This window comes from Anarhichas minor, unplaced genomic scaffold, assembly GCF_050575085.1.
Source record: "Anarhichas minor isolate MPS153535 unplaced genomic scaffold, ASM5057508v1 ptg000136l, whole genome shotgun sequence".
In the NCBI taxonomy this organism is placed as follows: Eukaryota; Metazoa; Chordata; class Actinopteri; order Perciformes; family Anarhichadidae; genus Anarhichas; species Anarhichas minor.
The window spans coordinates 3,357,054-3,427,989 of NW_027466582.1; the positions used below are offsets into that span (position 1 = coordinate 3,357,054).

General features: G+C 42.7%; 5 protein-coding genes across 9 annotated transcripts; 2 read left to right on the plus strand and 3 right to left on the minus strand.

Moving 5' to 3' along the window:
* Nucleotides 1-10,494: 10,494 nt before the first annotated feature.
* On the minus strand, nt 10,495-21,434 carry LOC142941797 (E3 ubiquitin-protein ligase pellino homolog 2). Of its 2 annotated transcripts, none has more exons than XM_076083891.1 (7): nt 21,075-21,434; nt 16,244-16,373; nt 15,760-15,861; nt 15,085-15,282; nt 14,810-14,995; nt 14,502-14,713; nt 10,495-14,365 (listed from the first exon to the last, which is right to left on the minus strand). In XM_076083891.1, the coding sequence occupies exons 1-7, from the start codon at nt 21,152-21,154 to the stop codon at nt 13,981-13,983; spliced, it is 1,293 nt and encodes a 430-aa protein (XP_075940006.1). In that variant the 5' UTR covers nt 21,155-21,434; the 3' UTR covers nt 10,495-13,980. The 2 variants fall into 2 exon arrangements, with proteins under 2 accessions (XP_075940006.1, XP_075940007.1); XM_076083892.1 differs by having other exon boundaries at nt 14,508-14,713; nt 21,075-21,433.
* A 9,295-nt stretch (nt 21,435-30,729) lies between these two features.
* arf6a (ADP-ribosylation factor 6a) lies at nt 30,730-33,420 on the minus strand. Its single transcript, XM_076084813.1, has 2 exons — nt 33,266-33,420; nt 30,730-33,140 (listed from the first exon to the last, which is right to left on the minus strand). Exon 2 carries the CDS (start codon nt 32,425-32,427, stop codon nt 31,900-31,902), a length of 528 nt encoding a protein of 175 aa, XP_075940928.1. The 5' UTR covers nt 32,428-33,140; nt 33,266-33,420; the 3' UTR covers nt 30,730-31,899.
* Nucleotides 33,421-35,509: 2,089 nt separating this feature from the next.
* Nucleotides 35,510-42,951, plus strand: prpf39 (PRP39 pre-mRNA processing factor 39 homolog (yeast)). Of its 4 annotated transcripts, none has more exons than XM_076084808.1 (15): nt 35,510-35,667; nt 36,503-36,952; nt 37,187-37,377; nt 37,498-37,623; nt 37,828-37,946; nt 38,154-38,321; nt 38,524-38,704; nt 39,120-39,227; nt 39,327-39,491; nt 39,928-40,054; nt 40,198-40,466; nt 40,814-40,998; nt 41,095-41,178; nt 41,960-42,071; nt 42,282-42,951. In XM_076084808.1, exons 1-15 carry the CDS (start codon nt 35,655-35,657, stop codon nt 42,369-42,371), a joined length of 2,388 nt encoding a protein of 795 aa, XP_075940923.1. In that variant the 5' UTR covers nt 35,510-35,654; the 3' UTR covers nt 42,372-42,951. The 4 variants fall into 4 exon arrangements, with proteins under 4 accessions (XP_075940923.1, XP_075940924.1, XP_075940925.1 ...); XM_076084809.1 differs by having other exon boundaries at nt 42,285-42,951; XM_076084810.1 differs by having other exon boundaries at nt 41,095-41,169.
* A 400-nt stretch (nt 42,952-43,351) lies between these two features.
* faua (FAU ubiquitin like and ribosomal protein S30 fusion a) lies at nt 43,352-45,428 on the plus strand. Its single transcript, XM_076084483.1, has 5 exons — nt 43,352-43,459; nt 43,901-43,982; nt 44,524-44,668; nt 44,960-45,015; nt 45,196-45,428. The coding sequence occupies exons 2-5, from the start codon at nt 43,908-43,910 to the stop codon at nt 45,319-45,321; spliced, it is 402 nt and encodes a 133-aa protein (XP_075940598.1). The 5' UTR covers nt 43,352-43,459; nt 43,901-43,907; the 3' UTR covers nt 45,322-45,428.
* Nucleotides 45,429-46,423: 995 nt separating this feature from the next.
* Nucleotides 46,424-48,461, minus strand: fkbp3 (FKBP prolyl isomerase 3). The gene is made up of 7 exons (XM_076083771.1): nt 48,335-48,461; nt 47,876-47,977; nt 47,668-47,766; nt 47,427-47,562; nt 47,253-47,320; nt 47,050-47,147; nt 46,424-46,776 (listed from the first exon to the last, which is right to left on the minus strand). The coding sequence occupies exons 1-7, from the start codon at nt 48,437-48,439 to the stop codon at nt 46,722-46,724; spliced, it is 663 nt and encodes a 220-aa protein (XP_075939886.1). The 5' UTR covers nt 48,440-48,461; the 3' UTR covers nt 46,424-46,721.
* Between the last annotated feature and the right edge of the window lie 22,475 nt (nt 48,462-70,936).

Below are 70,936 nucleotides of genomic sequence, written 5' to 3' on the forward strand. Positions count from 1 at the left end.
TTTGGTGCGTCTCTGTGCGTGTGCTCTGCGGCAATGGATTTGGCAGGTAAACAAAATGCTCTGCTGCTGTTACATCGCTTGTGTCATGCAGGTAAGCCCCACAGGAACCCTCCAAACAACAACAACAAACAATGAACAAGGGATGAAAAGTGCTTCTGCTTGTGTCTGGTTCATATCAGGAAAAAAACTAATAAAAAACATGTGCGCACATGCGCCCACAAATACAAACACACACATGCCCTATCTTGCTTTTTTTTATTTTTATTTTTTACTTTTAGTGGATGGCAGCAAAAGTCAGCCATGCAAGCTCCCCTCCTCCTCTCCCCCCTCCCCCCCTCTCATCCCACTATCACATCGGACAGGGTCTACTTATAGTACCACGCCAGAGAGCAGAGAATGGGGAGAGAAAGGGTATTATGACAGTGAGGAGAGAAAAGAGAGGGAGCGAGAGAAAAGAAGGGCAGACAGGGTATTATGAGAGAGAGGGATGAGAGCAGTGAAGGCATTTGGAGTCTTTATTCGCCTTCCTAAGCCACGGGCTGCGCTCCCAATCCGATTGGTCGATACGGCCAGCCATGTAAATGAAATGCAAAGCAGAGAGACCCTGACTTCCCTTTGCCAATTTGTGGGGCCCTTTCTCTCTTCCTCTGCTGATGGCTTCCTCCTTTTATCAGTCTGTCTTCCTCTCAACGTGACGCCTTTCTTCCTCAGTATCGCATCCCGCCGCCTTCAACCTCTGATTCTCTCTCTGGAAGATAATGATTTGCCTCTTTTCCTGTAAGAGCTGAACTCTGCACTTCTCTAATGTTCAGCTCGAAGGATTTAATCCACGCTTTTTTAAATATTTCCTGGGAAACTCTAGTGGTGATTAAGCATATGCTCTTTTGCATGTGTGCAGCTCTGTTTGTGTGTGTGTGTGTGTGTGTGTGTGTGTGTGTGTGCAGAAGCATTTATACGTGTCCTCACGCTCTTTGCATAATGCTGGATTCGAGGCCATTAGAGGTTGTTTGCTCTTCCCTTGAAGTTTTCTTCAGCTGCATCAGGTCTGACCCTGACTGGACTTCTACACATTATTTGCTCATATCAATACACTCCTCCTCCTTTTAGACATTTCATTTAATGTCCAGGATGGAGACCGTCCTCCACCCCGGCAGGAGGAGGGTCTGTTGACACTAAACTCTTCCCAGGGGGGCAGAGTACCAGTAATGGGGGCTCTGGCTGCGTAAAGCCCTGGCTGTGAGATTTAGGTTACCGTTTATTTATTTTATTTATTTATTTTAAAGAGTCTAATCAGCTCCAGCAGTGTTTTTTCTTCTCTTAACGGGATGGGACGGGGTGACAGGCTGATAGATGGGGCAGGACTGATGACAGCTTTTAAGTGCAGACAAATGCCACAGTCTGTCCCAGATTAAAAATGCCCACTACCGCTGTAATCCCTGTAGCGCTGCCAAATTGGTATTTCCTTCCTTCCCCTGAGCTGAGCAGCACTGAATGAGCAGAAACGGGGACAGGAAGAGAATGAGCATCACAGAGCGACTTGTGAGGACTGATCCGACTGAACTCCCTGGCCCTGTGGTTGGTTGGAGTGGACTGAATTTCTCTCTTAAATTCTTCAGCAGAAACACAGTTCATGCCAACAATATGTTACTAGGAATTAGTCGCAGGAATTTGTTGCGTCGGTGCTCACGGAAGGAAAAAAAGCATCATGCTCAGCTTTAGCTCTGCTGAGGAAATATGCGTAAAGAGAGAGATGTGGATGCACTTCTGAAAACTAATAATTATAACTAGGTAATAAATAGCACAAGAGAGGGAGAGAGATAAGAGAGACAAAATACAGTAAATGATCAGATAGATACAAATGCAAGAATGGAACAAAGTGGAGAGGGAAGTGACCCATTGGTCAGCAACCATCCTCTTAGACTGTTTATAATGCAAACACTGCCACCTGCAGGCTGCTCTGAAAAACACAACTGCTTCATAACATGACTAACAAACATGCACAGAAATCACACACACTTTCAAACACACACACACACAAAATCACAAAACATGACAAAAAATTGTCTGTCGGGGAGTCTCTCTTCAGAAGTTTATATATTTTTTTCAACGGTCCTCCAAAATGGCTCAGTACGCTCTGAACTAACTGCTGATAATATAACACACAAATAAAAACTGCCTATAATGTAATAAAAATGTTGAATGCACAGCATGTAAGCCATTAATACGTTTTGTGGTATTGTTGCATCATGATTTTGGAAAATGTAATTTAACATGAAATGTAATAACAAAACAAAAACAAAATAATCCACACGTGATCCACACTGAAGCTTGTGATAACTCCGCTAGAGCTCTTTCCCCAACCAGGTGAAGTCCTTATTGCACAAACCAGCACAGAAGCACTCCCTGGATTCCCACCTATCGGTGCCGGTTGCGTTATTTACAATCAGAGCCAGACCGATAAATCGTCCAGATCGAGATATCAGCCAATATTAGCTTATTGCTGGTATATCGGTATCAGTGTAAATGGCGGGCAATAAGAAACAAGAAGTTGCAGTACAGAAATACTGAAGTGGGTTTGCGGTAACTTTTTAAAAAGAGACCAGAGACTACTTGATTTTTCAACTTAAAAATATTCCTTCCAAGCCTATAAAAAATAAACTAATGGATCCGTTAGATTGTTGTTTATGTTGTAAAATGACATTATTGGATTCAAAAAAGATATATGTATATGTTGATATCAGTATTGCCCTCAGATCCAGTATTGGTCGAGTATAGTTACAATGCTTGGCCATGCTGAAACCTTTTGTCTGTAATGAGGGGTCACATGGACACTACAGATATCACAAATAAATTTCTTATTTGCAAATATAATCACGTTGTATTCATTATCCATATCTAGATAAACTCAAGACATGTCATCTATTGAAATGACAGTTTTTGTGGAAGACATTTTAACATGTCTCAGTAAGAAATGCAGGTGAACATAATGAAATGACTGTAATGAAGGCTGAACTCCATTTTGCATGCTGACACACTGTCGAGGCTTACTGGGACACTTAGCAGACAACTACTGTTCCCACGATGACAAGTCAGCTGTGTCTGCTGTGAAAATGTTCTACTGTATTTATTGCCAAAATAATGATGGGCTTGTTTTTGATGACAACTGAGCAAACTCAATGCGCAACAGAAAATGGCTGAAAGCTCAATAAACCACAAAAAGTTGACTTTCTGATCATATTTTATTGTGAAACCTGTATTTTCAAGGTAAAAAATGAACAGTCAAACCCAAGTTTTGTCGGTTTTATCTTCACTGCTGATCCAGACACAAATTTAAAGTGCCCAATCTTCCAATTTACCAAAAAACAAAACTTGCTGTTAGTGTAGCCATGCAAATAGTTTTGGTTTGATTTGTCCGGGTTTACGTGTATCTCTGAGATTTTTGACGTCACTCCTGTACAATGGAGGTAAACAGGCATTCATTTTATGGTGCTCACAGCATCAAAAAATTACATTAAAATAAAATAAGTATCTTTCCAGCAACAATACTCTGGATAATCTTGTAAATAGCTTTCATTGGAACTACTGTTGATATCTCACAACCTGGACACCTCAAACCAAAACTACATACATGGCTAGAGAAGAAATAAACGAGAAAATTGTGTTTTTTTTGGGGGGGGACCGGCCCTTTTAACTAATGGCAAGTCAACCTGTACTGTATTCACCTGGGAATGTGTGTGTGTGTGTGTGTGTGTGTGTGTGTGTGTGTGTGTGTGTATGCAGGTTTGTGATGGACAACGTGTGAGAAGCTACTCTACAGCTTCCTGACAAGAGGGAGGAGGCCTAACATAACACACGTCAAGACACACTCAAACACACACTCACACTCCCTCCTCCTCATCAGCCTCTCCTTCCTCGTCCTCCCATCAACCCTCTCTTAGTTGCACCCCCCCCCCCCCCCCCTTCCCGTTCCCTCCCGCCCCAAACAGTCCTGCCAAGCTGACAGCTCCAAGCTCCGTGGAAAATGAGTCTCGCTCGCATTACAATCGCGCAGGACAGATTCCATTAGCACTATCTGAAATTGAGCGCGGGGAGCAGAGAGCGGGAGGCAGCGGCGCGTGGCCTTATCAGAGGGAGAGGGTGAGTTCCGCCGACGTCACTAATCCACCGGGTGGGATTGAGCGCACACACACAGAGAGAGAGAAAGGCAACTTGGGAAAACACACACGCACACACACACGCACACACACACACACACGCACACACTCTTTCATATACTGAAGACAACAGGGACAAACAGATAGATACCTACTGGAAATGAAAGGCTCATAAACACACACACACACACACACACACACACACACACACACACACACACACACACACACACACACACACACACACACACACACACACACACACACACAGATGCCACAACCGCAACTCTCCCATTCTACAATGTAGTGAAAAGGAAGCAAGATTTGCATTTAGCTAAAAGACATGATGAAACTGGTGGAAAACCGGCAACAGCTCAACTGTCACACAGCCTCTGTGTGTGTGTGTGTGTGTGTGTGTGTGTGTGTGTGTGTGTGTGTGTGGAGAGCTGGCAGGTCTGTTCAGTGCTGCTGCTGGTGGGATTTGTAACATGTCAGTCCGTCGGTTTGAGATGAAACTGAGCCCCTCTCGCACTTGCTGTGTGATTTCTACCTCCCTGCATGTGTCCTCTCAGGCCCCGTCTACACGTAACTGATATTTCGGCCTATGTTTTTGGCCTCTCGTCCAACACAGAGTTTTAGGTCACTGGAAAGGATATTTTTTTAAATGATTTTTAAAACCTCCGGTTACTTAATATCTGCGTGGACACTGCGTTTTGGGAAACAGTGACGTCTTAACATAACAGATAGTTTCACTTTAACAACAACCGGTGAAGGCCGTTCAAACGGACCAGAAGTAAATCCCATCGTTCCTTTACCACCGCTCACAGAGCTTGATGTTTGCCATGTTTATCGTGTCTTTTGCATGAGGAAACTCGTCCTCCCCCCATTCGCAGAGTCTTCCTTGGCAGGATACTGTTCCTAAAAGGACACTGGGATGTCTGAGTATTTAGTATAACAAGACTCCCAATCAACGTTTTCTTGGGCTTTCATCGCCAATATTGTCCACTTCATTGTCCGTCCACACATATGAGTCAATTTTAGTTTTCGCCATAGCACCAACTATCAAATATGTAGAAATAACAAGCTATAGCTTTATTGTTTATTATTTGTTAACGCCACCAAAGGAGAACAAGCTCACTGCACATGCTCAGAATCATTTTCTCTGTTTTGTGACATATTGTTGACGTATTGTTGCCGTAGCCTTTATCGCCACCTACGGGCCCGGCCAGCGTTTGGAGTCTTTTATGCGTTCTAGTGGACGGAGATATTCTGTAAAACAAAGATCGTGTGGACATCATTTTATTTTAAAACGTAGAGGGAAATGTCTGTATAAGTGAAGACATGGGCCTCAGTCTCTCCCCCTCTCTGCTCACACACAAACATCCTCACATGCATGCAAACATAATCTACATACATATAAGCCCACGCACACGTGTGCATTTTGCAGGAACACCCCACATGTTCACCCCCCAGTGTCCTCATCCTAGTTATTAACCCCTGACACATAAATCCAAGGGTATGTGGGTGTGTGATATTAGCCGTGTGTGAGTGGGAGGGAGGGAGGATGGGGTTAATCTTTATGTAGTAGGGATCTTTCACAGAAGATCACTCAATTTAAATAGAGCGGGAACGCTTTGATGTCTCCAGCCCTCCCTCCTTTTTTTTTCGCTCTCCGTCTCTCATTCACCCCTCTAATTTGCTTCATGTCGCCCCCCCCTCTGTGCCCCAGTGATAAGGTGTAATGAGAAATGTTTTCAAAATGGCTCTCACCTACCATGCGGTGCTAATTGGGCGTGTGCTTGATACAGCCATAAGAGGGGAGTGCTCATCCTTGACTGTCGGAGGTGCTGAGGAGAGGGGAAGAGAAAAGAGGAACACTTAGTTTTCCATGAGTGGATAGCAGAGAGGGAAATAAACATGCTTGCATCAACCGAGCTCCACCGAAAGCCCTGCCCCCCCCCTCAAAGACACAAAGTAATGAGGGGAAATACCATCTTCATTAGTTGTCATTTACGGGGAATTACGACGATGCCTCCTCGGGGCTGTTATTGGTCACGCTGAGATTCAGGGAGGAAAAGAAGGAAGTTTGGGAAGCTGTGGGAACAGAGGAGTGTTTGGCCTATATTCCAACACATGTTCTCACATCTTCAAATACCAGAGATCGGTGGCCCTAAGCTTGACGCTTTTAGGTTCCCCTCTAGCGTCAGTTTTGGATGTGACGATGTCAGCTGTTCTGACCGTCTAATAATAATAACGCCGGTGGGTTTACATAGGAGTTAGTTAGTTAGTTAGACGCCATGGGGCACTAACCAAATGTTTGTACTTGAACGGTTGAGAGTGAGACCAATTTGTATATTAATTTAGCAGCAGAGTGTGCACTTGGGAGCAAAATGGGGAACATGAAAAATGACAAATGAGCACGGATTCAAAAGCAAAACACTAAATAAATCAAACAGGAACAGAAACTGAAAGAGAAATTAGCGAGTAGAGATTCAAGCATTATATGTCAACAAACATTGAATGTGAAATCAGAGCTGCAGACTTAAGGAATCACAAATACCACAGAAAAGATGAGTCACAATAGGTTGAATGTATATTAAATATCCACATTTCTCAGCTAAAAAAAGAGGCAACAAACCATCAGGCTGATATGATAACAAGCCAAATTCACAAATTGAAGCATAGCCATTAATTTGGTCTGCACAGGATATGACCGTAAGGAAGCAAATAGTAACAAAGATATGTTCAACAGGGACAAAAAGCATTAAGTAAGTAATTAATTTGTTAATTTGGTCATATTATCTGTTTGAATTCACTAGTTTCAGTAGCAAAACCAGCTAAAGTGCATGAAGTTATACTACATCTAAATACTATATAAATACACTAACATATAGTTCATGCTGAAACACCAAAAATATTGGTTTAATAGCTATTTAGGAGAAACTTACCACAGTTTATTCATGTGAATAAAAATTGCGAGAATCCAGGTCGGTCATCCGGGTCCTTACGTCCATGTCCAAAACTCGAAGAGGGGCGTGGCTTCCCACTGCGGCGTTCAACTGCGCCGGTTTTCACCAGAGTTGTAATAGTGCGTTTTCACATCACATTGCGTTATTATTTTTAATTCCTGTTGCGTCTCCCGGAACATTTTCATTCAAATCTAAACTATTAAGTTATTGGAGGTTTTGTCTTTGTCAGGAAGTAAACTTGGCATTTATTTAATAGAGAAAATGTAATTAAATTAATACAATGTGAATGCAATTTGATCTGTGGTTCTAACAGCCATGATAGTAAACAGCATTTTAGAAAAACTGAGGTCATGAGGTCTCCTTCACCCAATGTAAAAAACAATGACAAGACACCACAAAGAAAGTCTCATTTAAAAAAAATATAGATTTGGATTTTTTGTATCTAATAATTGTTAGTTGTTAAATCATACTTTATATAAAATCCCAACTGAAGGTCTTAGTTCTAACTGCATCACACTGCCAGGAATAACATCCTAGTGGAGAAATACTGAATTCTTAATAATTAACCAAAGCGTATTCAAATGTAATCACATATAGCCTGAAATACAGGAATCATCCTTTAAAAGATTCCCACCATGTGCAGGTTTTTGACTGTAAATCGAGGACACGACCTCAGCCTCTCCTTGCTCTAATGCTGTATTTGACATTTTAAGCTAAATTAAATTGTGTATATAAAAGTGAGAGGGATCTTGTGGTTGGATAAAACTGGAGTAAGTGGAGGTGGAAAGTGAAGCATCATCGGCAGTGAGGCAATGAGCTATATATGACAGGTGTTAGATGTCAAGTTCTCATCCGGGTTGGGCCTTCCCCTCCAAAACGGTGACGTGTGACGCCAGCCTCCACGGTGGCAGAGTGGGAGACCACTTGATGAGACACAAGACAGTCCGGATTACCAACCCACTGCCACAACATCACCTCCCTAACAGGATAACACAGCATAATAAACTCCATAAAATAATCAAACTTATTACAACTCTTAACCCCTGTTTAATACATTCTGCTCAGCTTACGTGCGCCGGCATTCTCTGCGAGTCGAGGCACAAAAGAGAAAAGTCTTATAAGACTAGAGAACACAGGACAGCAGCTTGTGATGCCTTAATATTGGCTTTAATTGGATTTGTAAATTATGTGGCTAAATTAACACTTTCTATGGCTCACTGACTTAGTGAAATGTGTAGAAGGGAAGAAAAAGAAGTGAAAGTCTTAAAGTTAATTAATCGTCTGTGGCCCCCAGCTTAATTAAAGTTTCCCAGTGTTTGTAGTTAATGGGTGGATTGATGAAACAATGGCACAAACGCCGCTGTTACCTCCAGAGTGAGTCCGCAGAGAGGAAGATATCTGAGTCGTTGATTAACACTCACACACACACACACACACACGACTCAGATGCCTTCACATGCTCCTCACAAGCTTATACACTGTGTCTGTATGCATGCACGCACAGAGACATATGCATGTACACTTACACGTACACACACACACACACACACACACACACACAGTCCCCTTCAAACTTCCCAGCCACAGATACCCGTTACTCCCCATTGAGGGTTTCACATTAATTAGCTGGGATCAAAACCTACAAATCCCTCCACTGAGAATTGAACTGTATTGCTAAACCCTGCCTCCATCATCTATGCTAGGTCCCATGACACTGACACACACACACACACACGCACACACACACTCAGGGCTGGAAAGAGCTGCTGGGCCCCCATTAACCCCCAACCGCCCCTTTCTCTGTTAAGCATGTACAGTATTTCCTATAATGGTAATATGATTAAAACCAAATTAATTTAGGAACATACAGCATTTAAAACCAAAATCTTACATTAATAAAAAACAGTTGGCTTTGGACAGTTGCTTCTTCAAGACAAGCCCTACCTACTGGAGCAGGACTCACTAAAGCAGCAGCAGTGGTCTGAAAGCTGAAGTGTCTTAAACTTGCATTCTTCCTGCTGGCCATTAGGGGGCGACTCCTCTTGTTGCAAAAGAGGTCAGAAGTCTATGAGAAAATGACTCTACTTCTCTCTTGATTTATTACCTCAGTAAACATTGTAAACATGAGTTTATGGTCTCAATCTCTAGTTTCAAGTCTTCTTCAATACAGCATGATGTTCATTCAGTAGATTATGGTCCATTTAGAGTAAAACTACCGTGTGATTGACAGGTCGCTACCACGACGCCGTCCGGTCTGGGAGTTGTCCGTGTTTTCTTCTTACAACTTTAACCCTTAGACAGTGTGTTTTCAGTTCATATTTAATAATTGTAACCTTTTGGGTCACCTAAAAATGTCTTATTCAGCGGTTACACTTAGCTCCACCCCCTCGTGTCACTTCTGGTTGCCAAAAGCCAAGATGGTGCCGAACTCGAGGCTTCAGAACCGTAGTCCACAAACTACTGGGTGACGTCTACGATTGGGATATTTTTTACTTTGAGGTGTTCTTCCCCATTAAAATATTTCTCTGAGCTAAATTGTTTAACCTTCCGGAGAAAAGTTTACCTTTCTGAGTTCATTGAAAACTGGAAAAAGGTTGTAATGATTATCGGAGCATTGAAGCAAACTATAACAAAATGCTACCAAATGTGTTCACTCACGAGTAAGGACACGTCACTTATTCCAACCTATTATATGAAAATCTCATAATATCTTAACATAAACCAGAATTTACTTCTGTTCAAACTGTCTATAGAGTTTCAGCTTTGGGTTTTCTCTCGCCCATGCTTTGGAATAAATTAACTGTAGTGTGGCACTGACATACCCATGAAATGGGTTTCATAATCTTTGAAAGAGAAAGAGAAAGAAAAGCCTCTTCCCCATGGTTCAACAGGGAAATAATGTATAAACAAACTTCTGAGTAACGCCACTCTCAGCAGGTCTTCAGGAGTCTTTCAGCACAAATCCTGAATACTTTTTCAAAGAAACAAACTTACATCGTTTCAATTGCTGTTTCAAATCAGGCATTCTGTAAATTTTGAAGCGTCTTATCACATTTGCGTGGTGATGAACATGACTGCCAAAACTGCTCATTAAAACGGTTGATTATTTTAAAGAGGTGATGCAACTCAGAGTAACCTCATCTTCCTCTGTGTGTGTTTGTGTGTGTGTGTGTTTGTGTGTGTGTGTCCTGTCAGCTTCAGTGCTTGTAGAGAGCGCCCTCTGCTGGCAGCAGCACATATGACATTCACTTCTTTACTTTTCTACTTAATACATACAATGAACTGTGTTCTGTGTAACAGGCACATTCTTGACTTTATGCTGATCTATTTCCTGGAGAAGAACTCAGACGTGACAAGAGAGCCAGAAGAAATTCATTTTTAACAGGTTTATTGACATGTGTATAGCGATTGTCTGTGCACCGGACGATTACAGAAGAATATGATATAAAATAATACAAAATGGCTGTACATAACACAGATGTATTAAAAGGGAATGCATTATCAACTGTGAGGTTTTACGCTGTATACGTGTCAGCTACTCGCTCACCTGTAGAAAGATGAGTTAATTAGATGAGGAGGTTGAGGTTTTGCCATTTTGAAGTGAAGCTCAATTGAAACATATAATAAAAAAAAACAAAGTTAGAGAAACTGCTAATGATGTAACTAGTGGTTTAAAACAACCTAAAATACTGTATCTGAAAAATTCACCAATACTAAAAATCTAAAAAACAAGGGAGAGGAAATTGCATATGGACACCTATAACCCAAAGAGGGTTTAAAGGAAGAATAAAATAAAGGAAAAGTAAAGGAAAATTAGCTAAAATAAATATATCAGCTTATAAACTAGAAGCCAATGAGGGTGCTGCAACGGTTCTTCCATCCACATGCCAATGGTGTTACATTAATTGTTGTATACGTTCTCTTCAAAAGCAGGATTCACTGGATTTGGCGTGCAGCTGATCCAGATGTTTTCATAGCCTGTTTGTGCCCCTTTAATTAAGACCCGTATGTGACTGATGCTAGACCTGTGGCCGTCTACCCGACAGTACGTCCTCTCAAATTTGGCATTTACATCAGATGATCACTCTCACACCTAGTTTATGTGGTTTTTTTTGCAGTTATGAATCTTTTTGACTGAAGGTGTGTCCTACCAGGCTCCCGTCATGTCTCTCTAGCTATGAGTCTGAAATCACTAATCCTGAGCTACAGTAATTATCAACGATCCACTATCGGGAGTTCAAATCTTGTATTTAAACATCAAACAGCTTTTATTTATTTTTTTTAAACAGCAGGCTGGCCTTCAGTCACTTTAAATGTTCCATGATCGCTCTGAATACAAAATGCTTTCTGCAGTGAATTGGTTTGGTGGGAAATATTAGCATAGTAGTACAAAGTGGGATTGGACAGGTCTCATTCACAAAAGTCACGCATCTATCAAGTATGAGGATTTTTTTTTTAGGCTCTCTTTCTCTCCCTCTATTTTTCTTTTAGAGAAGTCTTCCAAAACAAAATAAAGAAACTGAAATGATGTAGTTTTACCAGCTGAGGGCTCGGAAGACATCTTGGTCTGCGACAAACGCTCTCAGCATGAATAACAGGTTGGCAATCAACCGTGCAAAGTTTTTCCGAGTACGTGTAGTGTACATACTGTATGTGTACGTTCAGCACATGCAAGCTAGACACAATTTCCAGGTGAGTGTGTATTATCAATTATACGTCTTCCACACTTTTGAGGCTATTATTGAAAATGATCTGACTTTTTCAAGCTAGTTCACCAAGCAACACCATAATATTCAGTTACAAAAATAGTATCACAATATAGACCATTCATTATGAGCACCAGGGAAGGCTAAATATAGCCTGAGTATTTGGCTACATTCATTGTCTGGGCAATGTTTTTACGGTAGCAGTGTGTTAAGTGTGTGTTTGTTGGACACAGTGTTGGCAATGTTTTCTCACTCACAAGCTCTCCTAGATCTACCACACGAGAACAATTCAGAAACATACGGAACCTGCTTACACTGAGTAACAATAGTTCACTAAAACCAATTATCAGTTAGAAAAATAGTTGCTGTTTTTTTTTTAAACACTGAACATCTAAAAGAATTCCTCCCGCTTCCCCGAAATAAACCCCTCCCCCTTTCCTAACAAAATAGTTTTCTTTAAACAACAACAAAAAGGTTATCTTTTGAGGTTATGCATACCACTCTAACACGGACCCTGTTCAGCAGAATTCAGCAACCAGAAGCGTGTTCAAAATAACAGTAGCGATGCAATTTCTTCTTTTACGACAGCTGCTGTGTTCTTCGGCAGCGTAAACGTGCTCATTTCTGTCAGCACGTTTAGGCTATTAATGAGTATTTAGTGAGTATTAAAATAAATGTCAGGTGTTTCCTCGCTGATTCAGTTGCTCATCTTTAAATTCTAGTGCTTTGGTTACATCACTCACACACACACACACACACATACACACACACTCTCACAACACCACATTTGGAAATAAAACAAATCGTGATATTGAACACGCCTCTGGTTGAGCGCTTAACCTGGAAACCATTTCAGCCATGTTCAAAGCGGCCGCCACCCTCACGCGTGGCTAACCGTAGCACAACATCTAGCTTATCTATGGGACTGCTATTATTGCTGTAGAGAGTTATGAAGTGGATTTTACCCAGTTTCACTCCCAGCCCGTGCTTATCCTCCGCCTGCTTGATAATCAGCGTAAGATTTGTCCTTAAGAGGTGAACTATTTGACACAGCGTAGTGTAGCGGCCCCTATAGTGCTTCAGAGATAATCAAAGAGTCTGCAGGTTTTCATTCCAACCTCATAGGACACAAGGAGGCTCATTGACGTCTGATACATGAAGACAAAAGATGAAAACGTCTTATACTCACGTAAAGAAATACTAGTGATTCACTGTAAATGCAGTGTAGAAGCACAAGCCTCTGATCTCACCTTGTAACCTCCCACACGTTCACCATGAGGAGTTAAACCTGCCTGCTGAGAACACGGCTATTAATATAAAGCAGCCGGTCATTGAGGGAGGAAGACGGGGACGTCAGGGTGCAAATCTATAAAGAGACTAGGTATGGGAGGTGAAGGTTTTTTTTTTTTTTGCATAAGCTGAGACCGGGTGGGTTATACTGTTTGATGAGTGGCAGCATTTCACAACAATTACGGTGACGTGTTTGAGAAATCAAGAAGTGGTCGGATATCAGGCCGAGAAGTGCAAGAGGCGGCGTTTCACCGAGTTTAAGGACACACGGGCGCTGCAGGCGAGTAAGGCGCTGCAGGTGAACTGAGTAAAAAAGGCCATTCCTTTCTTTTGTGCAAAAAGCTACTCGTCATTTCAGACATGGCTTCTGAGACATACAAATAAACGTGTTAAGATCCGTTTGTCATTTGATAATGGAGTGGAAATAATTGTTTTCAAAAGGGTCAAGCAGCATCGGTTAAGCTCCTGTGTATGATTTGTTGTACTTGTGAGGACCCTCTCTTGCTCTTGAGCAAAATCAGCTGGTGTTTTGTTGGAATGAAAAACAGCAGAATCTTCCCTGACAAGAGGACCATTTAGAGTAAATGCTGTCCACCTATTCTCCAGATCTTATACCAATCAACAAGCACTGAGGGATGAACGAGGGCAGGGATTCAGCTTTGGGCTACATCCAGTCACAACGTTGGACAGTGTTTGTTGTACACTCAGAATGTGTGGCGCACACCTGCTGTTAGAACGTGAAAACGACAGGCACTCCTAACCAATTACCTGTCCACACTGAACACTGACCAACGATTGCACCGCGGATGAAGCTCAGGCATCCGGCTGTTACTGTGATAGTGGTTGTGTGTTGAGTAGCGACTAGTCGATGGGGCCCTGGAAGATGAGCCGCGTCCAGCCGGGGGTGCTGAGGGCGGCGGAGCAGAAGGGGCAGACGGCTCTGAAGGCGTGCGTCCCGTGGGGCAGCGGGGTCTCGGCCCAGTACCTGGCTGTCCTCTCTGAGCAGACGTGGCCGCACGGCACAAAAGCGTGAGTGGGAGCTCCAGCGTCCACGTACACGGCCGGCTCACAGCCCAGCCACAGGGGCACGTAGGGACCCACGCTCCGGCACAGGGGACATTCTCGGCGGGTTGTGGAGCCCTCTCCCTCTCGCGGCTCCGCCACTCCCTCGGATCTCTGGCCCCAGTCGTGGCGTCCGTGGACATGGCCGCAAGTGAGGTAGACCCAAGGCTGACGCTCTTCAAGGCTGAAGCGACACATGAACAGCATCAGTATTTCATTTTCTGTTTTTAAAATAATGTGGTGGCGTCTTTAAAAGGCAGGCTACTGGAGATGAAACAAGATGAACGCCATGATAGAAAATAAGTAGTTTGGAAACATACTCCCACCTGTGGCTGCGTGGCATGCTGGGGAAGGCCAGTGTGCTGAGGCCTACGGGACACTGGGGCCGGGACGCATTGAGCTCCTGGCGAAGTGCTTCCAGGTGACGCAGGGTGGGGGCGCGCATGAGCCCCTCACCTGTACGCCACAGCAATGTGGCACCGCACAGGTCGACCAGGGAACCGTCACGCAGTGCACTGCTCTCACCCTCCGCCTGAAAACGTTGACACAGATAGACACGTTACTTTACAATCAAAAGAAAAACCTCACTACCTTGATCGGGGCAGCAATGTGGACGCTGGTGACTCACCAGTTTTCCCCGGCTGGGTCCAGAGCGCGTCTCGCGCAGGGCGTAAACATCCCCACAGACGGAGATCTCCCGCCACAGACCCTGCTTGGGGTCCTCTGGGAACCCCTCCGGGTGCATCACCAGCACCCCGTTGGTGGTCAGGCCGTCCATGTGCCCATCAGGGTTTTTCCATTTGGTTGCTTTCTCCTGATGTGGCCAAGACAATTCAAATTACATACAATACGAATACCATAACTGGATTTCTTTAATGTTACTTGGATCATCAGTCCGCTCACCCCTAAGAAGATGTTTTTGGAGGAGTCAAACCCAGCGGCGTAGATTCGCGCAGTGTAAGGTGGGTTGCGTTCACACACCACTCTGCAGGCAAAACGCGAGATGGTGCTCGGAGCGATGGAGGGGTCCTCCCCCTCCTTCCCCGCCCCGGAGGTGTCCGTCACCACAAAGTCAATGGGACTCTCTGTGGAGCGTCCAATCTGCAGGGCACAGCACAGAGAGGTGTTCACTACGACTCATTGATATTCATGGTTACATTACATCAAAACAAATGGCTTTTAAAATGATATTAGTACACCACTATATATATATATATATATACACCATTATAAATAGTTTTAGACTCACACTCGCTTAAAGTGGGTTGTGGGATTTTCCACAACCTTAAACATTGTTTCCACGTGATTGTGGCTTTTATCACCGTGGGTGAAAGATACGTCATCATTAGCAGGAAACTAAATAAATATGTGATGCTATTAAAAGAACTTTGTGTATAAAAATAGACTTCCTTGGAGAAGTCTTTACTCGTAATACTCAACGGTCACAAATCCCCGTGATGGCTTTACATAACGGCGTATTTTTGGGAGACGCTTGCACGTGATCACAAATCTGGGATTATTTGTCCCGTGAAACGAGCCACTGTTGACCCTGTTTTTCTTGGTTTCCTCGGTGGTTACCTGGAACATGTCTGTGCTGTTGTCATGGCAGTACTCCACCACCACCGTCTGGTTGCGAGACAGAGTGAAGGAGATGCTGTGCTGCCCCCTGCTGTGGACAGCCTGCAACAACAACGGCAACGAGCTCAGTGGATCCACTCGTCTAGAAAAGTCTTTCATAACATAACATACATCAGACTGAATGACAATGCTACTCAAAAATCAGACGTTCCTCCATTAATGATTATTTTAACGTTACATGTGACAGCAGCATGAGACAATAACCTGATTGTGATAAAAAATCCTTACTTTTATTTTACTTCATCACCATGTTTCAATTACACAATCACGCATATAGGACAGACAGCCCACATATAGCAGTCGTCATGCTTAGTCATTCTTCCTGTAGCTCATTTATAAAAGACAACAGGGAGTCACAGGAAGGAAACCAATGTTCTCAGATAAAACAGTACACAAACACACGCGCACACACACACACACGTACCTTGCTGTCCTGCGGTGTGTTGAGGATGTGCACGGCGCTGGGTTTGACCCCGTTGGCCTTGGCCCTTCGGTACAGAGCGAAGCGGCTCTTTCTGCGCCCGCGGTCTCCGCTTGGAAGAGAGCCATTGTACCTGGAGAAACGGACACAATGTGAGCACATCAGACCCGACCAATCGAGACCAGAATCTCTAGACTAGAATACGGCTCAAGCTCACACGTGTTCATGCCAGTTCATCTAGCTTCGCTGAGAGAGCCGAACGGCGGGAAAAACACAGTTCTGTTGTTTGCATGCTGTATTTATGATTGGCCATTTCTTCTGGGGAAACTAAAGCTATCAATGAAACGCCACTGATGGTGCCGAGATGTCTGAAGAAATAACTGCAATTAGAGTGCAAGCTCCAATGATCTGGTGCATCTTTAGGGCGACATTATCAGAGATTCTTTTAGAAGAGCCGCCCACTCGGGCCACTGGTGAACTACCACTTGATCTCACTCAGCTTCCACTTGATGCTCACACTCACTGAAGCGGAGCTCGCTCTTCATCTAATCACTTTCTTTTTTTTTTTACAATAAAAAGCATTTTCAGCAGAACAGAATACTTTTCATGACACACGAAAAATGTTTTGCATTCGTTAACAGAAACAGAAAATTCAGATAATTCTCATGAGAGCAGGAATGTTCTGAACCTTGAGAGCTTTAGAATGAAATAACAAAACCTTTATGTCACATTTCATGTTTTAATAAAAAGTGATGGAAGCTTGATGTTAGAACCTTTCTGGTGTCCGTGCTGACTAAACTGTTTTTAAGTGGGACATCATTTTCACAGTTTGAGTTCACACAGAATGCTGGTTTTAGGCTTTTCTAATCAGCAGCGCGTGGTCTTTATTAGAAACTATTCAGAGGATAACCGGCGGGCAGGAAGACTTTGAGGGACAATAGCGGTCTTTACTGGCCTTCATTCTGGATCAGATCAGAGGACTCTGTTCTGATCCGCCTCACAGCGGGGGCTGAGGAAACCACTGCCTGCTTTCACAGTGTTTAGTACCAAAAAGCTGAAACTGTGATTGATTCATCAAGCAGCCGCTCATAAGAAAATGAATCAATGATAATTAAAAAAAAGTGATTTACTTGTTAATACACAAAATGGAAATGCCAATAAGCGGCTCATCACAGCTTCCTTCTTCATTTTACATCATTACAAATTGAATACTTTTCTTTTCATTAATTGTCAACGATTCTTAAGTCATTTTTTATGCAAAATACAAAAACAAAGTAATTGTTTTGCCAGTTTTCTTTGTCTTTTATGATAGTAAACTGAATATCTTTGGGTTTTCTACTGTTAATCAGATAATTAAAGATATTTCTAAATGTGAATTCACTTTCTTCTGACATTAACAGGATTGGTTAATCAGTTAATTGCACAAATAACCGGCAGATAAATCCACAGTGAAAGTAAGTCAGTAAATCTTAGGTCTGAAGATACATAAATGTAACTATTTAAAACTGCGGTTTTGATAAATTATAACAAACTGGCATAATTGTGCTCTCAACATGGCAACAGCTGATCCGGCGGCTTGCAGCTAACGGTGCCGACACATCTAACGGTGTTTACGTGAAGGGGAACCGGAGCTTTGGGCGCTACGCTTCCACAACAACGCTGTCGGTCGGGACGGGCGTTGTTAGCTGTAACCGCCATATGAGAGCAGTGCAGAGTGGGACACACACACTCACATGTACGAACATGCACTATAGGCAAGTGTAACCGCCGGGCTGTCAACAAAGTATGGAGAGGCTCTGATTACAGCCCACACAGGGAGAGCGACTTCATTCTCTGCTCATTACGCCAATAGATCTTTACATCGCTGTTTGCTGCTATATTAATGCTCTGAATATCAAATATAACACCTTTAATATCTATTCAAAACCGGAGTTAGAGCTCCGCATGCCACTTGGTATCTTTAGTTTGGAATTTCCCTCGGACAAAACTTGGAAAAAAGTTATGTTTACAAATCAAATACCAGATAAGACTTCATCTGAACATATGGCAGGAAATAAGATAGAAACCCAGTCAATCATCAACATTTCTGACCTTTCTGAGTTGTAACAAAGTGAAAATCCCAGCGGAGCACAAAACCGTTGCCTATATTTACCTCTCTTATATAGGTAATAAATGTAATCTTAATATATTCTAATGGTTTCTGGTGGTTAAATGTGTGTGTGTCTGTGTGTGTAAGGGAAGTTTGTTGACATTATGCATTTTTAATGAGCTACACTTCCATGAATCACAGAAAGCAAAAATCATTTTCTGTGGGGAACAACCCTGAGGCCAGAGCAGGGCAGGCAGTCAGCGGCATGTTGGTAAGAGGACCGGGTGTGTTGGCTTTAAAAAAAACTTCAAACAGGCCAGATCACAGTGCTACTTGCTCCCTCCATGAGCCTGCCCGGCAGTTTAAACTGGACCCCGGCTGACAAGAGAAGGTCTGGGTCAGGAAAAGAAGACACACGAGGACAGGCTTCTGAGGAGTCTGGTTTAAAAGGCAGAGGATATGAAATGGGACCACGGATAAGAGGGCACAGGAGAGAGAATCAGCTTATAAAAGAGAAAAGGTAGCCAGCGCTTTTGACAGAAACAGAGACAGAAAATGTGTCTGAAGCTATATCATCAGCAGTGGAGAAAGATAAACGAAGGACATGGTGCAGGGAGACAAGAGGGAGAGAGGAGGCTAGGAGACAAGAGGGAGAGAGGAGGCTAGGAGACAAGAGGGAGAGAGGAGGCTAGGAGACAAGAGGGTTGAGGGTAAAGGCCAGAGGAAGAGCAGCTCCACGAGATCTGCCCGGGCTGTTCTGGCCTGCATCACGCATGTGCGCACATTATAAAGCACAATATGAAATATTCACTCCTTCTGCCCCTCGACACGGAGTTTATTTTTGTTGAGGGCAAACCACCAAGGGGGCCTGCCTCTGAGAAAGTCAGCACTCAGCAAAACACTGGGAGGCTGCCAGGGAAGGGACCGGGCGAGAGACGGAGGAATGCGACAGAGACGGCGTTAAGAGGGGTTAAGGGGGAGATAAAAAGGTGTGCGGGGGTGATAAATGCAGAGAGGACGGGGGAGGAGGGGGTGTTTGCATCGTGATGGGAGTGGGTTATGAGGGAGTGGAGCTTTGCCGGGCTGCTGGACAGGGCGGCACTGTACACGGTGTCCAGGCTAACTAAGGTAATGAGCGATGGCAGGCAGCCACTGCAAAGATCACACGGCCTGCAGTGAGGCCGGCATCGACCACACGGGGCATGTGATCGTCAAGCCTGACAGATGCAAAGTCAACCCACACTCGCACAAAGCAGGACAGGCAAATAGGATATGTGACAGGAAGCAGTAGAAAGAACAGTCTGTTCTATCTGCTGTCAAAGTCACCTGTTGTATGTTCGGGGACAAACAAACTGGTCACGGGTCTGAACCCTAATACATCCAACTGATCCGTATATGGGATCACCTAATAATGTTGACATTAATAGTGTATCGTCAACCACTCTAATGAGAATGTGACATTTCTAACAGCGACAATGGAAGACGCTCTTCGAGTTATAGCTAAATCTATTTCCCCATAACACTCGGGCCTCGTTTAAAACCACAGAGATGATACCTATCACAGCCTGCCAGCTTGTGGCAGAACAAGATCACACCAAACCTCAATCGCAACAGTTTTGAAATGAGCTAATACAAAATGCTTTCTTGACCCCCTCAATGAGACGCATTAAGCGGCGTGGCACCCACCGCAGAGCACGCTTGGTGTGTTCAAGTTGCCTGCCCCGAAAAAACCTCATAATGGGCATTAAACGATCCAATTCCTCACTCTCTGGTCTGGAGGATGTAAAAGGGCCGCTCTGTTCAAACAGTCAGATGACGACGAGGGCGACTAATCAGTATTCTGATGCGGGCGGACTACGGCCTCCTCACTCCATGTTCAGCCGGAGGGGAAGAGACAGGCCATTAGGTCAGTTATCTTTGGCATACACAGGAAGCTCTGCGGGGCAAGAGGGAGGCCTGTGTAAGCCTGGATATGACTGTGTGTGTGTGTGTGTTGTGGCATTTGTGCTCCCTGCAGACCCTGCACAGTGTGGAGCTGTATCGGGCTGGAAATGCTGTGGAAGCTGGTGGCTGTCATCAGCACATCCTGCCCACTGTGTGCTGGTGATGTAGAGAGGGGGCTTTTCTCAGCCTCCTCCTCCTTTTTTCTTTTTTTTTTTAAATGGCATGGGTGGTCATCTGGCAGCGACGTTTTTATTTATTTATTACAGTAATAAAAGAGACTTTATAACTAAATAACATGAGCAGGATTCATGTATTTTTTTTCCAGACAATGAAATCATCGCCGGTCCTACTTTTTAGATCCAGCATAGTATGACATCATTGGGATTTTCAGCCCCCACTACAACCATTGATGAAAAAAAAAGCGGCTACATCCGTAGTAGCCTGTGCTATGGCTACACCACATTTGATTTGTGCACCTTAAACACTCAAACGCACCATTACTTACTTGATGTGGAAAACAACACGACTACATAGTCTCTAGAGAAAATGTAGCCATTCGTGACATAAAGTTACTTTGTAACATTACTACACAGGCGGGTGGTGTGCGGCGCTATTGTGCAATAAATGAGGTATAAATGTGTTACTATGTTGCTATCTTTAATAAGAGCAGTGGATTAAATCTAAACTCGTCATCTGGTGGTTCATTGTGCTACATATTAAACCTTAATTCACCGCTGGAGCGTTTTCTCCGTCCTCACACAATTTATTTTACTATCGGTCTAGGTTTTTTAAGAGACTTACCCCAAAATGACCAATTCTCCGTATTTTACCGGGTCTTTAACGGGCACATCATCATCTCCGTCTTTTTTCGGTGAATTCATCAGACTGGACTGCTCCAGAAGAAGATAAAAACGCGTCCGACGGCAATAGTGGCGAGAGATAAAACAATGCTAACACACTCGAAACTGAAGGGAAGTGCTTTGGGTTGTAGTCTACCAAAGTTTGGGCACAGTTGGGCAAAGTTTTTCCAGACTTCTTGTTGTTTGCTTTATTGTTTTAATCCCGTGAAGGCGCATCTTTTCGTGGCTTTAATGCCAGCGTGTAGCAACATATCTGTTCACTAGCATTTGGATATAACAACGGCTAACGGCAGGGAGTGGGGCGTACCATGTTTCGTAGGGGTGGTCGTTCAAAAATGGATTTAAAAAAATAGTCGACAAAAATGACCAATGCAAGGAGACATGTTTCAAAGTCCAAGAATACCGTGTTAGTGATTATGAGAATAAAAGTGATTCATGATTCAATTTACAAAAATTCACTTTCAGCACGGACCCTCCTGTGGAACAAGAAATGGACGCAGCCCTGACGAGAGTCTGGCTCCCACTGATAGAATAAAATGAGGCATTTCGAAATCCAGAGGAAGTGCCCACGTACATCCCGTGGCATGCGGAGGCGTTACTGGCACATTTAAAGTTAAATACCAGGCCATTCGGTGGTATGTATGGGAGTCATATAGCTCAGATCGCGTGGGTCATTATGGAGTCTGACGTGATGAGATGCTTTGGGGGGGTGTGGTGTAGCTGGGATGTGGGTCACCATTGCGCCCCAGACAAGATACCTTCTTTTCTCCTTATCTGCATTTCATGTGGGAGTGGGGAGACAGATATAGGCCGGCTGGATCCCACACTTTCATCTCTCTCTCTCTCTCTCTCTCTCCCTCCCTCCCTTTCTCACACACACACACTACAAGAGTGGAGTCTCTGTGTTACTTACTCATAATACCGTGACCACATGAGGGCAGTGCATCTCAGTTGCAAAGTACAACTTTCTCCTATGAAGTTAGTCAACTGTAACTATTTGAGTTAATTTGTATGTCTAAACATCAGTTATACCTGTTCACCGAACTATTAACATCCACTGTTTTCTTTATTTATTGGGAGAAACGCTTTGGTATTCAAATGTTTAGATTAATATGAATGAATGGGATGAAGACCTGCATGCCCATGTCACATACCTGACACACATTTTCCTCCAACAACCTGGTTTGCTGTTCATTGTTTTTTAATGAGACAGAAAGCAAAACCTTCACTGCAGGTCCTTTTGGACAGAACACAGAGCTGGGGTGTCAGTAACCGAATCTGTTCAGTCTGCAAAGTGGCATGGCCTCCTTCAACTGGAACAGTGAGTAGCCTACCTTGTGATCTTGGTGGGGTGGAGTAACATGTAATGGCTTGCATGCAGGGTAAAGCCCACGCAGTATTCTACATGACTGCAGCGCGCAGAGAGTGTGGGGGGGGGGGGGGGGGGGGGATGCTGGCCCCTCGCTATCGGGTACGTCGGTGTCATTGAAACATGAAACATTTGCCTGTGCAAATTCACAGACGTTACCTGAGTGATATATCAGATTCAAAATGGTAACGGTGGAGCCCTCCCTCACACACTGGTGCAGCTACAGAGAGGCCATTGAGGACACTGAAAGAGGCGATGACTCATGAATGATCTTCAGCATAAACCGAACAACCACACCCTCGATCTATGAATGACAGCCCACTGAGCAACTCATGAACTAACTGGAGTGCTGACTCACCTCATAAGGGTATAGTACGCCAGTCAGACGTTTAACCTCTCACATACTTCTTATCTAAAATGCAAAGTAGAAACTGGATGGACCAGATGTGTGTGTGTGTGTGTGTGTGAGTTTTTTTCACACTCTGGGATTAGGGTCACACCCTCTTCTCTCTCTCGCTCCCTTCCCATGTTCTCCGTCTCTCTCTTTTCTTTCTGCCTGTCCCTGTCCATGTCTGGCTGAATTTTAGCATTAAACTAGAACATATTTGGCCTCCATCATGCAGGAGGAATCTTCGCTGCTCCCCTTAATTTGCATGGATTATTTACTCAGTCTAACCAGGAATCTACAATGTAAAAAATGCTCTGAATGAATCATCAAATTCACGTTTAGCTTTCCACTGCAGGTCATAAAACAGAGTGGATTCCTCAACCTGCTGAAGGAGACTTAGCAGGGAAGGTGTTTGTAATTACTGATTGGACATTTTGTTCATAATCTTTCTTACTCAACCTCACTCCCATAAATAGGCAAGGGAACTGTTTATATAGAGAGCGTCTGTCCATGATGTCATCAGCTCTGTCATCTAGATCCTGTCGTAGTTAAGTGATAAAGAGAAGCAGATGTAATTAATACAAAAATAATAGGACATGGTGGTTTTGATTGACAGCCACTTTGTTCTATGATGGCCTCATCAGCCAGACAAATTATCCTGAGTTGATCACAGCGCGAGGTCTTGGCTGGCTTTCACGTCTTGCTACTGTGGCTTAGTATTCATATTCACAAAATATACAATACTGATATTTGCGGTACATTACAATTTCAAATTTCCATTTATGGCAGCTTGCATGCAAATGAGGGATCTAAACAGCCAAATTTGATGTGTGGTCCACTTTGTACCTCGCTGTTGTAGTAGCGAACAACCATGTTGCATCACACAAGTCATCTCCATATTTGGTGAGCAAATCCCAGATCCGATTGTATGCCTAATTGTGAACATGTGGAATGCATTACTTCTGCCGTCATTATGCAGCGTACGGCAGGCTGCATTTCAAGTCAAGCCAAACATAGTAGAGGTAGCTGCAAATCATTTATAAGTGCATGTTCATGCAGAATGTACACAAATAAGGACCTTTCTGGAGAAACTCTACTCTCGAATGTTCCTCATGACAGTGGATCCTCTGATATACCCAAATAGAGCCATATGTTCACTTATAACAGCAAAATACTGAACGCATACCGTAAAATGAATGAAAAACAGACCTTTAGTACGCTCTCTCTTTAAACACGCTATATAACTGCATGATGCCGCTAATGCTTTTGTGTTTTGGCTTAGGAGCATGTTTCACATACACCAACAGACAGAGTTCATGATGAATGTGACGTCTGGATTGTTTCCATGATTTATACCCAGAACGTCTGTGCATTTGTGACGTAAAGACACCTCTGGACCGACTTCCTTGTTCCGGATTTAGTTGGCGCTGCTTTAAAAAGGTGGAAACAGATATTTGAGGTACGATAAGTAAGAGATGGCAGTCAAGACATTCGACTTAGACCCGTGTAGATGTGCCATAGCCATCTGCTGCTGAGTCTTTGTCAATGTTTCCATAGAGACAAGAGCAAACAAAGAAAAGGTATTTCTTTCATTTCATTTAGAAACCTCGTCTCCCGTTTGTAGTTGCAGCTCAGATGGACTGGTGAAGCGGAAGCTAAGACTCCTGGAAACCGAACAGACCAACACAAGCTATTAAATCACCTTAATGCAAAGAATAAAATCACACCATGATCTCTTATATGTTAGCATCACCGTGTGCTTGTGCAAGTGCATGAGGCCGCGTATGTAACAAAAAGGCAGTGTCCTACCTGTGAGGCACGAGGGCACATGCCTGCTGTGTGTGTGTGTGTGTGTGTGTGTGTGTGTGTGTGTGAGAGACACCATACTCCCTCTACTTGAGGAGGCGGCAGACACCGACATAGGGCAGGCATGATACTGCAGATGGCTCAGCATATTCCCATTCCTGGACACAACAGGATCCACTTGGCTCCCCACAGGGAAGACTAATTGCATACACAAGCAGGTTTGTTGCAAAACACTGACAATGAATGGCATTATAAACCGATTGTATACAGTGTACATACTAGCTTTAGCAGACCGTCGTACACAGTCACATACAGTATGTGCAGTTTAGTTTAAACACTACAGTTTTTTACTCTCTTTTTATCTCTTTGCTGTTGTTAGAAAGAAGAGGAAATATCATGTGAGAAGCAGGAGATAATGACGTCATTCATTGACCTCGTAGAAACCGCTTTTGAGCCAAATCACAGTTGGATGTGTCAAAGATTAACCGTTGTAGTCAGACAGTACACTTTATGTATTTCAATTTGAATGAATCATTGATTAAGTTCCATCGCAGTATACAAAAATAACGGAGTAAATGCAGCACTTGCAAGGCGAACCGTCATTACAGCTTAATCCAACACTCACAAACTGTAATTTACAGAGAAACAGGAAACATTGTCCCAGCGTGGGATATGAAACTGGCCTTTTAGCAGGACGACCGCAGCTCGGCTTAAACACTGACTAGTGAGCTGGGACGTTCTTCTCCGATTGCTTTCCGCACACGGAGTCCCTTCACAAATCATTGAGCACCACGGAGCACCTGCCAGCAACCTGCCATACATGTACATGACCTGAGCACATAGGCTGCACACACAGCTGCTGGTGTGAGTGCCTTACACGAAAGCAGATGGCTCCTCAGACAGGGTCATTAATAAGAGCCGGCGTGGAGGCTGTGTGCGGTGGGTTATTTTTGGATATCGTGTTGTGTGTTATTTAGAGATGAAAGTTGTGTTGGTGACTCTATTTCTGTGTTTGTGTAAGTGGGAGGTAGCCAACAGGCAACAGAGAGAGAGAGAGAGAGAGAGAGAGAGAGAGAGAGACATTTAGAGTAATTGGCTCCCTGTTCAGTCTGACAATATTCCACAGCAGACCTATTAATAATTACACAACATGTGAAGGGCAGCCTTTGACCTGGGTTCAATAGATAGTTATTACCGCAGCTTTTAAATAATGTGTGAAGGCACACTGACACTTGTTGATTCAGCGATGAAGATGAAGTTACAGAAGGGAACTGAGATAGAAATAAAGTTCACTCCACTCTTCTTGGCCAAACTCATATTAAAAACAGTCAGACTTTCTGCATCAAGACTGTATTACGTCTCCGTTTCGTCTATCCAGGTAATTACAGTGCCGTATAACAGACCCATAATTTACTGCATTCTTTTATTTAGACCTAAGCAGACACGTCTATTGTACTTCTCTCATCCTGCTAATCTCTTTTTTCTATCTCAATGTGTCCATCTGTTGCTGTGGTGTGCCATGTGTTACACAGGAAGGTTGCAGCATATGTCACTTCCTGTCATAAATGAAAGCCAACTCAAAACTTACCCATCAGTTTAGGTTTTTCTCTTTAGAATTTTTTTTTTTGTGATTCGAAAATCCTGTAGCTTCCTGTTATTTACACTGCAGTTCAAAGGTTTGGGGTCGCCTCCCACACAAGACTGATGTTTTACAGTCAGATAAGAGGACGACTGTATAAGTTTTTCTTTCATGCTTTTCGGTTGTAGAAAGTCCTCTTTATAAATAGATGTCGAGGGGTCCCTTATGCTGGACTGGAAAACAAATCAAAAATAAAATGTTGTTTGGGTGGAAAATGATTCACCCAATTCTCCCCTGGCATGTAACGCTGGGGGGGCTAAAGGACATGGACTAAAGTTTTAATCATTTCATTCTTCTTCTTTTAGGGGCCAAATCGATTTCAAATGTAAAAAATACATTTGGTGTCTGAATTATTCTTTTCTTGTCTCTGTTAAAATCATTATTGAAGGAAAGAAGAAAAACATCAATACAACAGATGACTCCAAACTTTGTAAAGGCAGTGTATGTCAGGTGGTTTATATCTGCAGAAGTTCTTCTTAGTGCTAACTTCCTGTTCATGGTCTGTATGTATTGTTTACAGACATGTTGGCCCACAAAAGTTATCATTAGTGCATAAAAACAAAACTGATCGCACCCAATCAATGACATTTAAAGTATATAAAATACATTGTGAGCAAAATATCAGCGAAGCAACGTGAACATCTGTGCACCAGGCCTGACAGTATTTTGTTCTGTTATATGCAAACACAAGGTCCCCTCCACCTGCTCTTCTTTCACACACAAAATACAACACTTTCAATGCAGAGCCTCCATTAATTACATCTGTGAGACTGAATCATTACTGCAGCACACATCCCTCCCACTGCACAACCTCTCCGCCAAATGCAAACACAGGCCTCGGGCTCCCTGTAATTATTAGCACATTGTCCAAGGCGGAGGGGAAAGCACTGTGCGACAGATTCTGAGGAGCTTACAACTGCCTGGGAGCTGAATGTTGCTCCGCATGCTGCTTTTACGACACTGTTAAAACGGGCTCCATGACAACTGAGACACTCTCTGAGCTGTGGCTCCGGCCCATCCAGCCAGCCCCGAAGTGCCTTTGTGTGTCAATACATATACCGGAAATGCCTGTGACGATAATCATTCAGTCAAAAGACAGAGGTTTTTTGAAAAGTATGGAAAACAATAGCAGTCCAACGATGAATCCAATCCTCAATGGCCACTTTTCTTATGAGCTTCTAATTTGAGAGACACATGTCATGGCCACAGTCTTTGTGTAGTTTACATGCTATTTCTATGACAGATCATGTTCATGCCAACAGTTACTGATAAACCCAAAGACTTCAGAATATGATAGTTTTCTCTAATTAATCTTGTTTAAAAGGAAAAGTTTTTATTTTTAGAAATGCACTTTTCACTTTCTGGCAAAAAAAAGTTAGATGAGAAGCTTGATACAACGCTCATGTCTATCTGTTGAGTATGAAGCTACAGCCAGCTACCGGTTAGCTTAGCATAAGGACTGGAAACGGGGGGGGGGGGGGGGGGGGACAGCTAGCCTAGCTCTGTCCAAAGGTAACAATATCTGCCAACCTGAACCAGCCCCTCTGAATTGCCCTAATTAACATCCCTCTCTCTCTATAATGATAATATATACAATATTACAATATATAACATTAACATGTTACATCTTGTTTAATTTGTGTAAAAAGCAAAGTTTGAAATAGTAAATATAATGGTAAGTACGTTATTCCAACGCCACATTCATAACTGCAAAACAACCTTAACTGTAGTCCACATACAGCTGAGCTTCATTGTAGATGGTCCATGGATCGCAACGTTTTCTAAATGACAAACTTATACGTTCACTTTTCATTCCCCCAATTCTGTACATATCTACACCAGCCAATCGAACTGTCCCTTTATATACACATTTGTTCAATGAGATGATGAGAAAAAGCTTGAGGGGCTCTGACTCGGAGCCTGTCGGATGTAAAGTAGTACCATCTCTGAATTCCCCAGCTCAATGGAAACAACTGTGGGTGGAGACTGGTGAGAGGAAAGCAGTGAGTCTAACTCTCACATGTGACATTAGTGTAGGTGTGGTTGAAGCGAACAGAAACACAATCAGTGCTTGTACTGCAGTAAAGCAAACAGACATGCTTCCAAGGAAATGTTAACCTGTTAGTTAGTGTGTGTGTGTGTCATACTTCTTTAAATATGAGTTCATGATCAGCTGACTCCTTCCTGTTGAGACGTGCGCTGTCTGTATGTGACAGTTTCCTGGTATTGCTCTGAAGTGAGATTAAAATCAAAGAGGAACGCCTGAGTAAACACATGACAGAGGAACTGCCAATGAGCTCCATTTAAAAGTATTCTTTGAAACCACCCCATTCAAAAAGGCGTACAATAGTCCAGCCCTCACCCCCCCACGAGCAACATACAATAGCGGCGCACGGGGTTCAAGCAGTGGAGACCAAAGAAAACGGTGCAGGTCATTCAAAACAAACACTTCTCTGGGAGACGAGTCACAGAAAACACACCACAAGTGAATCACACATGAAGTCCCGGTGTGAAGAGGAACTGAAAGAAATGTCTCATTGAACAAACTTCAGAATACGTGTCTGCAGCCGACTCTCTGGAGGCAGGTTCTTCATGGCAAGAAAACGCCGTTGAGTTCATAGATTCCACGCGGTTAAGCCGGAGTGACACTACAGAACTCTTAAATCGTGTCTTTTAACTGAGGGCCACAGGTGAGCCTGACAGCATTTGACACCAGCCCAATGTGCGCAGTGCATCTGCTGCCGAGTGCAGTGACAGCTGCACAAAAGGCCTCCGACATGTGCGCCATGATTCACCGGCTCGACGCTGACGTAACACCAGGAGTCGTTTCAAAGCTGCTCTCCCTTTCCCCGTTTCCCCTTCCCTGGAGAAGAAAAAGGCGTTTGTAGATTTCACTTTGGAATTTCCACCTCCACAATGGAAGTCATGAACTGAGAAATCATAAGCAAACAAGATCGTACTTGACACAGCAGAGGCACTGCCCTCAACTGTTCAAATAATGGGGTTTTGTTGCAATAGTGCTGTTTCAAAGTGCTGCTTCTAATCCCCCCCTCTACAAAAAATGCAGTACAAAGTGAGCAGTTTCAGGAGAGATAAGGGGCCTCTGGCCTTTACGCATTTATCTCAGTTGAACTGCATGTCCCCGTCCTTCATGCTGGACACGTCACATGCTGCTGCTTTCAAACAGCAACAGGTCAAACTTCACAGCAGCAGCGACAGAACAAACACCAGATCAGCAAACTGAGCAAATACACAGACGGAGAACAAGCATTCCTGGACTGTGACTCTCCTTAACATTGCTACAGTAACATACCTTCAAAATGTAACATTTTCAGGATATTTGAGAGTGATTTTTGTGCTTTTTACTACAAAAATAGACACAAGCCTGCACTAGAATTAGTACTCTACCTGTTTATCTTTACAGTTCAACCCGACACTTACTGTACTGCTGCTCACCAACAGGCAGGACAGTCCTAAACCACAGATTTCCACGACAACAATTCTCTTCTCTCAAGCAGTTTCCTGACCTTACACAGTGATGTCACCGCCCGCAATTCACATCCGCCTCTTTGGATTCATGTAGAGGGGAAGCTGACCTTAGACACACATGGCTCAGGGACACGTGAAACTCGGAGCAGCGGTACACAGCGGGGCGCTTAAAACAAATGAAACATGAATGGCTTCAAAAATTGCGACCTGATCTCCAGTCTGCCCCTCATGACGACTCGCGCACCCCGGGGGGCGAAATGCCAGGCTGGCAGGGACCTTTAGTGAGGTCGCCACCCTGACCTCAGTCGTTACACGAGTAACACACGGCTCTCATCGGGTTCTCAGTGACCCACATTTGCTCTTCCTGTGAACAAATTCTCAACACAATATAAGATTTCTTTTCCTGATGACGATATGAATCTTGTGAGAAATGTGTCATTTCCATTAAACTTTTAACGGCACCCTTGTAGTAGAAGTTCTTGAGTCTTCCATTAGTGTCCTTCTGTTCCCTCTTTAAACGTTTAAGCTTGTTGACTTTTACCCTTCCCTGGTTCAAGATCTGGACCAACTCCACGTTACCTCTTTAATTTGCTTCCTCTGTTCGAAAATGTCAAAAGCCACCCGAGGAGCCGGCTCCCTCGTCGACAAAAGCGATACTCTGAGACCAACGGCAAAGCGCGGTTTACCTGACAATCAGTACTCTGAAACTAGAGAGCTCATCATTTATTCACAGCCAGTGACTCACACACGCGAGAGAGCAAAGAGGCCGAGGCTCAGCTCACGTTGCTCTGACTGGTCCTTCTTTCAACGTCCTGAACTCTCACTTCCTTCTTTCAGAAGTGAAGTATTACTTTTGATACTCTTCTTCACGGTTGCAGCTGCGTATTGAAAAGGCGTTACTTCCGTTCTGATCTGGATATATTTTTTTTATTATTTCATCAGCATAGCAAAAAATAAAAAAAGGGAACAAAAAAAAATAAAAACAGAGCAGTGTCTATGAAGTATTAACAGAGATTTGATATGCGTCTGCAGGACCTTAACACGCAGATGATGATGTAAAGGAACGGAGAAGGGTTGCAGTCACTGAAGCACCTACATTGGAGATGGTTGGGAATTTTCGTAAACATTTGCTGAGGTCCAAAAGTCAGTCACAGAAAATCTAAATGTGCACAGCCAGCTAGTTCGTAACCACCCCCCCTCCCAAAGTGCAAACTCAGCAGTTGAGAACACCTTCTGCCGCAGTAACTGTCTGGATTCTGGGGCACCTGTAACCCGGGCCCCTCCTCAGGCAGCTGAAACTACAAATACTCAACAGTAATGGAAGCTCTGGGAGAAACAAAAGAGGCGGCAATAAGACTGGTGGTAACAGATTCAGACCCTGAAACAACAAAAACATATATCCATATCACAGTGTGTGTCTGTGTGTGTGAATATCCAGCGTCCACATAGCGTCTTTCACAACAAACCTCGACGGTAGACATGATGGATGTGACCACGGCACAGGAAATAAGTACGAACACATTTCCTCAACGATCCCAATACAATCAATTTAGAAACACATCCATAACACACAGTCGTTCAAATTACAGCGGCAGTTTGAGCCATGAAAGTGATGGTTTCTGGAGTTTCCCATCCTTTGGATATGCAGCTGGGTCATGAGAATACTGAATAAGAGCTAAGCGGGGGGCAAAACGTATACATGTGTGTCCCAAAAGACCCCTAAAAGAAATTATACAAAAAGGAGGCGAACGAAAGAGCTCAAAAGTAAGCGTAATGTATATTTAAACAGAACTGATTATACAGAATGTGAACCAAAGCAAACTACAAAAAAAAGAAAGACAGCCAAAAAAAATAAATTGTCTTTTGTTTAAATGAAATCTGGGGTTATAGTGAAGTCATCATCATCAAAAAGAAAAAGAAAAGAAAATATAATTGCTACTCTCTTTGATATACACTCAGCAGAGAGGTTGTGGTATTAATTGCTTCAGATTGCATTTTTTTTTTTTCATTCTCAGCTACTTATTTCTATTTTTTTTTTTTGCATCCAAGTGTCCAGGCTGGTGAGGGGAGAAACATTAAGATTTGTAATTTGAGGTAAGCCAGGTCAGGCCCTCGTATAGTCCATCCCCTGTTGTCGCACACGAGGGCTGAACGTACCAATTCCTATCCCTAATCCGGGTCAGGCCCAGCTTCTCCTGGATCTCGTGGGGCTTCATGGCATCTGGTAGGTCTTGTTTGTTGGCGAAGATCAGGATGATGGCGTCCCTCATCTCCCGGTCGTTGATGATTCGGTGGAGCTCCTGCTTCGCCTCGTCGATCCGGTCCCTGTCGGCGCAGTCCACCACGAAAATGAGGCCCTGGGTGCCCGTGTAGTAATGTCTCCAAAGGGGCCTGATCTTATCCTGCCCCCCAACATCCCACACATTGAACTTCACATTCTTATAGGTGACGGTCTCCACGTTGAAGCCAACGGTGGGGATGGTGGTGACCGACTGTCCCAGTTTCAGCTTGTACAGGACGGTGGTTTTACCAGCAGCATCAAGTCCAAGCATCAATATTCTCATCTCCTTGTTGCCAAAGATCTTTGAGATCATTTTGCCCATCTTGTTTGCTGTGCATAAATACTTTGTAAGTAAAAAAAAAAAAAAAACAAGACTTCTCTTATGAGGAAAAAAAATACAAAGTTACAGTTTCAGTGTGTGTGAGAAAGTCCTCCACGTGACCAGCGGTGGGGCTGACACGAGTGTCAATACTCAAAAGGCGGTGACTTCTCAAGTTGGTACCGTTGGATAACGGACCACTACAATTAGCTGGACTATGATGATCTGACCTGAGCGGGTGACTTCGAGCACTCGATGGGAGCAGTGTGCGCGTGTCCTCGTAGTATTGGGTGGGGATATATTTTCATGATCCACTGCCCTCCGATGTAGGAAGAAAATATTACATCCCCCTTGTTTCAAACGCAGACCTCCTTCAAAATCCACATTTCAAGTCAAAAAAAATCCACTTACTCTCAGTCCAGCTGGACTTGAAACAGAGTAGATTTTTTTTCTTCTTCTACTAAAAAAAAAACCACTGTATCAAATCAGGCCCTGTCCAAGCCCGAGGTTCCCACTTCCTCCTTGTCTGCCGGCTGTCCACACTTGCCCTTTAGCCGATCCCAGTCGGTGGATTTCAAAAGCACGGTGGTGGGTTTTCTTGTAATCAAAACACACCCAAATACAAGCTCCCTGGTCCGTCTCTGCACCGGGACATCCAGAGGAAGAGCGTGTTCAAAAAAGGTAATTGATTCATCCGACTTTCTTCCGTCTACCCCCTGTGACACAAGAGCGGGTTCAGAAGAAGGGAGGGGTGTTAGTAGCGCACAGAGGACAACTTTGGATCCGAAAAAAATGTTCTCTCTGCGGACGGAAAGGCTGCAGAAAAACAAAGAATACATACCTAGGTCTGCGGCAATCATCCCCCAGTCCCCCGGCCGTTTCTCCCCTCTCTTGCCGCTCTCTGTCTCTCTCTTCCTCCCTTTCTCTCTCTTCCCCAGCCGTTCAGTCACGGCGGTGGCGGGTGCTGTGTTACCGGAAAAGGTGCGGACCCAGATCAGCAGCCACTTCCTCTACGCTGCTCTCACACACACACTGCTGCTGCGTTCAGGGGCTCCTCATGAGCTCCGAAATCTGAAGACGCAAAAAACACATCCTACAATAAGCTGCTCATACACTGCTTTTATACCGTTATTGTTTATCTATTTTATTTTTTTTAATTATAATATCATTGTGATTATAGTAGGCTGTATCAAATATATTAATAATCACGTTTCTTAATTAGCTTATTACTATATTATTTCAACGTTTTTTATTTATTTATTTGATAGGTAACTGCTGTTTTGATTACACACAGATGCAATGCTTGTATGTTGGTTTTGAAGTTATGGCGCTGGTCAATTAGAAAATACTTAAAAAACGCGTGGTTATTTCACATTTGAGATTTCTTTATTTCTTTAATTTCCGATGATCTTCTCACTAGTTTAAAAAAAACATTATTTAGAAAAAAAAGGTGATGCCACGTTCTGTGCAAAATCAGGATTTAGCAATATTTTAATTGAAATCTGATGACGCTTTGTGGGTTGTTTAGTTACAAGTCAAACACCATCCAAACAGTCCTGGTGAAGTGGATTAGCTGATATTTTGAGTTCTGAATCATTAACATTAAATGTTATAAATAAGATTCCAGTTCCAGTGGTTTTGATATCAAGTTGAAGCACTGTTGCACTGCCCCTTCTGGTTGAAAGTTTCAAGTCTGTTGCACCTTTGACCACACCCTGCAGGGGTGTCATTCAGTACAAAGCCTGGAGTACACTTCTACATTTATTTTACCTTTATTTAACCAGGGCGACCTGGCCGAAAAGGCAACAACAGGAGGAGTTACACCACAGCGTAAACAAAATAAATATATAGCTGCAGTTGCTTTGTGAGGCTCTAAAGTGTGCCACCTAAAAATGAAACTCACATAACATCAGCAGTAATACTGACAGTATTGTTGTCTTATAATCAAAGAATCTGAAATAATTATTATTTGGTATTTTTTTACCTTAATAATTCCCCATTTAAATATCATTAATATAGATATGTGTCATACATTTATCATTTACAATAATTAAACACAGTAAACATCTAAAGTCAAGGGTGGGCACTTCAAATTCAAGATTTACGACTGCACATAAAAGCACCATACGCCATTTCGCATGCGCGCTTCACAGCCACTGAACTGCAGACCGGTCCAGTAACTGTAGCGTTGACGCCATTTGAGCGTTCATTATGAATTAAATCGCCTCTAATTTTGCGTCTGGCACAATATTTAGATATAGAGCTGTACACATGAAACGGATGTCAGGATTTAGTGGGCCTAGTCATCTCAGAAGGGGGGTTTACAGCCGGGTCTTTCCGACATGATCATTCATTCAAAACCGGTTCCAGCGTGATTACGTGGAGGTTGTGAGTCCATGGCTGTGAGCAAAAAGGCAAAGGGGGAACTACAGTGTGACAGACTGCAGCAAGCAGCCTATTATATGAGACCTGCTTATTTAAACTGACTCAAAACACAATTAACAGAAGATAGCCTTACTAAACAACCGTACGTCGCATAGAGGTGGGATACGTTTATGGGAGCAATAACAAAATCCATAAAATGCTGATTTTTATTAAGATGATAAATCATGATAAAGAGGAAACTTGTGTTGTAGAGCATCAGCAGAGAGAAGATTAATTTGGTTTGAGTAAAGAAAAATATGCTGCCCATCACCTCTTTAAAAACTATAATCATTTAATTTCAGTGTAATTATAACCACGTGGAAGATGTTAAATTCGGCGTGCTGTCCTGTGCAGGTTTATGTAGGCAAGTCTTTATAAATGAGCCACCCACAGTCTACTAATCCCTCTCAACCATTGACTATAGTTTTTGTTGCTAAATGGATTAATGTGTCTGGAAATAAAGTTGAATAATAATAATATGTCATTCTCACAAAGAGTATCAAAATAGTTCCGCCATAGTAAAGGCTAAATTATTCAACCTCTCGTATTCCATGGGTAACCCGTAACCACGTTTATTTCCCTATTTTTTGTTCATTAATAATCTTGTGAAGCATATTTGAAAACGTTTATTTCAAACGTCGTCACCACACACATGTGGGCGGGGCGCTACGCCGCGCATGCGCACACCCTCTCTAGGTTCTTCCTCTTAAGATAAGTATGGTGGGCGAAGCGCGCCTGTCCATTTTTAGGTTAAATTAAGTGACTTCTAAAGCTGCACACAAGTTTATAAGGTTGACCAAAATTTCATGGAAGACACAGGTAAGATCCTAAAACGTATCTTGACTACTATCGTGGTAACTTAGAAGCCAGCTAACGCTAGCTGCTAGTGCTAACGTTAGCTACGGAAATTGTCCAACGTTAGCATGCTAGCTAACGTGGAGAAGCCGTTGGGTGCCGACTAATATCTGGAGACGGAGGCAAATACGTAGCACGTTGTAGTTGATCTAGTTAGCTTAAGGTGAAACGAAATTGTGAAGCAATCGGTGCATTGTTGGGTACACTTTGCTAATACCAAATCATGTGGCACAGGTACGATGGAATTAGTAACGTTAGTTAACATTAACTTCACTAAATTACCGTAATCCGAGTTCACGTGCAACGTCAAAACCTGTGGTCGCTCGAGTGCTGTGATGCTTCTCAGGAAATAGACGGCAGTCAGGGCCCAACTTCTGATTGAACTTTGACTGTGCAAACATGGCCTCAAACAGCAACCACGGCTAAAGCTAGCATTAGCTTTTGACGGGACACGCAACATTAACGTCACGGGGTTAACGTGACATTATTTTTAGTGGTGCTGGCTAACGTTAGGGTCTCTTTAATGTTTGAACAAGGAAGTATCGTGTAGCAACAGCTGCGGCTTCTACGGGGCTGACCTTATTTTGGTGTAAAGCTAGTTAACATAGTAAGCATAACTTAAATCTGACGATACTTTTTAATTAACTAGATTCATTTTATAAAATGTAACACATATTGAAACTAACTCCCCCACGCCCACTGTGGTTTCCATGCAATTAATTATCAAAATAGTTGATATTTTAGTTGTTAATTGACTAATGTTGCAGCTCTAGTAATAATCCATCCTGCTTTTCAACAGAACTGCAACTTTCAGACGACCCCATCACTGGAATGCTGGACACTGAGTCCCCTGCCATGGAGAGCAACGGGGATGCCTTTCTTCCTGACCTGCCTGTTATAGGCCAAACTGCCGACTGGTCCCCTGACCAGGTTACTCCAGAACCACTCACCAATATTTTGCCAGAGGACTCGGACGCGTCCCAGGATGCGTCCCAGATGCAACAGCAGTCACCAGACCAGCAGATGAATTCCCCAGAGCTGGGATCTGTGGAGAAGGCTGTGGAACAGTTTCAGATTGCCAGTGCTCAGCTCTTCCAAGTTGAGCAGCCACCACCTCCACCTCAGCCTGCAGAAATGGAAGAACAGCCAGAACAGCCAGCAGAACACAAACCAGAGTCTGGAGAATCTGAGCAAGACGGCCAGGAGATGACCGTAGAGCCAGAACCTGTGGTTCAGGATAGCAGTCAAGGTAATCAAAATAGTTGATATAGTTGTTGGCAAAATTGGTCCCCTTACATAACAACAATAGATCTATAACTTAAGTGAAAACGTGTTACGTTTTAGGATGGTTCATCATCACCAATGCACTTTTTTGTAAAATCTTAACTACAATGCAAGCCGACTAACGAAAAAAATTTACTACCAACGCCTTGCTTGCTCCTCTACGAGGTGAACCGTCGTGATTTCTTGTTACCTTCTCCAGATGGGACTGAGGCCCCGCCGGTGACAGAGGATGGCATGGAGCTGGAAGAACCACTCAAAGAGACAACGGAAGAATCAACTGTTCCTGAGCCAGAGCTGCCAAGTGAGTTTGAAAAACTCTTCAAAGGATGCGAGGACAACCCAGAAGACTTCAATGGCTGGGTCTACTTGCTGCAGTTTGTGGAGCAAGAGGTAAGAGAAGACATGCAGGTTATTCAGATATGTTTGCATATTCCCAAGATTGAACAGTAGGATTAGTATACTAAATGGGAAATAATAAATATTATTTTTTTTTGCCTCTCTCCCTTGCAGAATGCCCTTCCAGCTGTGAGAAGTGCATTTGATGCATTCTTCCTACGTTATCCCTACTGCTATGGCTACTGGAAGAAGTATGCTGATATTGAGAAAAAGCACGAGAATATACAGATTGCAGAAGAGGTAAATATAAATATTGTATGGACACGCATGTGTTCTTTTCTTCTTTTCTATAGTTTAGTCTTTGGTGAAGCTACATGACTCAAGACCATGTAGCAAACAGCAACTGTTATTAATCAGGCATGAAACCAGAGGGCTAATGAGAGCGACTTCAATGAATACAGTAAAGAGTCCAGCCATTGACGGGCTTGTTTGGTCTCTCTCAAGGTATACAGAAGAGGCTTGCAGGCCATCCCTCTCAGTGTGGATCTGTGGCTGCATTACCTGACCTACATCAAAGAGAACTCAGACCTGAGTGACCCAGAGACCGAGGGACGCATTAGAGCGTAAGTAAAGGACTCTTACTTAATAGATTGTTTTTTTCCTCCTTGTTATGTGACGCTTGCTTATATGACAGCGGAAACGTCCTACATTTAAAGATATTAAGTCTTAATGTCCATATTTTTCTTTAAATGATTTTTAAACGGATATTAGAGGAGACAACACAAAGTTGCACAAGATTCACAATCTTTCCTGTTATGTTCTCCTTTCAGTGCCTATGAACATGCAGTGCTTGCAGCAGGCACAGACTTTCGCTCAGACCGTCTGTGGGAGTCCTTCATCAACTGGGAGACGGAGCAGGAGAAACTGGCTAACGTCACCGCCATCTATGACCGCGTCTTGTGCATCCCAACCCAGCTGTATTCCCAGCACTTCCAGAGGTAGAGGAAAGACTGTATAAAACTCTGGTTGCAGCAATGTTGTCCTTTTCTATCCTGTCCTTATAGTCCAGAGACGCATGTCCTCTGTAGTTAGAAAGGGATCTACTTTTATGTACAGTCCTCTTAGTTTTGCATCTACATGTAAAACTATTTAAACCGGTCTTTGAGTTGAATCTTATATTCCTTTTTTAAATCTTTGCAGGTTCAAAGATCACGTGCAGGACAACAACCCCAAACACTACTTGTCAGAAGAGGAGTTTGTTCAGCTGAGGCTCGAGCTCTCTAAAGCCAGCCTGTTGGCGATGATTGGCGAGGTTGAGGAGACGCCTATTGCTCAGGAGGAGTTGCCACCTGGTACAGATGATCTTGTGGATCCTGCAAAGGTGAACATCCACTTGCCTCCTGCAAGGGAGACACATTTACCAAAGCACTGTTTGCAGGGTTTAGCAGGAGCTTGCCTGTTCTCCATGAGATGGAAAGCTTTGTTCAGGTGTGAAGAGGTGTCTTTATGTCAGCAGCCAAGCCATTGAATGTCCTGGGTGGATTCAAGTTGGCATCCAGTCAGGGAATCGCCCTAAAACTAACAGGATCAACTGAGGCCCGGCCCCTGCACCCAGTGACTGATATGCAGGGTGCATACATTCCTCCCCCCCTCCCCAGGCTTCTTGTCTGTGGCAAGCTCATGGTGATGTAAATCCTTGGCTGCAGGACTAGCAGTTTCTACATCAAGTGGAGAATGTGGTCTGTGAAGAATACATGTGGGTGTTGACCATGTGTTTTTTGTGTGTCTTTATGTAGAGAGTGACCGAGATCGAGAATATGCGCCACAAGGTGATCGAGGTTCGGCAGGAGGTGTTCAACCACAACGAACATGAAGTCAGCAAGCGCTGGACCTTTGAAGAAGGGGTACGCGTCTCGTTTTCTCCGCCACGATGTTAATGGTTGAAAATCATTTATTTTTATTTTTCGACAATGTCAAACATTTATTTATTATTTATTTTTTAGATTAAAAGACCATACTTCCACGTCAAAGCCTTAGAGAAGACCCAGCTGAACAACTGGAAGGAGTACCTGGACTTTGAAATTGAGAATGGGATCCCTGAGCGCGTGGTTGTTCTTTTTGAACGATGCCTCATCGCTTGTGCACTCTACGAGGACTTCTGGACCAAGGTAATGTGGCCTTCAACCTCTCTCTCACTCCCGCTACCTCCCTGCACTTCCCCACCAACGATGATATCACATCGACACAGTAAATCGTCCTGCACTCTCTTTGCGTGTAACGTTGATATTTGACTGTATCTGTTGTATTAGGGGATGGCCAGCTTGCCACACAAGATTTGACTGCAGCATTTGCCAACTACTACGTTGCATCTTCTTCGTCTCCCACTACCTTACAGAAACTTATCTAATTGGTTCCATGAAGGTGCTGATGGGTTTACACAGAAAATTTCTAAAAACGATCTTGTCAATGAAGAAATTCAGTTTCTGTTAACTGAAAATTTAGGTTTAAAATGTGTTGTCTTTTTTGCCTTTCTCCTCTGTTCTTCTCCTCTCTTCTTTTTCTCCTACATCTCTTCCAACTCGCTCTCTGTTTTTCACTCTGAAGTATGCAAAATATCTAGAGGGCTACAGCATTGATGGTGTGAGACATGTCTACAAGAAGGCGTCTACCATCCATATGCCCAAGAAACCTGCCATCCATCTGCTGTGGGCTGCTTTTGAGGAGCAGCAAGGTGAGCGTTCCTCTTTAAAACCAGCATGCAACTTGAACTCAGTCGAATTACCAAGGAGATTTTGATGGGACGTCTCTAACGGACTAATATAATTTCTTATGTTATGCCATGCTGACAGTATTGTGCTTCTTTTCTTTGCCCAGGTAATGTAGAGGAGGCTCGTAGCGTCCTGAAGTCCCTGGAGGAAGCGGTCCCGGGTCTGGCCATGGTGCGCCTTCGGAGGGTCAGTCTTGAGCGCCGCCACGGTAACTTGGAGGAGGCGGAGGCCCTGTTGAGGGAGGCCATGGAGTCCGCGAAGAATGTCACCGAGACATCGTTCTATGCTGTGAAGCTGGCCAGGCAGATGATGAAGGTGCAGAGAAGTCTGAGCAAGGCCAGGAAAGTGCTGCTGGATGCCATCGAGAAAGACCAGGTGAAAAGCCATGCTTATTAAAGGTTCTATTTATTCATTTTCACACTCTTGGGTGACGTAGCCCTCTTTAGATGCCAGTAAAATGTTCAACAGTGTCTACAGACCAACACTAACAACATCATTCAATCACTTCTTCTCTGAACTGCTGCAGGAACTAGACGTCCTCACATCAGTGAACACGTTGTCTTCCCTAAACGGGACATCTGATTGGTTAACACTTGTCGGTGTTGCATTTGTGTGACTTGCATGTATAGTTTATATTTATGTCTACCGGATTACAGTTATTGTGATTTGTATAACTTTCCACAATGGCTGTTTTACACACTAATATTTTTGTGTCTTTACAGACTAGTCCAAAGCTCTTTCTTAACCTGCTCGAGCTGGAGTACAGCGGGGATGTGCTGCAGAACGAGGCTGAGATCTTGGCTTGTTTCGACCGAGCCCTGAAGAGCCAGATGCCCCTTGAGTCCCGCCTCGTCTTCTGCCAGCGCAAGGTTGAGTTCCTCGAGGACTTTGGCAGCGACATCAATGTGTGAGTTTTATTGTTACTTCTAGAGACGATGTGCTTTTATTCCTTTTATCATGTTTGACATTGAGTCATTTTTTTATTTATTTTACATCTTTTCAGGCTTGTGGCCGCATATGAGGAACACCAGAAGCTACAGAAAGAAAGCGAACCCTCAAAGAGGAAGGCCGAGAACGGGTATGACAGGTGGATAATGGAACAGGGCTCGGGTCACATCAACACATTGTTATTTTCACTTGTTCAGTTCCTTTTCTCAGAACAGGCCAAATGCTCGGCCTGTGGTGTTGCTGCTTGCAGCTTTCTCAACACTCATACATTTCACACTTTGCATCTTTGTCACCTTTTTCACCCCTGATGAGTTTGTACGCCAGACTTCTAAAAAAGCTTTTGAGTTGCAGTCTTTTTCTACCACTGCCAATACCAACATTCCCAGTTAGAGGGTGAAAAGTAAAGGGACTGTTTGCCTTACTTCAATAAAACCACACCTTTGGCTGGTGAGAACATTATAAGTTGGTAGTATCAAGTCCATATACTCTGAGGAAATACAGCCCAGACATCTGTGATATACACTCTGGTTCGATCCTCCTTCCAGTGGGCTCTCTGCTCGGGTTGACTCGGTCACTGAAGAAGGTTCCAGTTGTAATGTTTTATCAATCATTTGTGTAGCCTCAGTACATCCAGCATCCATGTGACATTAACAGGCTTTGTCCAGCATGCGGCAGCAAGAGGACATGCTGGACTCGGTCCACCGAGGCCTGAAGCCCCGCCCCTCTTCTGCACAGTGCGCTGTGTGCAAAGTTTAATATTATTTATCGTGTCTCGTGTCCAAATTGTCCCATATTCGAGGCATGTCTGTATGTGTTCTGTCGTTGGTCATTAAATCACAGTGAATGGCACTAATCATCTTTTATTTCTTGGTGAACTATTTAAAAAGGGGTTTTATTAACTTGAAACTGTTCGTCTCCAGCTCTCAGGAGCCTGATTCCAAGAGACAGCGTGTGGAGGACGGTTCCTCGGGTGATGTCAACGCAGCGACCGACGCTCAGGCAAACAACTCTGCATACAACAACTGGTACCAGGTGTGTTTCTTATCTGAGCAGTTGATGGCACTGAAAAAAGGTTTCTCTACATTTAGTTTGTGTCTAACCAGTCATGTATGGCCATTTACAGTTATTATATTTATTTTGAGCAGACAAAAGTACACTAGTTGGACTCATGTTTTGTTTGCCTGTTGAAGATGGCAGTGATCGTGGTCAATTTATCTTTTTTTGTTCTCTTTCCCTTTTCAGCAGCAGTACGGCGGTTGGGGACAAAACTCCTGGGGACAGTACAACCAATATGCCCAGTATAACCAGTACTACCCCCCTCCCCCTACATGATGGACTAAATCCTGACATTTAAGATGGAGACTCGGAGGAAAGCGTCCTTTCTGCCCTGACTACACGTCTAAACAGGGCTACTTAACATGGTGACATGGAGCTTTCAAACCAACCACTGAAGCTGATTTGTTCCTTCTTTCTGCTTTAAAGTGTGCTTCTAATTAGTTACACTGTGTAGCCAATTGGTTGGAATACAACACACAGGCCTCTGTGACAGTCATCTTGATCAGTCATGTTTAATAAAAGAAAACAAACGCATTGATTGCTACATTCATCTCCAACACTGGTTGCTTTTTTGGTTCTTCAATGCATGTTATTTGTGATGGAAGGCAGATCTATTTTTTCTTGTGTGATTAAAGCTTTTTAATTCTTAGATTGGATGACTTAGTTTGGTCTCTTTCTTTGTTTTAAGATTTAAACTGGTAAAGGAGATATTCATTGATGTACTTCTGAGTCGTGTACACCCCCCAAAAACTGAAAGATTTTTAATATGTCATGGTAATGTTTCCATAAAGAAAATGAAGAGTTCCTCCTTTTTTATTTTGTCTTGATTTCATAATAAAGAGATTGATATCCTGAAGTGTCTCTTGTTCGGTTCCTTAATGACTCAAATATAATTTATGTAGATCAAAGTTATTTACAGTCATAATGCAATAACTTCATATATTTCAAGAATATCTTTTTTTTATCCTATAAACCTAATGGTTGATGTGACATATTTCACCTGCGTTGAAAAGTGACTGTAAAAAGTAAGGCGCTGACAGCTTATTTTTCTACTTATGAGCCACGTGAAGGAACTAATCCATAGTTTAAAACAACTATCTAAACCCAACTGCTCATAATGACCTCGTTTGGCATACTATTAAATGATTGTGTCCTAACCTTATGGATTAAGGAGCTGTGATGTTTTAATGCATAAAAACAACGTAAAAGACAATAATTGATACTTAAGTAATTGAAGCGGCTCCAAAACGTGGAGGGCGTGGCCACTACTTCCGACTTGGTTTACGTAAAATCCACACATGCGCAGTATCGACCCTTAAGCAGCCCTTTCTATGCCTAGCGTTGAACGACTAGCATCAAACGAGGTAAGGCCTGTGCAATTTAAGTGAAAAACGCTAGTATTGTGAAACACAGGTATGTTTTGGGTGCGTGAATGTAGCTCCTATATAAACATTAATCTTACATTGTACTTTATTTGAACAATGTAACCCACATTTCATGTGTTTTTAAGCGACTTTATGAAGCGCGTGCCCCATGCGGCTAGTGAAGCTAACATAGCATTAGCAAGCTAACGAGAGAGACATGTCTATTCCAGCTCCCGGCATGTTGATTTCTACTGTTATTTTGTACTACCTGCCCGTTTTGTGACAGGATATACTTTCTTAATGTATTCTCACGTTATAGTTCGTTAGTGGCGGGCTCGGTGGCCAATGTTTGCCGTTCACAAATAACGCTAACGCCATAAGCTGATTTCCGCAGTATAGCAACACTGATGATGACCAACGTCTCTTTTCTTTTTCTTCCAGCATCAAGATGCAGCTCTTCTTGCGTGCCCAGAACACTCACACCCTTGAGGTGACCGGACAGGAGACTGTTGGACAAATCAAGGTAATATGACTACAAGCTGGAGAGAACCTGAGATTTATTTTTGATAAACAAGCGCAGAAAACAACTAAAAACTGTTGCTGCTTACTTTCCAGCTTCATTTTGAATTTAGTATTAGTGTTGAGTAGAAACGGAATGCTTAACAACTTTGAATAGAGTTGGAAAGTCACCAAGTACATTTATTATTCAAGTACTGTGCTTAAGTGAACTACAATTTTGATGTACGTAGTTACTTGTTTTTATAGATTAAAAGCGATGAGTCCATTAATGCATCAATGATCGTAATCAAACGGTATAATGTGCATTATTCTGTACTGGGCCATTCTGCATGATGAATACTTTTAGTAGCTTACATTAAATACATGTTTTGCAAATACGCAATTGTATTTCATATTATATACCATAACGTGTAAGTTGTTTTCTTAACCTTCCTTCTCTTTTTTTCCCGCTGTAAGTCACACAGCGAAGACCATCAAAACCCCTCTACACACACACACTCTTTGGTTATGATGATTAAACGTTTATTCTTCGCTTTGTCTCTCAGGCCCATGTCCAGGGTCTGGAGGGTCTCCTGGTTGAGGATCAGGTCCTGTTGCTCGCTGGATGCCCACTAGAGGATGAGGCCTCCCTTGCATCCTGTGGTGTCTCAGATCTCTGCACCCTGGAGGTAGCTGGCAGGCTGCTGGGAGGTTAGTACACAAATCTGCATGTATAGAAAAGCCAGTGTTTCCTGTTTATCACGTACATTTCAATTGTGAAAGAGCATTTGACAAATGTAGTTTTATCTGGCAATACTGCTGTTTGTATAAGACCAGTTATGTTAAACTAAACAAGCACCACTGTGGCACAAGCCATGATATTTAAGATAATCATGGATGGATGAGCACACAAATGGCCCCCATTTTAATGCTGTGAACAATGGCAGAAGTTTTAGTTTGTCTGGGAAATATCACAATTAACAATTCCCTTCTTCCCTCAAGGTAAGGTTCACGGCTCTCTGGCCCGTGCCGGAAAAGTGAGGGGACAGACTCCCAAGGTACGGTTTTATGATTTGTTACAGAATAATAAAATAAAAACAATCTCACTTTTACACAAGTTAGTTGTGTATTTATGAAATGGCTTTTACATTCTTCTGTTTTGGATGAGCTAGTCTTTAAGAAGCATACATTATGATGTGAGAGAAATAACAGTTGCCTCTTCCTGTCATGTTGTCCAGGTGGAAAAGCAGGAGAAGAAGAAAAAGAAGACTGGCCGCGCCAAGCGTCGCATCCAGTACAACAGGCGCTTTGTGAACGTGGTGCCCACCTTCGGAAAGAAGAAGGGACCCAACGCCAACTCCTAAGTGCCCCAATGCCCTGAAGGAGAAACATGATCACCACCCATCTGTTTTTACCAGGTTCAATGTTATCCTGCTGTACAGAATAAAAATTTGGCTTGGACAAAATAGAACAGATTTTGTGGTTTATCTTGCAATTAAAGTGGTGTTCTTACAGGTAGGCTGTATACAGTGGAGTACAGTAGGCTCTGAAGAGAGCTGTTTTAACATCATCTGCACACATATGAAATTTACGTGCCAGCATATTAGCTTGAGCATACAATTTGCAACACTGCTGCTGCACGTCATCATCATCACTAAGGTCATTCCTGATGTGACCCAAATATTTCATTTTATGCATCGTTCAGCTCTTGGCCTCCCATAAAAAACGAGGGAAAATGTAGATTTTAATCCTCCTTGGTTTTAGCAATCATAACTCTTTAGAGTTGAATTTGATGTCATACTGCACGCCATACTGTGAGCAGACTGCGCAACTGCTGTAAACCAGCGCTATAAGGAGCCAGGACCACTAAGTCATCAGCGTACATCAGATGGTTAAGAAGACTTTCCCCCACCATACATCCTGTCTTACACTTAACTTTTTAGAAAGATCATCCATATATAGATTAAAAAGAGCAGGTGACAGTATTCCACCTTGTCGGACGCCATTGGTCACTAGGAAGGGTGCAGATACACTCTTACCCGATCTAGCTCGCATGGTTTGATGTGAATACCAAAAGTGCAAATTAATCAAATACCAGTCACAAGTTATGGTATCCCTTGGAAATGGCAGATGCGTTACGGTTTTCATATTTGCCTCAGATTGATAATCGGTAATGATCTCCATAGGTTAATATATCAGACCAGAAAACAAGTCTGAACTTAATGTGCAGTTCTGCCCTCGTATCTAAATTGGCATCTGCTGTAAACATTTGAACTAGTGAAAGTAAATCTGAAACCAGTGAAGATGAATGTAGTTTTATACCAAACCAGAGAAACTGCTAAATCTAGTGTTCCTCTACCAGTGACTCACATGGAGTTAAGCTGCACAATTTTCACAACCAAACTAAAGTTTTAAAATTGGTCACTATAGATCAAATGAAAACCATAAATGAAACTGCTGCATACATTTATTCTCTGAAACAGGTTTTATTAATCATTTACATTGTATATGCAAAAGAAAATGCAGAGAATAAGGTTTCAGGGTGTCTCATATGTACATTATTGACAAGCCATCACATTTTGGCCAGAACCTAAAACGCTGTAATAACTGCCCGTTTCTTTTAAACGTGGTGAATGAGACAAAGTAGAACCAGAACGTTACAATAAAAAAAAATGCCATTCTAACGTCAATCTTTACAGCAAGGCAATTCAACATTTTCTTGTCCTGTCGTAAACTGCGGTGCATGCTGGTCAGCGGTGATCAGTTAATCCACAGCCACCAGCTCAACCTCGAAGATCAGCTTTGCATTGGGGGGGATTCTGGTAGAGTTGAGGTTAAGGAATAGACAGCAGTCAATGCAAAATTAGAAAAGTTTTCATCCAAACAAAATAACTGCAGTACAGGAAACAATAGTTTGCTGACACTCCCAAAAGGAGGCTCGCCCCCAAAAACACTTACAGCCGCACAACACCGGAAAAACCTGATCACAGGTGTAGGAGGGGCAATTAAACTAAAATGAACTACGCATCACCTTATTGTTTAAAACATATATTTACACAGTGAAGCATAAAACCAGCCAGAGAAAAGGATACTTTGAGTCGGGGAGACCCTTCCTCCCGTAGGCCCACTCTGGTTCAATCTCCACCCGAGCTGTTTCACCCTTGCTCATCGTCAGAATGGCCTCATCCCACTGTGAAAGTAAAGGGTTACTGATGACTACATGCAGTGGAGAAGAAGTGTCATACTCGAAGACTTAAAAATAAATTTGGATGCAGAGCAAAACGTAACTACTCACCCCTCTGATGACTCTGCCCAGGCCGGCTTTAAAGGTCAGGGGTTTGGTTTGCTTCTTCTTTCTTGCCGCTGCAGAGAGAAACTGGGTTAAACCTGAAGACAGAACCTTTATAGGATATTAATTTAATCTAGAACAGGTCCGATTGACAATATTTTGGGTGTAGGTCTGTCATACTTGTGGGAATATTGGTGTCGAAGACGGTTCCATCCTCCAAGGACCCGGTGTACCAGCAGCTCACATTGTCGCCTTTCTTTGGAAAGTTGCTCTTGTCCCCTTTCTTCAGCACCGACTTGAAGTACTTGGGCGGACCCTAAGAGAAGTAGTTATATGTAAGTATACGTGCAGAGCAAAACTGACAAAAATCAACATCCTGTCAACAACAATCCCCGTAAAACTCAACGTCTTGGACCAGTACCTCGTCCACAACCTCTGTGGCTTCTTTGGGCTTCTCTTCAATTTTCACAGCTCTGACCTGCTCCGTCACTTCCTCGACTGGTTCTGATCCTTTAAACCTCTGCAGATGAAACACACACACACACACACACACACACACGTATTCATTGTTGAATGAGTTCACTGCAATCTGTGTGGTTGATGCAAATTATCATTAATATCACACTTACTTTGCCCTCAAAGAGCTGATTGTAGGCAATTATCAGTTGTTCTTTCTTTGCCGTTTTGGCAACACTTTTTATGTTTCCCAGCAGCTTGTGCTCGTTGAGGAACTGGAAGAGAAAATGCAATAAAAAGGGAGAAAGTTAGCAGATGGTAACAGTCACTGTTTTTAACATCATCCGCGTGCTGCTCCGACTCAAATTAATTACAAAAATCATGTTCAACAGTAAACGCGACCGTTCTGCTCCAGACGTCATGAATTAATTATATGATGAGATGCGCAGGACTGTTCGGTAGAAATATGACCGCATTGTTGTACTATCTTCCCTCCACGATGCTAAAACAGCCGTCCTGATGTGGCTACGCTTAGCTAACCACGCAGCATGCCGCAGCTCCAGTGAGCGGTAATATTTAAATCTGCAGATATTCAACCTCGAATCACAACCGAATTAAAAAGATAAACATACCGAGTGTGCTCCATTGTCCTGGATGAACTTTATAAGGTCTTTTTTGGGCAAATCATCACTTTTGAGCTGCTCATCGCTCCACTCCCGTGTTGGTTCATCCGCCATTTTGAGAGGCGAACTACTTAAATTTGTCCCTCCTGACGCATCATAAAACCGGAAAAAAAGTTTTTTGCTTTATTATGAACCTGACTGCAGTGGTATTTGTAATACAATGCAATTTGATTTACCTCATACTATCAGGTGATATTCTTCACTATTTAGTAAGACACACTAAAACCAACAGTGGAGAGCTCATTACGGGACAAATGAACGCTTAATCAGTCAAGTATTAAATGCATAAGATATGCAGACAGTAGAAAACGTAACTGTAAAAGAGCACGTAGCCCTTAGAATGAAGGATTTAAATCAGTATTTGAGCAACATACGTCTCTCCACAGCCTGTGTGTCTGCCACCTAGTGGACAGTTAAATAAATACACAAATACACGTTTCAATGAACTGAGAAAAAGAGGGAAATAAATGGTCATATTTTACAAAACCTTACAATTGTTTTAAACTACCAATGATGAGTTACAAAGAATCAAGCTCTTTCCTAGCATTTTGAATTACATTTCTATCAAATCCAAATGAAAAATCAGAAATGAAATAGTTCCTTACTAAAAAGTTTAACAATGTTTCTGTCTTTTATTACTGGAGGTTAACCCTCTGAACTTTATTCAATGGGGCCTCTTTTTCACTGCAATATACAAGTCCCGCATCTCTCAAATCATAAAAAAGCATGAGTTGAATTGCTTTGATAGTTTGTTTTACAAAAAATGGGAAATAATGTATTCTACAAATCCAACATTGTTCCTAGTGCCCACAAGTGTTCCCAATAGTGGAACAAAATCGAGGCTCCATGTCCTGTACATATTTAACTTTTTACATTTTTACAACTTCTAGTTATAACCTCCCTTGTCCGCTCCTCTCTGCTCTGTGTTCAGCAGCCTGCACAGTAAACATATTCTTCTCCCTTAAGGAACTCTCTGGTCGAGCACCCCTGTGCTATAGTATGACTTTTTTCACGTACTATATACTATGACTATTATAAGACTTTTTTCGTCATACTGCAGTATCACTTTATTTGACATACTATACTATTACTCTTTTCGACCAATTATTTTTTTTCGACTATCATTTTTTCACAACATTTTTTTGACATACATACTATGAATTTATCGACAAACTATACGATGACTATTTTAAGACTTTTCGACCTACTGTAGTTAGTATCACTATATTTGACATGCTATACTATGGCTTTTTTCGACATAGTATACTTTAACTTTTTTACGATTTGTTTTACATTCTAGTCTGTGACTTTTTTCGACATAGTATACTATGACTTTTTTTGTACTTTTAAAGTTAAAGTACCATTTCACATAAGTACTCTCTTGCTGTATTTTGTCTTGGTACAAAATCCCTTAAAACATCGTATAGGTGTTACTTACAGACTTGCTGTATGCTTCCCAACAATACATATTATAGCCAATGCTTATGCTCATGGTAATGTTGATCCTAAGGAAAAAAAGAAAGTACAGACGGGTTACATAAAGCAGTTTTATCACTTATTTGTTTGCAGCCTTTCTCAGAGCCATCATGTCAGTCTCATCTTTGCATCAGCCTTTCAGTTTGCGCCTATACTGTTCGACTGAAGATCTTGCCTCTATTCACCAGTAACCTTTAAAAAACAGTGAGATGATGATTTGCGACCCCTGTACCTGTAGCACAGGCTCATGCAGAGTTCTTACCCTTGTCTTGACGGGGCAGCAGCAGTTACAGTGGGAGGAGGGCTATTTATTCCTTTAGAGGAAAACCTCTCATGGTCTCATCTCAACTCATCTCTTTTGATGCCTGTGAAAGATAGATAGTACCAACAGCACAAACTGTTGAAGTTAATTTAATTTAGAACAATTTAAATTATTTTACAACTCTGTACTTTATGAAACAAGAAAAAAAGGAATAAATGGGCCTCCACTGCCTTTTGATATAGAGACGTGATGTTTTCTTTATGTTGACTTCTTGCACACTTTTTTGTCATCACTCACTACAACAATTTAAAATCTCTCTATCTCTGTCTTTCTTTGATTCTTATGCCGGCAGCCTTATGTTTGCTTCCGCATTTTGGAGTGATGAGTGTGTCTGTCTTTGTTTACGAGTGTCTGGATGAAACTTGCGCCACAGGAAGTTTCAGGAGGAAAGACAAGGCGACTGAGGATCACGTCTGTTGCATCGTGTTGTGATGAAGTAGCCTATTTCTTAGGAATGCAAAGCGGTGGAGCTTAAACGAGCTCACACATATCAAGGCAGCAAGAAATCTAATTTGATGCAGCTCCTGAGAGCTCTTCACATCTACAGGTTACATAAACAAGCGGCACACATTCTCAAAGATGCGCCTCTCAGGACAGAAATTGCAAACAATGTAATCCTCACGTAAAAAAAAATGTCCTTAGTTACACTCAATTCAAGCACCTGCACAAACATCGGTCAGATGTTTGTGAGCAGCCTTTAATTCAGCGTTTTGTGGCTAACTCTCAGTCAAGGTATATAAGTAAGATACTATCAAATATAAAGCTTGATTTTGATCCCTAAAAGGCATTCTGAAAAGCAGATTTGGACGCGTCATGGAAAAACTGCGTATTTTTGGCACCAATAGAAAATAAGATACTGTATATTTGATGTAAAGTTGATACTGTCACGATTTAAGCCCAATATTGGCAGCTTTTTGGTAGGACATATTTATTCCTGAGGTTAATCCGGCGGTGAGCTGATGTTTACCTTCCATGATTACAGTTGAATATGTCATAGTGCTCCACCAAGGATCTAAATCTCTGTCTTTATGGGGCTATGAATTGGTTAGCTCTCTAATTTACCATTAAAGTCATATTATTTGACATATTGTCATCCTATACTGGATCAATTCAGTTTTTGTGCGCATGCCAAATAAGGATGAATACTGTCTGAAACACTGAGCAGACTTAATATTTCCTCTCAGGGAACAAAGATATGATCAGCTACGTCAAGAAGATATTGAAATGTCTTTGCTGCGAAGAGGAAAGTCTACTTCACCTCTAAACCTCCTCTAATAGTTACATGCTTAACTATGTGTACACATTTTCCATAACTCTACCTATTAACATATAACTTGACATCATGTACTTTATGTTTACAGATTTTTAGATCAGAAGGTATATTTAATGAGTTTGCTTGTAAGATTTGTAGCGTGGAATCCCCATATTAACAGGAATATATTGTGCTGACGATTCTATCTGATGATACATTATTTGTACTGCAGATAGATCACCGCAGTCACTACAGAAGTCCACTCTGATTGCAGTTACATCCTTTGACCTCAAGGGGGTAGTATGCACACATTGTTGATATGGGTGACGCACTGACAAAAGATTGATATTTTCAATATATGATGTTTACTATAAGGCTCGATAGGAGGGAAAATGGCAATGATTCACCCAGTTGAAGAGCACAACAATAGGAAATACCATAAACAGTGTAAATAAATAACAGGTGCATGGTGAGGGGAACAAAAGGTTTGCAATGATGCTACAGAGCCTACAAATCACTGTCTGGGTGGATGGTGGTACGTTAGTGTTTATGGTTAAAACACAAAGTATGCATCTGTTTTTATGTATGTGCAAAAAGGAAGAAAACAGTAGGAGTCGTTCCATGTTTGTAGCCATTCATTTGTCGGTTTCCTTTCAGAAATTCTGTCAAAGATAACTTAGATATACCTTGTAACTGCACCCATATGAAGCATCTTTTTGTGTCGCTGTCTGAACAACACATTTACTGTGGATGTACTGTGGCTAGATCTAGCATGAATTAGATCAATAAGCTTTTGTTATGTTGTTTATCAGTGAAACCATTGTAACTATAGGAGGAAATTCAACAAAGCTTTTCAAATCCATTCATTTGCAGGCCTTGAGTTTCCTCATAAACTCTCACATCTATTTACAACAAACACCCTGAGGGTTGATTTGATTAACTTTAAAAGTTTAAAGGACAGAGAGCAACAAGGGGAAAGTGGAAGAGGATCAGTTGATGGGTCATTTGTTTTATCAATAACTAACAAAACTGTGTTCAGGGAACAAACCAGAGAACTAACATTCCCCCTTCAATGCCAGTCAGCAGTAGACCTTGAAGATATCATCCACCCATACATTAGCCAAGCAGCCAGGGAGCAGCTCTTCTCCTGGAGCGTTTTTCCACATTTCCACTCCCCCCTCCTACTCACACCAGTGGAATTAAAGGCTTTCATAATAGAAATCATCCCTCGGTGGCCTTGGTCTACTGTGGATAATGTGTTTTCTGCTCAGAGTCTAATAAGACCCCCCTAAGCCATATGGCAAGCTGAGTTCACCTGCCTGTACACCGGGCTATGAGAACACGTCTTTAGCTTCATATGGAATATGATTCATATGCTGCTGTAGCTCACATTTCATGAGATGCAGGTAAAGCACCTCTGGGTTGCTCTGTCAGAGTAAATCATAGGTCAGCAGTTCCACCAACATCTGGCAGCGAGAAAGTTGAAACTGTTACCTCGTTGCATGAAACATCCACTAATAATAATAATGTCTCTTGGGAGGGCAGCAAAAGGTTGGATTAAAGTGTGATATAGCAGGTGGGCTGATCAATAGGGAGTGTGGCATTTCACACAATCATGCTTCTGGTATCATCATGCACGAGGAGCTCTCCATCCAACAAGCTGCACCAGGCTTTGGAACACTTCCAATCCAGAGCTTAGCCTGCAGATCTGTAGTCTCAGAACTAGCCCATGCCTGCCCTGTCAGATCTAATCTCTTGGCTGCATGCCGTGAAATGGGGCTTATTAAGAGTTTAACTGAGATCAGCCCAACCCCGATCACAGGCATGCAACGAAAAAGGGAAATCATTCACCTGAAAAATTTCAAAATCAGAAGAGCTGGGTGGCATACGGGGTTGGTATCAGTCACCAGAGGCTTTGCTGTACACCACTACGTGCTCTCTCCCTTCTGTCTCCGAGATGCTTCATCTGTTAACTGCTAATTAGAAACCAAAGAGAAAAGATGGATTTGAAGTTTCTATTGGAACTGGTCCCAGTATGATATCTCGCAGGGCTTAAACGGACAGACGTCTGAGCCACATGCTCCCAAAACTCTCGTCTCCTTGCATCACTCTCACACTGTCTGTTTGCATTTAAACAATGAGATTCAAGGCTGCAACCTCAGTGCAACTTATACATGTAAAACGCCGCATAATAACTTCATGGCTCTGTCGAGGACAACCACCGCTCACGATTTACTTGTTCTCATGCCTTTAAAATGACTGTTAAAGAAATACAGTTTGTTATAAATGCGGGAGTAAAAGGTTATTTCTATTTTTTTTCCAGCTATTATTTCATTTAGTCTGTCTCCAGACTTTATATACAGCCTGAGTTTAAAAACTGTCGTATAAAAATATGTAGTAAAGAGCAATTACATTGCAGGCTAACTGAACAGATGTAATATCGCCTGAATAATGTTTTTTATCTGAGTTGGTAGCGGGCTCTCTAGGGACGGCAATGTCTGTCTATCAGTCAGTCGGTCAGTCCACTTTGGTCGAGACTGAAATATTTCAGCAACTATTGAATGAATAGCCATGAAATGTTACACAGATATTCATGGTTCTTAGATGATAAATCCTAAGGACTTCGGTGAGCGACTTGTACCACAAGTACCACAACAGCTTATGGATGGATTATTCTCCCCCTCGGGATGAATTGATCAACTGTAATAACCTAAGTGATCCTCTGACTATTCCTCGAACACAATCATCAGGTCAAAAAATTAAAATGTTCTTTAAAACTTTGGTTAATGACCAAATTACTGCAAACCTACATTGCCAGCAGCCTCAGCTGTACTTTGTGATTAGTGCTAATGTAGCATGCTAACAAGATGGTGAACACTGATAAATATTGTAGGCTACAAGCAAAACAGCAACATGTCAGCATTGTTATCATGAGCATGTTAGCATGGTGATGTTAGCATGGAACCCCGAGTGGCCCAGTAAGCCGTGTCAGTGAGTGAGCATGCACAACACTGGAGCCTTGGAGCTGACTCAGGGCCGAATGGACGCATCATTAATGTTATTTATTCCACCTGAGCTTCTCCTGCTGTCTGATGTGAATAGGGTGTATGTCCTGCTCTTTGCACACAATCCCTATCACCTGTGTGGTTAAAAAAACATAGCGCTTCATTCACTGGAAAGAGGTTGCCTGCACTTACATTTTCCAACAAAAAGCACTTGTGTGTCAACTTTAACATGCACAGCTCATGTTACAACCACAAAAGATACACTGTGCGTATCCCATTCACACCTCACACATAAGTATTAAACGCACACACCTGCCCCTGAAGAGATGTTGTCTCACCCCTCCATCCGGCGATCTTCCCCGGCCGTACAGCCGGGAGATCAAGGCCCCCATCTCACCCAGACGCACACATCGCCGACTCAAGGATCCATCACCAGCTTGTATTTGTGTTTACCAACCTTGGGATGAGCTACGCGCTTGTGTTCACCAGTATAACATGCTTTAAACTCCAGCAATTCTCAACGGGACACCTTGGGATGGATGTGGTCGATGCGTGGTGATAGTGAAGGGAATGCTGATTGCAGCGAGCTTTTGAGTCAGAAGCAGAACTAAGTGACAGTGAAAGGCATATGTCAAGACTGCATGGTTTGGATTATGAGCTTTCTTCTCAGCTTAATTTGATTTGAATGCACACAGCATGATGGAAAGCTAGTATTTTTGATTTCATGAAAGAGAGAAGGACGAGCTGTTGCACACATTTATTACTTTGGATCATGACGTTGTTTTTAATATTTTTGTTCATCATTTGAAAATATAATAATTTCGGTGGCTGAATATATTTCACGGTGATACAGACTGACATGTTGGCAATACCCAGTTTCATCTAGCGGTGTGCGTCCAAAAGGGATTCACTGCCTGCATCAGCCTCCATTAAATCCATGCCAGGATGCCCAACGTGGCCTGGCACTAACCTCCTGTTGCACTCGAAAACAGTCAAACATTCAAGCAAAATATTATAAAAAAGGATGTCCTTAGCTTTTCAGGATGTCAAATAAAACACAGAGCAAGTTCGCTTTACTTATACTGCGTTTTCAAACTTGGGATGTAGCAACTTTTTGTCCAATTTGTTCAAAGATTGAATCGCATTTTAGAGCAATCACTTTCTTTTAAAAAGAACACAAACACGCACAGGCGTACGCACCGTGCGTGAGTTTTTTTTTGTGTAATTGAAAATGGGTTTGCGTTCAGTGGATGGAATTCCATCTTTTTCCTTCAGTTCCATCACCGGGGTGGAGCAGGTTTCACTGTGGCTGCCATCTAAAATACATCATGACTGCGGAGAGAAGACTTATTGACAACAGAACATGTTTCTTGTACTTAGTATTTATGAAACACCGCCTGAAGGGGATTTCTAAGGCAGCATCTCTCCTCTTAGAGGTGAAGCATAACAGGAAATATGGGTGAACTTGTGACAGATGGTGTCATGGAAGCCATGAAGCCATTATGTTGTTTTCAAATACTGCTATTTACCTACTCTGTGAGCAGATTTCAGTTTTTTTTTTCCCTGAGTGCACATGCATGTGCTTGAATACACTTTGGAGAGGGATGGCTGGGGGAGAGAGGGCATTTGAGAGGTTGGAGTGCTGTGTGTTAAATCCTGTGCATGCTCAGGGTGCACACCTGGTGCCAAACCACGGGACATTAAAGCACAACAGCCAAAAAAGGTGACCAGTCATTTCTTTTTTTTTTTTAATGTGCTGCTTTCCTGCCTTGTCCCCTCCAGCCAGCTGAGCCACTCAGGCTCAGAGTTTGATCAGTATGTGAAGCCTGACACGGACAAGGCACCATGCAATGAACATGAAAGGCTCAACAAACACCCAGGCAATGACACACACACACACTTATTCACTCAGGCAAACATACGCACTTATCCACACACACTTTTTCTTTTATGCGTCTGCCTCTCGCACTCTCTCATTCCTTCGTTATGTTCGAAAAGGCTCAAAAACACAACCAACGATTCACCCGCTGTAGCCCCCCGCTGCTCTGCGCTTCACTTCATTCGCTCTCACAATCCCATTCATCTCAATAACGGAGAAGAGAAAAGTGCCAGTCCCAGATTGTCTCTGGCACTTCTACCACCTTGCATTTTTGAAGGTGCCAACCAATCTGTCTCTCTGACGAAATTCATGAAGGTTTTAAAGAGGAGGAGGAAGAAAGGTCATGTTTGAATAATGAATCGGTGCGGGGAATGAACTACAGCCCCGGGGTGTGTCTGAGTTGTTCCAAATGTTCTTCAGGTGGGCAAGGCAGTGACCACAGGTTCAATGTGCGTTAGAAACACTCGAGGAGAGACGAGTTAAACCTTCCATCTAAGAGAATAAATTGCTCAAACAAGTAACAAGGGAGAGAGTATGAATGGATGAACAAACACTTCGCTAGCTTTAAGACATGTGTTATTTATGCCTCGTCAAGGCCTACATACATGCCAAACCCCAAAAATTAAAATAGAGAGTAGAGAGAGAATAGAGGGTGATGACAATGATGATGAGGAGGATGACTGTGATATTATGGCAGTGTTCACTGGTATTAGTAGAAGGTCACACTCTGTCCTGGCAAAAGAAAAAAAGCCATTTTCTGGAAGGGTGAGATGGTCCACGGGGGCTCAGGGCTCATCAGTGTAAAGGACAGAGAGGCTGCAGACGACAGATACAGTAGGCAGGCCAAGGTGTCCCAAGATGGCAATAACAACCAGGTGGAGATAGGTGCCATTAGGAATGGGCAGAACTATCTGGCATCCTCTTTTCTCTCACAGACCGAGACAATACGATTAATGTAGTGCGGTGTTATAGATTGTTCCTCAACATCTTGTATTAAAGCTGCAGTGGGTTGAACAATCGTATTTCTATGAATGCACAGCCATATATGCAGCCCAAAATATCGTTACTGTCAGTGTTGTGTAGAAAAATTCTTCTTCTGGTGGCCAATATGATGTACTTTTAAGGAGGAGATAGTTTATCAGAAAGCAGTGAGTGCTTCCATGCTTCAATTAGTGATTGTTACATGAAGATTTGTTGCTAAATTGCCCGTAAGTAAAAACTGGTATGTAGCGGGTGAGCCTTTAAAGCTGCATTAAAACATTTTTGCTCATATTATCACCTTACTAAGTTAATATGGCGAGCATGTTAGCAAACAGTTGGCTCTATATACATCCACCAGGTCCATACTAATTATTAGCTTTCAATTGGAATTGTTTTTGGTCAAAATGCAATTTTAATATTCAATGTCCTTTTAGCTTTGGACTGGTCTCCACCAACTCCTGAGAAAGAACGTGTGGTTCTTAAGCAGTTAAATGCTCGTTGGCTTTGTAAGTCTGGGCATGTAGCGTACAGTTTGTTTATCAGAGCTGCAAACCACTGCACTGCAGCCACGTGCTGTGTCTGGAAATGAGGTTGGGAGCAGCGAGAGCGTAAATATCGACGGTGCAACTGGTGCAGCTGCACAGGGACCCAAAACATGTCAGCGGCCCATAAATTGCCTTCTGACTGTGTCCTAACAGCAAGCGAGGGTCGAAGAACAACACTGGACACTCTCTGTCCACACTGAATCTGTTTTGCACTTATGTTACGTCATGTAAACAAACTAACCAGGCTACCTTTCAGCTGTGCGCCCGTGGGCCTACAGGTTTCTCTTTGTTGTTATAAAGTATGAGCAGGGATTTAAAGCAATGTAACTGTTACCTCATATATGTTGAAAAATGTGCGCCTATACTGTCGTGTCTACTGTGTCTGTGATAACTTGTTTGGCCGCTGAGACCAGCGGCCAAACATTGATAGATTTGGCGCTTTGGCTGCTGTCCGTGGTGCTGATCAAAGGCTGGTTTGCAGGATAGGAGTTGCATGGTGAGCCAATCCATGGTGGCAGTGCAATTGTCTCCTTTGCAATTGTCTGGAGTGGTTGTGTGTATCCGCGCGTGTGGGTGCACACGAGCAGGCGCTCGTGTTTGGGCCGAGGGCCCGAGAAAAAAGACAAATGAAAACATTAACGCCGTAAAAGCCAAAATGGACTGAAAGATGTTTAAAGCTTCATAGAAATGAGGAGAACTGAATAATTTGATGATAGTTTTCTTTGGGTTTGCCACAAAGAGTGACACCTTTCACATTACAGGAAGTCATTTTATTCATTGTTAATGTAATATGGGTTAAAGCAGCTTTAAAGTCATACAGCCACTCAGTGAAGATGGCAATCTTTTCATCACCTTCAATCTCTACTCTAGATTCAACACTGGGACATCTATGAGTCATTAAGGTCCCACGATGCATCTCACTTAACTATTTATCATAACAGTATGTTGGAGTTTAATAAACAGCATACACTTAAGGGGCCTAAGTATGAAAATGGTTTAATCAGCAATCTGCAGAATCGAGTGGTGGCCTCCAGTGGACAAGAGCATCTGCTGAGGAGTGAGTGATTCTCTACATAAAAATGAATGAAAATATAAACAGAGACAGGGGGAAAATGTGTATGTGGTAGTGCCTTCAGGCTCAGGCCAGGATATCATTTACGCACTGACAGGAGTTATATATTGTGTGCATTAACTATCCGTTGGATCACGCTGAGGCTGGCGCGTTTGCAGGTGAAAATAACAGCTTACAACATGCTGCACACGTAGAGTTTCCACAAAGTAGCAGGTGAAATCATCAGCTATTTGACTTTAACTGCTTGTCTTTGCATGATCCTGTACAGAGGTATCAGAGTAATAAAGTGGAATGATGCAATTTTATGTGCAAACCTCCCCTGAAGGAATATAAAGTGAAGGCAGGATGGAGTTCTGCTTTTAAGGCTTGAACCTGCTCCCTAGTGATACTGCATTCAGCAAGACAAGACTACAGCTCATCCTAATTATTTCTAACTGATGGGCCAATCCATCAAGAGAGACAGTCTGAACGAGGGAAGGGAGGAGGAGGAGTAGGTGGAGGGAAACAGGGAAGGACGGTAAGAACTCATGCTGAGGCTCAACCGCTCTTCCTCCGTAGGATCTCTGCTTTCTGTGTTTTTATTCCTCTTGCTTCTTTTTTTAATCATTCCCCTTTAACATTTCTTATTGCTTTCTCACTTTCCAACAGTCGCCTTGTGCTCTCCACGAGAAAACATCCCCTCTTTTGTGTTACCGTACGGCATATATGGAAAGGTGCAGGGTAGGTCGATAACACAAGCACATGGGGTAGTCATCGCCATAGTTTATGATGCACAAGCAAGCGTTCAGAGAACCTATTTAGCTTTATTCCTCATATGAGGATTCCATGACAAATGTCCATAGTCCAGGCACATTGGGTCATTAAATTTAGATTTATAAGATTGATATCAATACTTATCAAAACACTAACGCCCCCTTACCCCATCAAAGGCCCTAGGCGCCTATTCTCCCCTCATGAAGAGAGAGACAAATGGACCCAGAGAATGGACAAGAGCGAAAGAAAGAGAAAGGGATAGATAGAGGGAAAAAATGTCCTGAGCCACAGCGGCTGAGTGCGATTCACCATCGCGGCCTGAGCTGACGTCTCCTGATAACAATGGTAAGGGATTAATCAGTATTCCATGCATAGCTTAGGGCTGCACTAGTCCTTTATCACAGCAGCAACTGCGGCCTCCTCTAAAGGTAAGGTTAAAATGGAGATTACGCTTTGTTCCTGCTCACCTCCTCTAATGAACCTTATCTCCCCTCACTACCAATCTCTTCATTCGGTTTCGTTCACACAGAATAACACACCTCCTGCACCCCTTGTTCCCCTCTCTGGAGGAAAACAGAGAAAAGCTCTTTGTTTTCTGTGTCTTTTTTTAAGTGCAATGGGCCAGTCACCCTGTTGTCTCCTTCATTTCCACTTTCAGTCATTCACATTGAAGCATTCACACTTCTCCACTGCTTAGGCATTCCTGTCCAATGTCTAAACAATGTGTGAAAATCCCTGACCATGGACTCATTTGCTCATAATGCTTACGAATTACTTACTACTTTCATCCTAAAAGTCAAATTCATTTCTACAAACCAGTACAGACACTAATGTCTACACTTGAGAAGAAAATCTATTTAATCGGACTAATTTAAACATGCTGTTGCCAGTTCAATGCTATCCGTCTCATACGCAAAGCAACAAACCAATTTGTGGACTAAATTACTGCAGACATTATAGAAAATTACACAGCAAACACCTAAAGGAAAAAAAAGAATTTGCTCATGTTTTGTGCCGTCAATTTAACCTTTTTTAGAAGTGGGAGTTGGATCAACCTATTTAAACTGCGGCGGTTAGAGATTTACGTATCAAACTAAATCAGTTTGCGCCACACAAACTGATGCTAACGGCTAATTCTCAAGTAGAAATAAGTTGCATGCTAATAACGTCAGGCAAAAACAATATAGTTTTGGTTAGCATAATCGTACAATGCTGTTTCTATATTCTCCACATACACAATGAAAAACATGACAGATTTATATAAACACAAGACTGGAAATGGAGTATGTCCCCTTTTGAAAGACATGCTGCAGTATGTGATGCTACAGAGATTTTCTGTTTGCATCAATGATGCATGTATGGCTGTGACAAGCACACTTTCAAAAGGCCATTGAATACATTTCTTCGATCACAAGAGATGTAAGAAGGGTATTTTTACAGTGTGCTCAAATATTAGAGCGTGTTCTAATGTCCCCAAATTTCTATCATTGGGCTCAACAGTTAAAAAACATTTTCTCGCCTTTTTGGAGGCTTTGTGCAACCTTCTTATTTCTCAAAATGAGAGTGCTGCTGAGGGCCAACTCAATGAATGATGAGGCAGTTTGGGACAATTTTAGCTTTTACCTGTCTGCTCTTCAAAGGCAATGGTTTCCCTTCCAAGAGTTCCATCCCAATGTATTCATTGTTTCGCCATTCAACTGAGGAATTCTCCTTATCAGTCTCCACACCACATTCATGTCGACTCTTTACCGAATGCAGTGGTTGCTGATTTTAGGGAATAACTGCAGGGCCATGCATCACAAGCGACAACATTGGGTGTGACGTGAATAAAATGTTGAAGCAACAAAGAGAGGAGGAACTGGGAAAATGCCAGAACAGATATTTCTTTCTATATAGTTTTTGTAACCTTTTCATGCATAGTAGTCACTGCAGTGGACAGCGGCCAGAAACACTGAGCTACTCATCTCTGCCAATCCTTCTATCGTAGAAGACCCTTGTAGGTAAATACAATTTGGTTCCATCAAATAATGATGTAAAAGCAAAACAATGAGCTGCAAAATGCTAAATGGCTAAAACTATTTTTCTGTGGGATTCCTTTCACATCACATAGTCATTTGATCCATTGTTATAAAAACGTTTTTATTAGTGCAGCTTTAAGGACTGCACTTACCAATGCATGGGGGAGATGCTCACTTTTAAAGGGGACTTCCACCAATTGTACCCAAGTAGTCCGTTTACAGGTCTTGGGGAGTTCTTAAGTGCTTCTACTTTTCATAAAGCCTTTTTGTGGCTCCAGAGGGAGCTGAGTGATAGTCTGATAAATTGCCTCAAGGGATCAAATGATGTAACTTGAGGCAGAGTCGGTGGGAGCTGAAGACTACACATTTCAAAAATTGAAACATATCCTGATTGTGGATCTGTAGCGATGGTAAATGGTTTAAGTATTTTTCCTCCAGCTCCTTCTGTTCTGTTCTTGGACTCACCGTTTTTACAGCCAGACTCTATTCTGGCATCATCAATGAGCACATCTGATCCTATTTCAATTCCTAACCTTTCTGTTTCGTCTGTCTTCACAGGGCATCAACCTAGTTCCCTTTTTGTGCGGCTGAAATGTAGATCTCAGGAATCCATTTGCATAAAAAAAAAAAAGTAAAAAATTGTTGCTTCGGCTTCAAGGGACATATCTTTCGTGCACTATTGTTCACAGCAAATCTCTACAAAAAAGCTCAAGTCATTTCTCTGCATGAATGGCCTTTCTAAACCAACAGGCTTTAGATGAATTCTAAATCACTCGGTGTGCTTCACTCTCCACAGTCTCAGACCACTCAGATCCAGAGCTGGCATGATACATCTGTATGCACATCTGCCAAACCATCACTGTCTCCTCTCTACCTCTCTCCCCTTCCCTGTTCAAACCCCCCCCCCCCTTCCTCCATCTCTCAGGCCCAGACTCATTTGATTTGGGGTGTAATTGTGGGTGCAGATCTGTGGCAGGGTGTGGAGAGGAGCGATTGCTGTGCTCCACTGAGTGCTGAGGATGAGATACAAGAGAACAGTACCCAGGAGAGTCCATGCTGCTGGTTACCTAGACTCACACCTAGCTCCAAGCGCACTACAGTGCCAACGGGAAGCCGAGGTTGGCTTTGCCAGTTTAAGTCTCTCTGTCTTTGCTTTGCTCTCTCTTGTTCTCTCTCTCTTTCACACTTGACTCTCTCACTTGTGGCAGCTTCTTCTTCTTCTTCCCCCGTCTGGCTCTCATTTTCTCTCTCCCTGCTTTTGACTCTCTTCATCTATCATATAGATCCCATGCCTAAAGTAAAATATCTCTCTCCGTCTTTCTCTTCCACACTCTTTCCACAAGCATGCATTTTCAATTCGTTGTGGACTTAGTTCCTGCAGATTTATCCTTGCGTGGGCTCGAGTTACCAATTACCACGCCAGGTGCCCTCACATTTTCGATTTCACAATCACTTGGCTCGAAAAGCAAACCCAAATATGTGTGAATGCATATTGCAGACGAACAGCGGGATGTTGCCGTGTGAAGCCTTCGCGTGCAGCCCATTAGGGAATCAGTCGACCTTGAACATCGGGAACAGTTCGTAGGAAAAGCCCACTTGTTTTTGGACAGACCAGCTGTGCAGCTTCTCCATTCTAAACAAGCTGTATATGGTTTGTTGTGTGTGATGATGTTTCATTTTACTACAGTGGCTATGGCCTCAAAACTGTTACAATCTCTGCAGAGCAAGCTAGTAATCTAGTCCCTCAAACTGAATAACTACACGAACAGCCAACTGTTTAAACCCATCAGCCTCCTGTGGTTCCATGCCAATGTAGTAAACAGAGGTATACCCTTTAATTATAGTCAAGACACATGGAGTATAAAGTGAAGTGCCTATGGACAGAGGAAAACATTAAGCTAGCTCCCCTGTGAGTTAAGACCGTAGCAATTAAGTCCCAACATGCCACAGTACATAGCAATCAGGTACACTGTGTTACAAGGCTTAATTACATGACATTGACATTGACATGCAAAGCCTTTCTCAAATTGGCTCCCATAAGAAATGATCTGGTGCTATGATAAATATTCTGAGTTGAGTCTATTTTGGTGTGGTGAATATACAGACTCAGCTCCCCCTGCTCTCTGTCGAGGCCTTGAGATCCACACAGGCGAGATTCAGGAGGGAAACGATATTGAGTGTAGGAGCAGTTGCTCACTCCAGGCCTTCACAGGACATGATTTATTCAGGAAGTGAGTGGACCAGCGGGCCACGGGGCCTCCCCTGCCATCATTTAGGTGCATGCGCCTGCGTCATTTATCCTCCCCCTTTATTGATTAATTTATGGCCCTGATTAAATTTTCACAAGTTGCCAATTGTCCTTCACAACGTCTGACTCCCCTGTCGATCTGGAGCCAGTGGGGACGACTGCCCTCCTGGTAATGGGAGAGGAAGACGCCACGGCTCTGGAACACTTACTCCCTCATCACGGACATAAAACTGGTCTAAAAAATTCCTGCTCTGAATATTTTACAAATTGCAGACCATTATAATCTTTCTTTTTTTGGTTACCCAGTGAGAGATTACTTAAATATTGATGATATGGTAATTCATCAATAATTGTTGGCTGCTGGGCTAGCATGGGCTAATATGGGTATCCAATCTCCATAGGACTGAGATGTATCACATTATTCATAAGGCCTTGAAGAAGCTGTGGCAGGAAACATAATTTAAAAGGTATGCAAATGGTAAGATTTGTTACAATAATTATGCGGGCAGCCATATTTCTTAGATGTCGATGCAGTGCAGAAAGCTCAAGGCAAAGCTGTGATTTAAGATGTAAACTAGAAAAGTGCACTGAGTAGAGTGAATATCTCTGCCTGGTGGCTGCAACAGACCACTGCTGTAATGTTTGATTGAATGAATAGAAACCCCAATTGGCTAACCCCCGTTACAGATACACTCTCATTTGAATCACTTTAGATGAGTGCAGCAGCTTTGTGCAGGGCGTAACTGTGACTTGAAGCACTTTTTTAGGCTTCAAATCTATTTTTCAGACTCGAGCACATCCAAAAAATAGACGTGACGACACGTGTGTAATAGTTAGGTTGATGTCTAATAAAAAGGTGCGGAACAACTGTGTACTTCCTTTAGCTGTTAGTTAACACAACGTCCAAAATAACAGAAGTGAGCAAACTGTTTTCCCCATAGACACACAGTCTATGGGTTTCCCCTAATGGGTGATGCTCTCAGCTGTGTTATCACTCACGGCCCCTACCTGTTAAAGGTCAGTTAAGAGTCGTGAGTGAGGAGTCAATGGCGGTATTAAACAGGCAATAAAAGGTGTTCTGAAAAAGTGTGAGTCATAAAACTGGCCACCCAAAATATTATGCAGTTTGCTGCAGCAGAATGTGAGATAAGCCGTGGACGGACACAGAGGTGCACACTCAATCCTGAACACACACACACACACACACACACACACACACACACACACACACACACACACACACACACACACACACACACACACACACACACACACACACACAAGTGATTGCATGAGTCTCCTGGCGGAAATAATTATAGCTGGATTGCAGGTTGAGTCACCTTAATACACTTAATGACCACGTTCAAGATAGAATATTGAAAAAGAGATTACAGGTTTGACAAAAACAGGCAGAAGGAAAAAGTAACAGCTGAATAATCGTACGTTTTGGCTCAGTCAGCTCAGTTCTTAAAGCTATGACATATAAAGCAAGAAAACCCCTCAGGACTATGAGAAATCACTTTCATTTCTTTGTAATAATAGAGTCAAACTTACAATTATTCCCACACTTTTCTCTACCCGATTGCCTGATAGGCAGCAGCACACTCACTCACACTCAAAAAGAGTAATAAAAGCAGCTATGCTAACTTGCTAACTCATTCCTATAACAGTACGACACTGTGCTGCATTAAGTCGACACATATTTGGATGTGAGTAAAGAGAGTGCTCCTTTCTGTGTGTGTGTGGATGTGTGTTGACCCTAATGTGTGTATGAGGTCAGCTGTGGATCAATCAGTTGTGTTTTCACTGAGCCACAAACACAGCAGAGCATCAACATGTATTATTGAATCTCGCTGCTCATCTTCTGTGAACTTGCTGTTGTGTCACAGCTGGATGTGAAGTGTTTTATTCTACTGGATGTGAAGAATTTGCCCAATCTGACACCAGACACTGCATACCAGCACGGACCTCCCGCAACAACCGAGATGTCTGAGTAGACCGGCAGCCGACTGTCGTCCAACATTTATTCAAACGCAGACGTGTGGCTTAACAAGAAAGTATTTTATTCTATGTTAGCCATGTATACAAAACACGAGGATTGGGGATTAAAGGATGGATTTTCTTTTAATTCTGCTCAACTTGGTGCTGGTAAATATTTACAACATGATCAAACTTTACAACAAGGAAATGATGTGACAGCCTAATGTGAAGCCTACACCCTAACAATGTGAGTAATGACTCAATGATTACAATATTTAAGAGCTATCTTAATCATCAGGAGGCCATGATGCAATCATTCTCAATATCTGGCAGCAAAGCATGAATAAAAGGTTATGTTATTCAGTTAATTAAATGGAAGTATACAATTACCGTTATCTTTAGCTGCAACAATAAATGCTCCATTTTGGTCACTTGCTACCTGATGAGTGTGTCTGTTTGCTGATTGGTGCCGGGCAGGAAGCGTACCGTGTGTTTTTTAGAGCTTGGTCACTGAAAACAACAACCTGCTGCTGCTGGAAACTTAGATTGGTAGGCCAGAAACCCAAAATAGATGAATAGACTAAAAAGCTACGTGGAGCTGAGGGACTGTAGAGTCGGTTGATATTTCTGTGTGTGATGTCATTACGTGTGACCTCTTTTTACTTTACCACAGTCATTTGTTCATATAAAATATGGTCACGTGCAGCTTTATTGTTGTTGTCTCATGCATTATATGTGAATCCCAGAAAGACGGATGAATCACTAGGATTTTGATAAACAAATATACAATCTCACTACATGTAAGGCAGAGGAAGTATGACACATAAGTTCCAGGCCAAGTATGCTAAACAACCCTTCTTCTCTTCAGGGACGGCACAGCATGGAAGCTGTCGGACGGGTATTTAATAACTGAAGCGTTATCCAAACCGCAACCCTAAAATTAGTCACCACGTTCAGTTGCCATGGAGAGTATCAGACAGGGCTTTGTCTGTGTGTCAGGGAGAAGCATAAATCCCACAGCCCTGCGATAAAAGCCGCTAGATTAGAAACAGGGGAATGTGCTGAATGCATCTTTTCTATCTCTATCTCTAATTGTTCTCTACTCACTTTGTTGTTATGTCCTTTTCTCGCTCCTCTCATTCCAATTTCTCTTTCTTTACTACCTGCCTGGAGGGGAAATGGACTCTTCTCACTGCCATTCTGGAATCGGACCGCCACTTTTTCTGTGTCATCGTGTCCTCCGGTATGAGCATTACTTCAACACACTTGTCTTTTCCTGTCTCTCATCTCCTCCATTACATTGGCACTTTTTTTTTTTTTTAGATTCTCATTTTCTTCCTCTTTTGTTATCCTCACTCTCCTTTTTCCCCCTCCCTTCCTCCCCCACTCTCTCTCAGACTAAGGGTTGCATAGCATTGCCCCTTGTGAAGGCACCATTCCACTGTAAACGAATGAGTCTGTCACACCGCAAACAATCTGCATTCATCATTTCTTATCTGCCTGGGCCTCCACGGCAGCAGTCGTGATACCCGGGCAGAGAGAGTGTGTCTGGGCCGGTGGCGCCGAGGGTCAAGGTCTACGGCTCAGGGAAATAGCGCGCCGGCTCAAGGCTTATTTGGTGTTGGATTTAAGCATCAGGCTGTGGAGGAGGGGGACAGGTGGTTTGACTTATCCTTGATCCAGGATAACGTTCTTTCTTTTTTTTTCTCTTATTTGTTAAGGGATGGTTTGCTGACCATGCATGCTCTTTTCCAGCAATGTACGGCTTCGGATTCGTATAGCTGCAGCACACATATTAACATCTGGCAGGATAATAGGATAACCAGAGTCTCAAACCTAAACATAAACAGGTTTAAGTGCCTTGCTTGAGGGCTTATCATAATTAATTGTTGAGATGAGCGAGGAGAGAGCGCTGCTTAATCACTTACCCCACCCTGAATTTCTCCTCCAGTTGCAGGATTCGCACTAGAGCATTTTCATTCACATCTACTCTAAAAATCGGGCTGCATTGAGGTTACAGATGAAAAGAAATGCATAGAAAAGTTTTTTATGAAACTGCTTGGACTCACACTGAGACACAGCGTGTGTCAAATCAGTGTTTACAGCAACCAATTCCAAGGTAAAATATTTTTCCAGCGAGGCGTTATACATCAAACAACTCTTATATGGGGAGAGCCGGTTATCAAAGTCATTACGACAGACAGAAACATGCAAACTATTTCTGTAAACAAAAGCAGCACCATGGAGCCTGCATGGACTCAATGATGAATATACATTAATACTGTCAATATCAGTGGGATAGCTGATAGAGTTTCAGTGGAGTTTATTGGATCCACTAAAGTGTTGGGACCAGATGTGAATTTGGAACTCATAGCCCACGCTGCGCCGTAATGGTGCAGATGAACAGAAATCGTGAAAAATCTGAACAACAAAGACACTTTTTCTGATCTTTTAATGCATAATTCATCAAGATGCAGTCTGTGGAGCTGTTCTGTCAATAAACTCTTGACTGAATTTTGGCATCTAACTGGCCTTGAAACGCTCATGACGTCAGGAAAAGTGTTTATGAGCGCGGTGTTTGGAGGCTCAGAGCTGCGGCGCTGACCGAGCAACAGAGTCGCTGACTCCACCTGCTGCCTGGCAGACCTCTGGGCTACCTATCACTCACCGGCCCGGCGAACGGCCGCACCCTGGGTGACTGGACTACACCTCCTAGCTAGCCACTCGATCACTGGAGACAGCGCTCGTGGGAGCGTGGGCAGAGGGCATGTTGGAGGTTGTAGTCGAGTGCACGGCCCAACTGTTTCATCTGGGGACGGGCGTGGGGGGGAGAAGAGAGGCCAAGGGTCACGTGGACATTTTGTTTGACTGACTGGATGCGAGATGGGACTCTGCAGCGATAAAACAGATGTAACATGGTGGAGATGTGACACATTGAGCGTTTTCTGAAGATAACTGTTGGTGTAATAATTAGAAATACTGTGATTGATGTCTGCAGCTGACCATGAACACATATGTTTATTCAATTACTAATAATAATTAAACCCGAGCAGACTGCGGTTGTGCCTGCTGTCTAATTAAAGTCTCATCTCTATGTTCTTTCTTGAAGACATCCATCGCTCAAACAAAAAGGCAGCTGTGTGTGTTGGGGAGCAGAACAAAAAATGCAACACCACACCAGGAGAATCTGGTTCCCTGCTTGCGAGGATACGCACAAGTTAATGAGCACCTTGAACAGTGTTCTTCTAAACAAATTGAGTTAACCTGCATTTTAATTCCATTCGGTCTTTGATTGAGTTTGTAACGCTGGGTTTATATACAGCTGCATGTGCACTTCTATGAGAAAAGGGAGAGCTTGAAAAGGAAATGCCTCCTTTTGTATTTTGGCTCATCTTGCTCCCTGCTGTGATGAGAGTGGATTCACTGAGCAATTAATACAGATAATAGTAATGACCACTAGAGTTTCTCCCTGCACTTACAGTGGCATTTAAATGTTTTCTATCCGTTTATTGCATTAGCATCTATAATTAGGAAAAGCACCATGAGGGACAATATGTAAAAGCAGTGGCCTTTAACATTTAACCCTTTGCAAGCTCCTCCTAAAGCTCATGTGGATCGGCTGTGGCTCTCGACAGTGAAATCCACTATTCCTGACAGATAGGGACACTGCTCTACTAATTCATATTTAATTATGTGAGCCATTATGATGCTGGAATATTTCGATACATGCATTATACTTTCCTTGGAGGAACGGCTCTGTGTTTAATTTGATTCCTTATAATTACTGTAAAATTAATCTTAATTGTTATATCCAGTCCTAAAATAAAATGGCATATATGTTGTGCTCCCTGCAGAGAGGTGAATTTTCATTTTGATTTGAAACATTGCAATCAGACTATATTTGGCTAGATTAAGGAAATGGAATCCATCTAGATAACTTTGTTTAAGCAAAAGCATGAAGACAGTAAGTGCTCTATTAACCCACTTTGCAGCAGAATCAAGCCCAGTGAAATCTCATCACAGAGGGGTAAAGTCACAAACTAAAGTGGGTGGATTTGAATGTAAAAATGGAACTCGTAACCTTTTGTTTTACAAACTTGAGACTGCGGTTTCAGACAAATCCTAGTTGGCCATGTTGTTTCTCCATCCACACCTTGTCAAGAACATTATTGGTGTCACAGTAGCCTGAACATTGGCCATATTTATTACAGTTGGCTGCCTCTTTCTGTTTTAAAATGACACCATGGGTCTGTGCTGCTCACTATGAAATCCTGCCTATTAGAAAATAAAATACTGTATATGCACCTCTCTCTCTCTCTCCCTCCATCCATGGCTTCTGTTGTCCGCATGGATCCAGCAGGTTCCGCTGGGTAGAGATGAGCTTCCCCTATTCGGAAATCAGGAGACACAGCCGCCTCATAATTAGATTTGCTTTCTGTGTGGCGGCAGTCCCTTCAATCTAATCTATTTATGCATTCCCTCTTTCAGGCCTCATTGAGATTCTATCGCCTTGTATTTGTACCCCGCCTGTCAAAACGGCCTTCTTTTCTTCACAATTTTGGGCTCATTTCACTGGCGGAGATGGGCGATGATTGCCCGCTGGTCTCATCGCAAATGCAATGTGCTGGAACTTAAGAGGCTTCTCTTCTCTCTCTCGCTCTCACTTCTTTTCGGTTTAAAAGGCTGGAGAGTGTGTGCGCGTGTAGGTGTGTGTGTGTGTGTGTGTGTGCAGGTTTGCTTGGCAGGATGAGACATATGCTTGGCTGTGGGATGTGTTTGTGTTTTTGAGCATGTGTGCTCATGTCCTTCTGTCTAGTATTGATGTGGGCATCAATAAATAGTATGTAAGTGTGTGTGTGTGTGTGTGTGTGTGTGTGTGTGTGGCTGAGGTGTAGGGCGGTGGTGGAGACAGGGAGGAGAGGGAGAAGCCGGAGTGTTAAAGTAAGATTAACTTTATTGATTCCATGAAGGGATAATTGGTTACTGTAGGAGCAAACATTAGGCTATGGATATAAATGCA

Excerpts from the sequence above, each read along its gene's own strand:
- LOC142941797 (XM_076083891.1), bottom strand. The coding sequence starts at position 21,154 with ATGAATTCACCGAAAAAAGACGGAGATGATGATGTGCCCGTTAAAGAC. Across the intron at positions 14,996-15,084 it reads CCAAAAACATCTTCTTAGGG|GAGAAAGCAACCAAATGGAA; the intron begins GTGAGCGGACTG and ends TGGCCACATCAG. Across the intron at positions 14,366-14,501 it reads CCACGCAGCCACAGGTGGGA|CCTTGAAGAGCGTCAGCCTT; the intron begins GTATGTTTCCAA and ends GTGTCGCTTCAG.
- arf6a (XM_076084813.1), bottom strand. The coding sequence starts at position 32,427 with ATGGGCAAAATGATCTCAAAGATCTTTGGCAACAAGGAGATGAGAATA.
- prpf39 (XM_076084808.1), top strand. Across the intron at positions 37,378-37,497 it reads TGCAGTTTGTGGAGCAAGAG|AATGCCCTTCCAGCTGTGAG; the intron begins GTAAGAGAAGAC and ends TCTCCCTTGCAG. Across the intron at positions 40,467-40,813 it reads ATGCCATCGAGAAAGACCAG|ACTAGTCCAAAGCTCTTTCT; the intron begins GTGAAAAGCCAT and ends GTGTCTTTACAG.
- faua (XM_076084483.1), top strand. The coding sequence starts at position 43,908 with ATGCAGCTCTTCTTGCGTGCCCAGAACACTCACACCCTTGAGGTGACC. Across the intron at positions 43,983-44,523 it reads AGACTGTTGGACAAATCAAG|GCCCATGTCCAGGGTCTGGA; the intron begins GTAATATGACTA and ends TTTGTCTCTCAG. Across the intron at positions 45,016-45,195 it reads TGAGGGGACAGACTCCCAAG|GTGGAAAAGCAGGAGAAGAA; the intron begins GTACGGTTTTAT and ends CATGTTGTCCAG.
- fkbp3 (XM_076083771.1), bottom strand. The coding sequence starts at position 48,439 with ATGGCGGATGAACCAACACGGGAGTGGAGCGATGAGCAGCTCAAAAGT. Across the intron at positions 47,767-47,875 it reads ATCAGCTCTTTGAGGGCAAA|AGGTTTAAAGGATCAGAACC; the intron begins GTAAGTGTGATA and ends TTTCATCTGCAG. Across the intron at positions 47,148-47,252 it reads TGGGCAGAGTCATCAGAGGG|TGGGATGAGGCCATTCTGAC; the intron begins GTGAGTAGTTAC and ends TTACTTTCACAG.